Here is a 56,983-nt window from a genome sequence, read left to right on the forward strand (position 1 = left end):
TATTCGAACAGCAGATAACAGAGGTGCTATTAAGTTTCACTGTTTAATAAGGAAGGAAGGGGATGATTTTGTGTGCGATCACCTTGGAATGATAACAAAAGTGCAACATCACCCATATCTTTTCTTTGCTTTGACAACACCTTTTTGTCAAAAATCTGTCTCCAGGAAGTGCCACATCTATTCCTGGTGAAGGAAGGTAATCAAGGTATCTGGAGGTGGAAGTGCTACAAGCCCTGCCTTGACCTCTTGAAGGAAAGATGAAATGTACATCTAACAAATGAATGAATGAGCCGAGTTGTCTTAGTTTTCCTGCCATGCTTATCCATAAATCTTGCTTCACAGATGGTTCTGATTATGGTGGTATAAGATGGTAGACTACCATACATACAAGCTACATTAGATATTGTGTGAAAATAGCTTATGAAAACCCAGAGTTCTGTGCAGAAAAAAAGAAACTTGTTGCCATGGCATTGTAGGCTCTGAATTACTTAGTGATTAGAAAGAATCCAGTTAGTACAATATTTCCAATATGGAAATATACTAATAGAGAAGGGTGATGATTTTCTAATTATAATGACAGAAGATTGAAGAGGGGAAAAGGATGCAAATATGGGCCTGATCCAGTGTGCTTATTTTGATTTCATTCATAATTTTAAATGTTAGGGTATCTGTGCCAGTCCTACAATATCTAGATTGCATAAATTGGGATAATTGATAGATAAGATAAAAGCAATTAGGAAACCTTTCTTTCTAATGCCATCAAGTAGTTATCAAGACATTTACCGTTTAGATATGATAGTCTTCATATCAAAACCTTTCTCAATTCTCTCTGTCTCTTTCTCTTTATCTCTCTTCCCCCCTCCCCACTCTCTCTCACACACACAGCATATTTCATCACTTTTCCTTGGTGAGAATCTTATATAGTAGCAATATGTTTTTTATATAGCTGATAATAAATATGAAATATGAATCCACTTGGCTTGCACATCCGGACTTCCAAATTATTTTCAATTCATTTGTATTAGGGCCTTTTGCCAGCAAATTTTTCAAATTTCCAAATATAATACGGATTTTCCTGGAGATATACAAAAGTAGTATTCCTTGTTTGTTACATAGAAAAGCATGAAAGATGGCTGGATGACCTTGGGCCAGCCGCCAGTCACTTTTTGTCATCCCAAGTTATCTCATAGAATTCATTGTTTTGGAAGTATGATTAATATAGGGTTGTTGTTGTGGGGAAAAGAGGAGGAGGAAGGCATATTAGGTATGTTCACCACCTTGAGTTACTTATAAAGTAACCTAAGGTGGGATAAAAAATCTAATACATTTTTTCTCAGATCATTGCTGATTACTAGCTCACAATCTCTTATTTTAAAAACAGAGGTTACATTAATATAAAAGGGAATAACAATGTTAAAAATCTGTTCCTGGGGAAAAATATAATGTGTGTTCTGCAACATGATGCACTGCAGCCTTTGAGATTGCCTAAAATTGTCTTCCATCAAAACTAAAAGCTTTTTGCACCAATTGTTAGTAGGTTAACATGGACGAAAACCATTGTCTTTGCTGTTAAACTATGTATGATAAGTCCATGCAAAAAGAACTAAGAAAGTAAGCACCATTTTTACATATGAATCCTATGATAACAAAAATTATAGCGGTCTAGTGAGTAAGGCAATCAGTCTTTCAAAAACCACAAGATTGATATAAAATTTGCATTATTTCTTAAATAAATATTTTTATCCTTTTACTTATAATTTTGGAATCTTAATTTGGATTGTTGTATCTGGGAACTTAAAGTGGACTGCAAAATTATTATTTTTTGAGCTGAGTTTTATGCCTGATGACATCATGATTTTGTCTAGAATCCCTATGTCCTTAAAATACTGTGATATTATTTATTCATTTGGTTATTATATTTGTATCACATTTTTATTATTTGTACAATTTGGGGCAGTATATAAAATGACCAACCTGTGTCAACTTAGTAAGATAAAATGAGAAATTAAATACAGTTGGTTTACCAATCCTACTTGTGAACCTGTTGGAACAAGAGATCTATTGAGCCTCTGGAATGGGACTCTGTTATGTACAGACTTTTTGACATTACATGAAATTTAAACATGCAAAACATCCTTAAAATTGTTGTTTTACAAACTCCAAGAACATCATGTGTGACTTTTAAAATAACATAAATCAGTTTTGTGACTGAAATCACATGTTTCATTATAATTTGCTGATCTGCTGATCTTGCCTAAGGTCAACTGTTATGAGTAATTCATTGCAGCAACAGAGTTTATGCTGGGTATTGAACAGCCATCAAAAAGAAAAAAGTTGTGTTTCTTTCAGTTTTTCCTTCATAACATTTCATCCTATCTAGTAAGTTAATTTGAAAAATCTGTATTCCTCCTGAAGAACTGTATACGCTTCCATTTGGAAAAATGCTCTAAACTCTCCTTAATGAAATATGAAAGAATGTACAGCAGATTATTTTAGAACACGTGTTATAATACCAACCTGCAGTATAGATGGGATAGATGCAAATGAAATTTACTAAATTTTCTTTTCACTTGGCAAGCATCCTGTTTGGTGGCATTGTTCTCATATCTTTTTCTGCCAAGGTTTTGTGACTCGCATCCGGGCCATTCTTCTCTAGTCTAGTGGTCTCTGTATGTGGCAGAGTACAATTTCTAGAATCCCCAACCAAACTGTTTGAATGCACAAACTTGGGAAAGGATTATTTTAGATAAAAGGCACTGATGATTCTTCATTCTGCATGGTACGTAATGAAATACAAATACTCAAAGGCTGTTGTGGTGGATTCCACCACAAATGCGCGAACGACAAAAGCGTGCCTGACTAAACCGCGGTGACAAAACCATGCCGACAAAACCGCGCGACGAATGAGCAACGAATGAGCCCGGAAGCGCGCCGACAACAGCGCGCCGACAGAAGCGCGCTGTAACCTAACCCTAAACCTAACCTTAAACCTAACCCTAAACCTAACCCTAAACCTAACCCTAAACCTTACCTTAACTTAAATCGCGCTTATGTCGGTGTGCTGTTGTTGGTGCGCTGTTGTCAACGCGCTTTTGACATCGCGGTTTTAGCGCCGCGGTTTTGTCGGTGCGCTTATGACGTTCGCGCTTTTGTCGGGTCACGGTTGTGGTGTTCTAGTGGCCAGCAGAGCTGGCAGCAGATTTGGACAGTGAGGAGGTTGGGAAGGAACATGGGCCAGTCCTGGAGTCTGGAGAAGGCTCTGATGAGGACTCTGTGCCAGAGGCAGAGAGGGAGCCAGAGACGTATGCCAGTTATCAGATGCCTTCAGAGTCAGACATCAGTGAGGCAGACAAACAGCTGGAGCCTGCTCCCAATGTGCACATGCGCAGAGTTGCCAGACGAAGGGAACAGCTAAAAAACAAGGGTCGACTTGGGAGTAAGGCCACAGGTGAACGATGACTGGCCCTTCCCAGAGGAAATAAAAGAGGAACAAAAGGAGAGTGGATTTTGCTTAATTGGCATGACTCTCCGAGACTCCTTGCCAAGTTTTTCAGATATCGTCCTGGCACCTCTCCCAGCCAGATAAGGTCTGTGACTGTAAATCCTCCCTGGAAAGACTTTGCTGAATATGAATGAGCAGAATTCACAGTAAATTAATAAAAGGGGTTATTGTCATGGCCAGGAATTTGCTTCATGCTCTTGGGAAGCCTGGGTCAGAACAAAGGCATTTACCTGTATTTTATAGCCCAACAGAGTGGAAGGCAGTTCCACCTCTTAATAAAAACTTGATGAGCCAGAACATTTTATTTTTCCAAATGTTGACACAGCACATTGGACAAGTACACTAAAAAATCCTCTGAGGTGTAGTAAAGGACTCTGCATCCACCTCTTCTGAATATTTCATTGCTCATGCGAGCGATCTCCACTTCTAAAAGCAATGTACCATTGGTAAACTAATTAATACAATATAATACAATAGCAGAGTTGGAAGGGACCTTGGAGGTCTTCTAGTCCAGCCCCCTGCAGGAAACCCTACACCGTTTCAGACAAATGGCTATCCAACATCTTCTTAAAGACTTCCAGTTTTAGGGGATTCACAACTTCTGGAAGCTAGTTGTTCCACTGATTAATTGTTCTAACTGTCAGGAAATTTCTCCTCAGTTCTAAGTTGCTTCTCTCCTTAATTAGTTTCCACCCATTGCTTCTTGTTCTATCCTCAGGTGCCTTGGAAAATAGTATGACTCCCTCTTCTTTGTGGCAACCCCTGAGGTATAGGAACACTGCTATCTATCATTACAAAATTACAAAATTTGATTTTGTTATTTGTCTTCATCTATAAATTCTGTGTTCTTCCAGTACTGCATTGCTGACTAGACGTCTCAAGTAAACAGTTACAAACATTTTTTAAAAAAATTAAAACACATGGTTTCATAACTGACAATGGTAAAATAGACACAATCAGCAACAGAAAACAATGATTATGTATCAACTCAGCACACAAAATACCTAGACACTCAAGGAAAATGGAAAGGCACTAGAGCAAAAGAAGCCGTGATTCTTCTTGACTGGCACTTTTGTTTATGGGCTTGTATGCATGGTGAAGTAAAGGAGAAAAAAGATGGGTATCTTTCAAGTCACTAATCCTAGAATGATCTTTTCAGTCATGTTAGGTAGAGTGACCATTATATGGAAGTGATCAAATTGAAGACAGACAAGAGGGACAAGGTTTCCAAGCAGTCCACCAGTCCAAGTATCATGAGATCTATAGACAAATCCTATGTTATTCAATAATGTTACACATGCACATTGCAAGATTATGGCATACATTTTTAAAATCCTACTGGCATACCATACTTTATGTCATCAGACTGATCATTAAGGCACTTCTGTTGTTGATTTTAAAGATCTATAATATGTTGCTTTGTTTTCTTTTTAATGTATCCTAAAATAAATTTATTAGTATTATATGTAAACTCTTAAAGGAAAAACTGCTACATATAACAAATTGGAGCCCTCCTTAAGTTTCAAGGAAAAATACTGTTTTGTGTAGAGTAATCAGCATCTTTTTACCAATATAGGAAAAAAGTTTATAAATCTGCAATTCTTGTTTTTTCATCATTTCTGAATGAGTTTTTGCCGAAAGCGATTCCTTTATAGATTAAAAAAATAAATGCTATTTATAATCATGGGTGATGTCTTTATTCACTTTTGCCTATCTAAAAAGATTGTGTAAAGAATCACCATATCAGAAAGCAGTGGCTGTCTGTAAGTAAATGCTGGGTGTTGGTGTGAAAGGTACATTATTTGAACTCTTTCTCTCGCCCTGCCCTGTCCCACCCAGCAACCTGTTTGATATGGTGGAACACACGCTTTTATTATTGCTATAGCAATAATAGGTATATTATTATAGTGTTCTTCATGTCAAGGAAGATTATGTTTGTAGCTGGCCTTCTTAAATTTTGCACTTTGCTACCATATGTACAGTATATATTGCTCTGAGTATAATGGTAGCTCTGTATTTCCCCTTTCTTGGATTTCCCCTTCCCAATCTTATCTTCTATCTAGTATGACAATTTGTCTGAGAACTCCCAGACAGAATGTGGTTTAATGAGCTTATCAAGATCAGTAAAGAATCTGAATGAGTACCAAAAGGTCCATAGATAACATCTTCATTTTTACTGCCTCCTTAAAGTCAAATTCCACTGCACACATATACACAAACATGTGCGTGCGCACATACACAAAGAGGGGGGGAGACACAATATTATCCTTTAGGATAGACGGAACTACATTTGGGTGGGGGGACCACAATTAACATTTTCTAGGAGAAGAACTGCAGTAGATACCTATGAAACTTCAGTATGAATTGGTATAAAGAGTTAGGGACATGTAATCAAGAGCAGAAGATTTTTTGCTGAAGATAGCAAAAAAATGTCACTCAGTATTCACAGTTGTGGTCTTGAGAAGCTCTGAGATTGTCAAAAAAGGTGCAGAGTAACATCTGGCCCTGGGATATTAATCTGCCCACATCTGCTTAATGAGAAAGTTGATGTATTTAGAATGTTGATGCATTATTCAGTGCTTCTTGATTCTTTCATTTCAGAAAATCACACAGAGGTTTATTTATCACACAATGTATTGCTTTAGGAGTACAAAAATATTTTTATTAAAAGTTTTTGCTGTTTAAGAAATATTCTTAGTTATTCATCTATTTACTTAAATCATTTATGTTAAATACTTTTGCAAGATGCAGTTCTGTTTTATTTTACAAAGAGGAAATCTCACAAATCAGACTAGATTCACACAAGATATTCAATCAAAATGCATTTTGATTAGTGTAGATAAGAATATTATGTAAACCAACCATGTAGTTTATAAAGTTTGATATATAAGTTAACATGGTGGATCAACTCAGTCCAGTGCACTTATTCAATAAATCATGCTTAGCCCAGCCTGAGACTGTGACACAGTGTTTTGAGTTTGAAGTATTCAGGATTTATTTAATCTAATTTACTTGATGAGAGAAGATAAAATCAACACATATCTGTATACTGAGAACTGACACATCTAAACAGCTCTTCTCCAGGGGATCTCAAGGAATTTGTGATTATAGATAAAAGCCATAATCTTGATTGTATTTCACGTTGGAAACAAAAAAAAGAGATAGGAAACCTGATTTTGCTGCTCAAAAGAAGATAAGAAAAGGAATAGACTGTCATTCCTTTACTCTCTAAGCCTCTTAGGAGACAACTGGAGCCAACCCCACTCTGTTATTTCCCCGATCAAAGACAGAGTAGTACTGGCCAATAAAAACATCTCCCAGAATCCAGAGTGGATCAGTTGCAGATTCTATATCTAAACCTTGGAAGCCGCTGGTGCACAGGTTTATCCCATCACTATTGACCTAGGGGAAAGAGGATATATAGGTTTAAAAGCAATTAATATTGAATTACGACAAATCATATTCAGATTTGTATGCCAACATTTACACACACTCAAAGGCAGTTTTAAAAACAGGAATTTAAATGCTAGAAGTTGAAGTCCTTATATCTGGAAGATGATTTTGTTGGGAAAGATTATTGTAGAACTACCAAGCACAACTAAGAACTGATGTAGAAGGAAGAAGGCAATGACTGGACATTGAGCCAATTGCTTTTTAGCATAAATTAGAAAAATTCTAATTGTGATTTGCGCACATGAAGCAATTATGGCATTTCTAGCCTGGATGTGAAACATGTAATAACATGTTTCTTAGTCCGTAAATTTAAAATAAAAATAATAGCAGCACTAATCCAATATTTTGAAAGTGCCATATTAAAGAAGAGTGTATTCATGCTGTACAAAGAGCTTGAAAAAAAATTTGGAACTTTTCTATTATATATATTGAATTTTATATGCCCAAGATGGAAAGTCACACTAATTTTCATAATGGAAGAATGGATGGTAAAGGTGATGGAGTGGACAGAGAAGGTAAAAGCAACTGTTTTAATTAAAGAAAAGAACTTATCAAGTTTTATTTCCATTTGGAAACCAGTTCTGGATTTTGTATTTGAAACTGAAAAAAAATTGAAACCCTATTTTTAGGTTTTGACGATTAGAATTATTTTGTTGTTACAGAAATGGCTTGATATATATAGAAATGTATAGCAAAAAGTTGAGGCTGTAATTTTTTTTTTTTTGGCATGCTACTACACTGAAAAGTCAGAAGCCACTACCTTTTTCTTCCCTTGTTAATCTCTTTCTGCACTTTTCTATTTCTCTCTTTAACTTTCTCAATGTTTGTTTCCACTGGTACCTTCCATTTAGCCATTTTCTCGTATCTGAATATTACAGACCCTTCCTATTCATTTCCCTTTCTCCTTTCATGGGCTGATCTATAGCCCTGCATCTCAAAGAATTCAAATAGAAAAGAAGTAGAGTTTCTGCACTGCCATCTTCAAAGGATTCTTGTGTTGGTATGACAAGACAGGCTTGTAGTAGGCTGTCAAATCTATAATTTATGACATTAGCACTATCATTTAAAATAGCTCCCTACCATAACAAAGAAGTAAAGTCTGAAAGGTACATGTAAGCTTATACAGTATATAGATGCCTCCAAGTCAGTGTTATATTGTGTTTTGGAATGAATATATCTCTTTATTATCTTTTTATATATGACTTCTAATAGTGACTAAGATGCTGGCAAGAGGAAGTAGAATGCTTTATTGTGGGGGAAGGGATCATCTCCTTTTCCAAGGAGAAAATGTGTTGCAAAAAAAGAAGAGGAGAAAAAAGGCCCCGGATTTGTCAATGCTAAATGTATAACTACTATAGATAAAGGATTAGAAATAATTGTTAAAATGAAGCTATTAGACTTCACAGCTAAATCACCTGATCTAATCTTTTGGATTAGCTTCAATTTATTGAGATGCCTGGAAAATTCAAAGACTGTGCATCTTTTTATGTCATTGTTATTTATTTAATAAGGCTAGAATAGAGGTAGAGGCTTGGAGAACTGCTCCTTAAATGTTCTCTTACTCTGTAAATTGACGTATAAAGATCAAGTAAGCTTTTACTTATTTTTTGTTACACCTTAATTTATAGGTTAGCCACAAAATTAATAAAGATTTTGTTCTAGTATAAATGCGAATCCCCCCGCCCTTATGGACAAACAGTCATTATGGTAAATATTATTTTTCCCACTATACTTTTTAAACAGCAACAGAGCTTGCCAAACACATATGCCACAATTCCTTCTTTCCTTCCTTTCTCTCTCCCTCCTTCCTTCCCTCCCTCCCTCCCTTCATTCCTTCCCAGTAAATGAAGGGAGTTAGGGAAATCTGTCATTTCCTCAATTTTTAGTTTTACTATTTTTATTTATACCCCATTTTTATAAACAATTCAAGGGGGAAACATAGCCTATTTTTTCCCCAAGAACAACCCTATGAGTGAATTGGGTTGAGAGTGAGTGAGTGCGTGGTCCAAAGTAATCCAGCAAGTTTTCATGCCTGAAGTGAGACTAGAACCCATTGTCCCCCAATTTCTAGCTTGGTATCTTAACCACTACCCCAAGCTTGCTCTTTTTTATTGGTATCATTATTTTGTATTTATTATAATGGTGATTAAAAGGCATTAAATATCTAGCTAATTCTCATTAAGCAACCTTACTAACAGTGGTAAAATTTTAATTTTTTTTTACTACTGGTTCTCTGGGCGTGGCATGGCTAGGTGAGTGTGTCTTGGTGGGTGTGACAGGGGAAGGATACTGTAAAATTTCCATTTCCACCATTCCTCCTGATCAACTGGGACTTGGGAGGCAGAGAATAGATGGGGGCAGGGGCAGTCAAAGGTGGTATTTGCCAGTTCTCTGAACTACTCAAAATTTTCGCTATCGGTTCTCCAAACTCGTCAGAACCTGCTGAATACCACCTCTGCTTTCTATGTAGTGCAACCTCAAAAAGTCTACTTTGTCCTTTTTTAACTTGTCTTTTCTGAATCTCAGCAGTAAAAAAGCAACTGAGCATCTGAATAGGAAGCTCTTACTAACACATCAATGTTCTTTCCCCATGTCCCAATACAAAGTTACAGATAATAACCCATTCTTTCCCAAGAATGACACATGTTCTGCTATGCTGTACAGGAGGAAATGAGTGGCAGCACTTACCATGACAGTGTAAGCCTCTGGAGTAAGAGGATAAGCGTTTCCATTGATTGTGAAAGTGACAAGAGGCATCACATTGAGATTGTTGCATTCCACAGCATACTGTAAACAATTGATATATCTTTGCAATAATGAACACCCAATATTTCAATTTAAAAAATAAACAACCCTAGCTAAGAAGATGGACAGTATCTATTTTGCACTCCAATCTTTTTCTTTTTAATTATGCTTCCCTCATAAGATATTATACACATATGTGAACTGATGTCTTCAAGTATGCTAAAACATTGAGCAAGGTTTCAACCCAAAAACAGATAAGATGCGATAAGAATTAGGTGTCCCTTTTTACCTTTACTTCTGTCTTGTTCAATCTATCTCCCATCAAATGCTGTTTTTTTAATTTAAGGAAATTGTTCTGAAGTTTGCCGTGTTTAATATGCAAACACACAATATACTAATACAGAGAGTAATTAAAGGCTGATAGCTTGAGGCGAGAGAAGGATCCAGGGCTAACTCCCCAAACCCCTTGCTCCATACACTGCCTGCCTCCCACACTTTTTTGCTCCACAGCTATAGCCCCATTTCTCACTCTCTGGGTAGCACCCACCAATTGCCTTAGAGGGTCTTCCTCTCAGAATATCTATGAGGCACCTAATGGGCTGCCAAGCCACTCTTAAAAGTTATACAATGTTGGGCAAAAAGACAGATGCTAAAGCTAAATCAGGATAAGACTTGGCCTAAATCCACTGCTTCTCCTAAGCCATCTTTTTAAAGGATCTGCTTCACCTTTTGCAAAATGGCAGTGTAAATTTTCTTTAAAGTTCAAAGAACTAGAACATAATGAAATTGAAAGAAACAAAAAGAGAAAATGAAAGAGTAAACTAGGTTCGTAAAGAGATAATTTTAGATTTAAATTTATCCTAGATTTAGCACAAGGATTAGGATTCTGTTACTGATTTCCAAGCTGTGACTTACCTCATCATCCATAGCTTGTGCCCCGATTAATTTTTGCATTTGCTTTATGTCTTTAGAAGGGCCTGTGATGAGAGATGTTCCTGTATCCACTATAGCCTGACATCCATCTGCACAAAATGCAATATTCCCACCAACCTGGATACTGAAGAGAAGATGGAAATAAATTTGAGGTTATTGGTGGTAATGCCTCTCCAAAATATTTACAGTGGTACCTCTTCTCCCAGCATGATTATAGGTTGACTTTGATCCTGACACTGTTTTTTTTATATTTGTTTAATGTCTATCACTTCATTACTGATTCCTCTTTGCAAAGATCTATGCGGAGATATGTGGTGATGGATATTATAATATTTTAAATGAACAATATTTCTGGTTGTACAATGGGAAAATATCTACGTCTCCTAAAATGGGGACAATAGTGAGCTTAGCTTAGAGTAATTAATACTCTTGCTTAGCTAAGAGTAATTAAAAACTGATTGCTTGGAATCAGTTCAAGCTTATTCCAAGAGCAGACTTGGAATTTGGCATATCACAAAGTTGTTTTGTTTGCCTCTACCTGTGACTATAATGGTCCTGCAGGAATCTCCTTTTTTCTCTTGACATACGGATAGTCTAGAGTGACCTTATTCTGTTTGCAAAAATCACAACAAGATGCAGAAAATGCTATATTTAATATAGTAAATCTAGTACTAAATTATTATCTAATTGTCTGGAAATTTGCAGTCTTACTACTTTCATGAGCCTAGTTTAAAAGCAAATAATTCTTCATTCTGCAGTTTCTTAGGTAAGAACTGCAGTCTATCAATAACAAGAGTTATCTTGCACATTTGATATAGTTCAGGCATTCCATAGACACTGAAAGTTTAGAATTTATGGTTTCTGAATTCAAACTTTCCTAGGAATTTTGGTATCAAGGAAGCAAAGCTCAGTAAATAGGGGAAGTCTTGGTGTTTTAGATTCTGTAACTTTTTGGAATGAAGCAGGAATCCCTCCATAAAGACAGCAATTAAATTTGAAGACTTTCTGAAACCTCAGCATAACTTGGGATTTTACAAACTGTAGAAACTTCGACAATATTTAAAGCATTGTTACTTTGCTTTTCAATATAAAAAGATTTAGAAGGAGGGATAGAATTATTTACAGCATTTCGAGAATTGGCAAATATTGTTGTAAAGACATCTGTTGCAGACAATGATGTAATTAATATATATAATCACCTAAATCACCTTCCTGGTTTTTAAAGTAGTGAAAACTCTCTAACTCAAAGGATAAATATATAGCACATCCAGCCAAATAGTTAAAAGATGATTGCAGCTCGTTGTAACAGTAAAAGACTGGAGATTTATGATGCAGATGTGGTGCTTCTGTAAAGATTGGCAAGTCTGAGTCCTAAATGTGCAATTACCCTGAATTCTAGCATTTATCAGAGATAGAAAAGTAGCTATTATCTCCGAGAATCCCCCCTTACTTCCAAATAAGATATGTACTTATCCAGTTGGATCTGCCAATATCCCTGCTTAGTGACTGGAATCCAGTTCAGATTTCCACTGAAATAGGCCTCATCATAGCCACCAAAAATCAGTTCCCCTCCAACAGAAGAATAAGGGTTTCTGAGGAGAGAAAGAAGAAATAATCGAATTGAGCATGAGCCTTTGCTTTGTGTTTTTTCTATTACATAGTCATACTTTCAAAATTCTAAACCTGAAGAACATAATTGATGCCCCACATTTTCTAATGCTCCACATTTTCCACACTTCTCATGTCAGCCCCCTGGCTGTATCTGGATCATGCCCGTACATTGGGCACAATGATGAATGGAATATTGACTGAGTCTGAGAAAGTAAAGTACACAGATATAACCAATTATTCTTTCCAATACTAAATAAAAATAATGGAATCTGGTTCCAGAAGTAAGAAGTTCACCAATTTATAGGGAAAGAGAAAAGCCTCCCTATTTCTGCTACAGAAATGGTTTTTTTTAAATAGCCAAAGGAAACCTTGGTATTGGCTTTTAATGATTTCAAAAAAAGCAGGTGCTAATCTGGATGGCAACTTTCTACAGTATTGGGAGGAAGAGTCACCTTTTTATGCATTACCTGTTCATGTAAACTGAGAATATTGGTAAATCCACCAGGTTTTGAGCCATCATATTATCAAATACAGGGGTCACACCATCCACAGCCAAGGATGGATAGGCCAGACCAAGTATCCCATCAAATTCTGAATCCAAAAAGGTGTTACCAGGTTCAGAGACACTTTCTGCAAACTGTTGATTTACTACGGTGAGTCCTTCAACCTAAAAAAATAGAAATCCCAGATATGAATTTTAATCTGTGGCAAGAAACTAGTCATACCATAGTAATGGGCCATGTAATTCTTTTATAAAAGAGAAAGCCTTCTGTCCTTCCTTCCTTCCCTCCCTTCATTCCTGAATTGGTGTTTCATCATGAAGATTTTGGGCAGCTAAAATGCTATTTTGAATAAACTGCACCACATCTGACCCAGCATATTATCATTCAAAGTCAGGTTGAATTTCATATCATCTATCTTAAAACTTTCAGAAAACAACACTCATGTTGAGAAATGCTTCTAAAAAAAGGAGGAACACACAAGGACTAAAGAGTCCATGATGGAATAGGGACAGGTTTCCCCTGCAGCTCCATGCATATCTTTAAAATCTGCACCAAGTCATTGGGGCAAAGCCCCTCTGGGGCTTGGAAGACCACAGGAGGAAAAAAAGGGAAAAGAAAGTACAGTTGCTCAAATACTCTAGAACAGTGGTCCCCAACCTTTTTATCGCCGCGGACCAGTCAGCCTGTGATAATTTTACCGTGGCCCGCTGAGCGCGCGCAGGGGTGGGGGTGGGGGTGTAAAAAAACTCCCAGCCCGGAGTACCCCTTTAAGTAATCCATATTTCAGTAAACTGATCTACCGTCAGGCTGTTGCTTGTAAACTGGACTAACTATTTCTAGTTAATTTCTAACTATTTGAATGGAAGATTATATGCTTATAGTTTCTATTCTTTTGTTAACACACAACCACATTTTTATTCTTCTACAGACACCATTTTTAATTACCAGGATAGTACACCAATGACAGCACCATGATCAGAAAATGTTAGATGTTGCATTATTTTCAATATGTATTTGTAAATATATGCCAAATAGATTGCAATCGCTTTCTGGACTTCCTTTAAATTTGCAGGTAAATGCTGCAATAGATATATAGCTCCCATCAGATTGATGATCACCCAAAAATGTTATTCATTGAATTCACTGTGAATCCTTTCTTAGTAAGTGCATTCAAGACAGCCTACTACTAGCTGGTAGCCTCTCTGTCCATTCACCAAATTATCTGGGACAGGGGTGTCAGAGTGACATCGAAAATGTCAAGGTAATAGCCATGACTATGAAATTAAAAGCCTATTTATTCTTTTATTTGCATCACATAAAAACCAAGATGGTTCCCATCTTGAATTTTTCTAAATACATCCTACATACAACCATGATGCAGGAGTTTTCATTCAGCAAGAAAAAGGAACCGGTGACTTGAGCCAAGTCAACATCTGGAAATCTTATCCCAGTCATATCCAACCTAGCTTATTTTTTGAGATCACCTCAAGGCGAGCTGGAGCGGGACGCGCTGCGCCACGAGTTGGAGAGCTTGGAGAGGCTGAGCGCGCAACTTGGAGAGCTGCGTCTCCGCCGCCTGGAGCCCGAGCTGGCCCGGCGGCGGCAGCAGCTGGAGGGGCTGTGGGCCGACTGTGCCGCTCTGGAGGCGCTGCTGGAGCAGCTCCTGGCCGAGCACGAAGGGCTGCAGGAAGCGCGCAAGCAGCGGCCAGCCGCGCTGCTGTCTGCCCCGCGCGTCCTCCGGGCCGGGCGCTCCGAGAAGCGGCAGCTGGCCTCCGACTACGTGCTGGTGGTGAGCTGGAGCTGCGCGCAGAGCCTGGAGCGATACGAGGCCGAGTTGCGGGCGATGCAGGAGCTGGAAGGGGGCCGCCTGGGCCAAGAGGACCTGCGCAAGCTGCGCGCGCAGAACCAGGAGAGCCGCCGGCGCCTCGAGGAGCTGTGGCACCGCTGCCGGGAGCTTTGCGCGCTGGGCGAGCGGCTGGAAGAGGAGCGGCTGGCGCAGCAGGAGAGCCACGGCGCCCAGCTGCAGGGATCATGGCCCCCGGCCGCTGCGCGGCCCGGTGCCAGGTACTCCGCGGCCCGGCACCGGTCCGCGGACCGGGGGTTGGGGACCACTGCTCTAGAAGGTATATTTCATCAGTATTCTCCTAATAAATCATATGCACTCACATAGAAAATAAAAACAAAGGCTAATGATGATAATTTATTACATGGTTCCTTGGTGACATGCCACCAAAAATATCTTATGGTTCATTCTTGTAATGTGCTACTCATTTTTCCTGAAAGGACATTTGACACTGTAAAGAACTGTGCTTTGGAACTCAGTTGAAAATTCAGATACTGTAGCCTCTACAAGCTGGATAATGCCTTACTGTATCAGAGTATAATTGGTTAAATGAGAAAGCATCATATTCTTTTTAAGTGAATAGCATCTTTCACTTACAGTCACTTGATCCATTCCAATTATTCCTGTCAAGCTACCAGTGCCATAGTGAATGGAAAAAGAAGTACCCACTTCAGTGTAGGTGCTGGACTGTGATGGGTGAAATCTGGAGTGTTCAACTGTAATTAAAAAAAATAAAAGAAATCTCAATGCTCGTATCTGTGGCCTATGGATTTTTCAGTCCAGCCCTTTGCATATTTATTCAAGTACAATATATACAAGATTACCACCTTATGAATCCACACAGCTGTATACAGTTAATGGCCTCTATTGAAAATAAAGTCTTTAAAACAAAGCAATATGAATGTCCTGCTTGTAGCTTCAGTACAAGATGGTCATTTCGCACACCAGAGTTGCCAATGATCCAGTAATGAAAATATACTGATGACTGTTGACTATGCTAATCTAAGTTATACAAAAACTCCATATGCATATAGTCATATTTCACACGTATATTTTCTCAAAAATAAGTTGTAAATAGAGAATACTTACAAAAAAGTATGCAAGGGACATCTACCTTAAGTTGCCATTCATGCTGTTTTATCTTTTATGGTGAAGCTTCTGAATAAACATACTTAGTATTGTGCTACTACATTATTACAAGCCTTTATTTGCCCAATTACTTTACAGATAGGATCTTCTGTCTTCATATCAAAACTGTAGGAGATGACCAGGCTGAGCCCAAGGGAGGATCAAAGGCATCATCAGTCATGAGTCCCTTCACGCCCACAAGAGACCTAAGTCCAGCCCACCATCAATTCCTTATCTACTGCCAAATTGCTTCAATCATTAGTGGTTCAGATTCTTGTAGCGAGCTTAAGCTTGCAATAAATCTTTATACACAACTGCCTGGATCTCCCTGGCGCTTGACAAAAGCTCTTTTTTCTCCTGAATGAAATCTTATTTTAGCATTTATCACTGTAAATGGCAAGATTTGGTTTCTGTTTTGCAGACAAAATGTTAGGGATATTACAGCATACTACAAGTACAACAGAATGGCCATTGTATTAAAAGTCTACTCAATAACTGATTTTCCACTGTTGAACATAGCAAATGTGCTATGCAATGATTGATGTGTGCAATTGTTTATCAATTTATCAATGACAATACATTGCTATGCATTTGGACTTATTGGAAGCATGAACAACATTTACTGATCTGAATAATGTTAGTTCTATAAGCATCGGTACCTCTAACATAACAAATGTTAACAGTTTCCATAGTGTTAACACAGCGTTCAGCATAATTTAAAATTATTTTCATAAGGTTTCTGCCATGTGTAAATCAATGTTTGGCATCTAAGAAACCCAACAAGCCTCTCTATAAGTTTTATTAATGTTTATCCCTTTAAATGGAGCAAACATCAAGGTGATGTATTTAAAGCCATGCCTTCCTTTCCCCTTGACCAATACTCACCACAAGCCTTGCTGACACAATAAATAGATGGTACCCAGAGGTTGGAAGAACCAGTGTCAAAGAGTATAGTAAAATTCTGTGGAGGGTTTCCAATGGAGATCTGTCCAAAGTATTCCACCTGCCAAAAACAGGAAAACGAAGAAGTGTTTCTACTCCATATATTAGGTTGGAGAAGCACATAAAGCTGGAAACCTTCTCCAAAACCTGAGGGGAATTTTGTCAAATGCAGTCTTGTCCAATCATGCCTAGATGTTTGCATAAATGGATCAAGAGCTTAAATAGGATTTTAATTCTAGCTTTTTGGGAGGGGCCTTGCTCATAATCCAATTTTACACCTTCATTTTTTAATTTTCACCCCTAGTATTTTAATTGCAACATTTTCTTGATAAAAACATGTGTTTATTTTCCCAGGTAAAGTGTCTTCTGTTTTCCTATCAGTTTGCTCCTGGATGTAATCTTGTTTGAGGAACAAGACTATTATATAAATCTGAAAAATAGAAGAAGAAAAAAAGAGTGGTTTATTAGAAAGAAAAAAGTTGGCTCATTCTTCGGCCTTTCCACCATAAGCATGCAGCAGAAAGGGAGAATTCAGATATGTGTACAATTAAAAAAAAAGTTTTCTGTTGTAGATATAAACACTCTGCAGGCATTCAAACACATCTGAAAAGGTGAGAAGTAATAGGGCATGAATTTGCAAGCAAGCCTGGTCCTACCCTTCCACATTGTTCATACTTGCTGTTTTTCAGAACTTTGCATGTTAAGACTTGCAGGGAGGGTAATTATGTCAGACCAATTCAACTCATTTACAAATTTTCCCATCATCACAGCAACCAATTTAGTTAGGCTAAAGTACATTGAGCTTGGTTATAATTCTCCAGTAGATTTTGAGGCAGACTCTGCAAGTTTTTTTGACACATTTAATACTTAGGGTGGATGTCTGTGCTTGTATTACACCCTAATTTTCTTTTAAACCCACTTTCAGAGTTGGCTAACATAAAAGAATATCGGGAGGTGATGGAGTATGACATAGGTGGCAGTTTATTTCTTGTTTGTAGAAGTGCTAAATTGCCAGTTTGCACTTATATTAGACTTAGACTTAAGTCTTTAGCGTTGGTACGGCATCGGCAATCCCTTCGCAGTAGAGTCGCATGCATCCCGAATCAACGGGATCCATGATTCTAGGCACTTATATTCAACTTTTATGTTTGCAAATGTAGCCAAATATTTCACAGTCCTCTTCAGACAGAGCCCATGTTTACAACTCTTTAAGATAATTATATTTTTTCTCCAGATCATAATGTCTCATACCAATAAAACATAGAAATGATGAATTTTTATAATGCATATGTATAAACTAAATTGAGTTCGTTGAACAATTCCTTCCTCGATGGCCTCATGATATATAATAAACTCCTGGATTTCTATAAACTGTGTTCAGAGATGGTATTCAGCCAGTTCTGACAAGTTCTGGAGAATCAGTAGTGGAAATTTGGAGTAGTTTGGAGAACTGGCTAATAGGCTGGCTCTGTTCCCGCTGCTTCCCAGCTTCCCAGATGATCTTCTTTTGTTGCCCTGAACAGGGGAATAGAGCTGGAAAGCAGGTTGGTAGGGTGGAGAGAGAATGGGGATTTTGCTATATCCTTCCCCTACCATGCCCACAAAACCAAGCCCACCAAGCCACACCATGTCCACCAAGCCACACCCACAGAACCAGTAAAAAAATTTTTGGAGCCCACCGCTGTGTGAGTACAGGGTGAGAGTTTAATAAAAGTAAATTTTGTCATTGAAAAAACTGGTGACATTTGTCTTCTTTGTAGCTAACACATCCCCTCCCCCCAACCCGGTCTCATTCATGCTTTGGCTTTAACTTACATCAAAATAGTTGAAGAGAGGTTCATTGGTTTCTTTAAATACTGAGCAGTCTTGGGTGTACTGTATCATGTCTATCTTATATTTCTTCCAAAACTGAGTCAATTGACCACGTTCCCTCAATATTTGCCGCAAAGATCGGTGTTTTTTCAGGGTAACTCTGGAGAGGAGAGAAGGAGCTATATGCTTAATACTGATTAACAGAAATAAGAAAATCTGGAAAGCATTTTATTCTAGTACAGGCAGTATGGGAATTCCACTAAGTTTAGGATTGTAATGGGTTATTCATAACCTGAAAACTTTGCCTATGCTTCACATGAAAGTAATTATGTATCAAATTCAATACTTGAAAACAAATCTCTCTTTTGCATAATTCTGAAATAAATCCAATCTATCTAGAACTCCTGTGATTTATTTTTCATCTGGCAATCAGTGTTATCCATTAGGGGACTTCCACTTGCAATATTTGATGATTTGCAAGTCGTTGACTCTTCACCCTTAATATATTTATGAACAGTAGTTTTGGGGATACAGGAATTTGGAACAGAAAGTACAGTACATCAGGATGGATTTATAATATTTTGAAGAGAGTAAAATAATACCCATAGTTCAGAGGTGGGTTGCTCCCGGTTCGGCCCAGATCAGGCGAACTGGTAGTAGAAGTGGTTGGAAGCTCCGCATACCCATTCGGACAAGCACACGAGTGCACCCGAACCAGTAGTAAAAAAATTGGCAACCCACCACTGTCATAGTTGTTTTGGGGGCCCTCCCGTTCCAACAATTAATTTGTTCACATTTATCTAAATGCATTACTGATTATTCACAAAACATTATTGATGTGTTTATGCTCTAATACTGAAACTGTGCTGTACTGATATTGCAGGAAAATAAAAGACGTTTCAAGGGACTGCTATGCCCACTGCAGCTTTGTAATTGTAATTTCTAATGGTCAATAGGAAACAATGGGGCAGGGGGCAGGGGGAGTGAGCAGAAGAAAAAGAAATGTGCTTACCTTTGCAATCCACTGGTCATCCAAATGTAAAATGTTAAAAAGATCAACCAATTCATTCTGGCAGTGGAGGACTTCTGCTCTCCTTGACTTGAAGGAACTGAATGAAAGTTTTGTCCTTAATCAGCCCAGTCACTGAGATAAAATCCCAGGAGAAAATGTACAATGTGAAAGCCACACCACTTAATGTCAATATGGCACTTTTAGAAAAGAAATTAGTCATTGCACATGTTCCCCTTTCCAGTGATCAGAGATTAAAAAGTTCTTTAATGGTGAAGCAGGAAGTGATTGGAGGAATTGATTGGAGGTGATCACAAAGAAAGATGTAGATGTTCTTCATTTTATAGAATGTGTTTTCTACAGGACTCACTTTAGAACTTCCTTTATCTTTATGGGTCTGAATATAACCCTTTTATTCTGAAGCCCATTCAAAAGTATATCGACAGAGGGAAAGTATGCAGTACATTCTCAAAGGACCCAGATCTTAGCTAAAGAGTCTTGATGGTGAATATTAAGTTATTTCCACACATAATAATACTTTCGTACTATGAATACTCTCTCTCTGTCTCTGTCTCTCTCTCTCTCCCTCTCCCCTCCTCCCGAGTGTGTTCGTTCAAATCAATTTTTGACTCGGACTGAGAACAAGTGACTGGTCCAAAGTCCCCCACTGGCTTTGTGCATAAGATAGAAATAGAACTCACAATCTCCTGGTTTCTAGCCTGATGACTTAACCACTACAAGAAACTGACTCTCCCATTAATATAATTAACGTGAACATTTCTGTTCCTGAAGCATTACTCTTTCCAGATGTTGGCAACCCATATAGTGTGGCCATATATCCTATTGGCAACAACATTCATATTTTATATGTCTTCAGTTACCTCATCTGTACTTGCAGCTTTATTATGTTTAAACATTTTCACAGCATTGTTTAGTTCTTCATCAATTTTCTTCTTATCATTTATAGCATCCATATCAGCTCCAAGTTTCTCAAATACTCATTCCAGAATTCCTTTACTTTAGTTCATACCAAAAATCTTAACACCTTTATTATTTTTTATCTTATTCACTCTATTGGAGTTTTTTTTTTTTACAAACTTCCAAAGTAATTTTTATTTCCTGCCAAATTACTCTGCATTTTTTCTACTTATTTTAATCTTAATCATTTCTTGTTCTTGAACACATTCTTTAAAGCTACATTTTTCTTTCTCTACAGATTATATAATATTTTTCTCATCTTCATTCTTTGCAATAGATTTCCTTATATGCCTCTTTCACTTCATTATTCCATTAAGTGTCTTTTATCATACTTCCCATTCATGTAAGAGATACTTCCTTCTTTGGATGAAAGACAAGAACTAAGAGAAAGTAGGGTTTTTTTTCTGTTCTCTGTTTGAAAGCCACCTGAAAAAAGTAGAAAGCTATTAGGACCTATTAGGAGTTTTGGTTGCTTGTTTCATAGCAATCTAATACAGTCTGATAACTGGTTTTTAGTTTGGCCCTCTTGTGTTTAAAAAAGATATTTATATGCTACTTGGATTTTCTTCTTTTTCTATCCCAACTTAATTTCCTCTGCTCCCTAGTTAGAAGATTTTGCCTATTACAGTATATCTGTGAAATATTAGTTTTCAGACTTCTTATAATCAGGTAGTTCAGCAAATTGTAGAATACCTCAATCTATTGGGACATGTTCTCTTAATTTGGCTAAATTAAAGTATTCAATAGGCATGTTTTTGAGTTTTGTGTACAAGGGTGGGGGGGGAGGAGTGGTTTGCAGTTTTGTTGTATATCCAGTATAGTCTACTGTATATATTTTGGAAATTAATTTTTTTTAAAAATTACATTGGGTTTAAACTTTTTTTTTGTCAGAGTGCTTATAATAATCAAGCAGTTGCATAATTGCATACTGACACTGGATAGAACCAGCTTTTCTTTGAAATGGGAAAATCTACCTATTTCTAGATTTCCTTCATAAAATCAGTACATTGCAATCTGCAATGAATTAAGTGCAAATTCAGTGGGTGCACTCTATCACAACCCAGAGGCACATAAATGAAGGGCACAAATATTACTGAATATATTTTGGAAGACTCTCCTTTTGTTTAATCTAGCTGTTATTTTCCATGGGTAAAACTATTTGCTTCCTATATGCATCAGCTCTTCCTATTTGGATTTTGGATGTTGGAACTTGCAGAAACTTAAAGAGACAAGGAAACAAAATTAGAATGCAGAGGGTTTTTTGTGCAGCTGATTGTCCATGTTTCTTAAATTATAATTTTATTAAATTTATCAAAGTGTAAAATACAACTAAAAATGAAAATAGTGGGAAAATGAGCCTCCCCCCCCCCAAAAAAAAGAATGGAAAAACTGTAAGGAAAAATAAAATAAAAGCATTGGCTTTTGACTCTTTTTAGTGCAGTAGAATAACATAATAAAATTATAATCTCAATTTTTTACTTTTATGTACCTAATATGTATGAGTCAAGAGTCTCTATGTTTCTTCCATAAGTGTTTTACAGAATTATGTGGGTTCCGATTAGGAACTAGCCTAATTAGGTTAGAGTAGGTTATTTCAGAAGAACTCATTTGGACTCATTTATGATAATACAAGGGGCTTGTTGAGTGGAAAAAACCTTTGAAGAGATGTTGGAAATCTTTAAAATAAAATTCCAACCTGGTTACTTCCATACTAGCTAACAATTCTGGAATATTAATCTTTCTAAAGAGCACTAGGCTGCTTAATTGTGCTCAGGCAATAAACAACTGTGTTTTTTTTTAAAGGTAGGAATGATTTAAACTGGCAAGACCAGTTAAAGTCACATTAACTGAATTCTGCTGTAGTTGGTGCTTCTGAGTCATCCTCAAGGGCAGATGTGCATGTGAGATATTACAGTAATCTAATAGAAGGGTTACCAGAGCATAGATCATTGTGGCCAGATTAAAGTAGCAAATCCACTAAGATATCAAAGTGAGTAAATTTAATAATACTCGAAAAACATATGAGTTAAAATAAGTGGAGGAATGGATAGAAATGATACTGCTGTTGATTATTATTATTATTATGATTGCCTTCTCTATCAAGAAGATATAGATTACACTTTCTGGAAATAAACCATAGATCTTTCAAATTGGCATGTAATAATAGAGATGTAGGCCTTTCATTAACCTGACATCAGTTGGGAGACAAATTCTGCTAAGCATAATAGTTTCAGAAAATAACTAATTTGTCTTTCTGACAATTCCTCCTTTAGCAAGTTGAGGAAGCTAAAAGTGTTCAGCTACTCCTGACCTGATAAAAAGAAAGAATAAATTGGTGAATGGTAGGAGTGGAGTGTTGTACAAAAGCTACCATATCATACTGGAGTTTTTGAATGTAAAGAAAACTAGAACTGACTATAGTCAAATACATTATCTTGGGCTTTCAACCAATCAGAATAGACCTGGAAGGGACCTTGGGGGTCCTCTAGTCCAACTCAAGCCAGTGGTGGGATTCAATTATTTACTACCGGTTCTGTGGGCATGGCATGGTGGGTATGGCATGGTGGGCCTGCCACGGGCTTGGTGGGCTTGGCGTGACGGGTGTGGCAGGGGAAGGACACTGTAAAATCTCCATTCCTCCCCATTCCAGGGGAAGGTTACTGCAAAATCCCCATTTCCTCCCGATCAGCTGGGACTCAGGAGGCAGAGAATAAATGGTGGCAGGGACAGTCAGAAGTGGTATTTACCGGTTCCCCGAACTACTCAAAATGTCTGCTACTGGTTCTCCAGAACTGGTCAGAACCTACTGAATACCACCTCTGAGGAGACCCTTTACCATTTCAGATAGATGGTTGTCCAAAAAGGCAAGCTGTTCCACTGGTTAATTGTCTTCATTGTTAGGAAGTTTCTCCTTAATTCCAAGTTGCTTCTTTCCTTGATTAGTTTTTATCCATTATTTTTTGTCTTTACCTTCTGGTGCTTTAAAAAATAAGTTGATCTCTTCTTCATGGCAGCCCCTCAATACTAGAATATTGCTATCATGTCATCCCTAGTCTTTCTTTTCTCTAGACTGGCCATATCCAATTCCTTCAAATGTTTTTGTCTTCAGGCCCTTAATTATCTTAGTTGCTCTTCTTTGCACTTTTTCCAAAATCTCAACATCTAAGATTTTAAAAAGTGGACTTCAATAAACTCAGAGCAATGATAGGATTTCATAGCAGAAGAAGTTAATGTGAAAAAGAGCTGAAGGTAGATGGAAGTAACCAGGGGTGGGATCCTACCGGTTGAACAAGCGCACACAGAAGCTGATAACAATGTATGCATAATTTCAATCCTAATTAGCAATCATTTTAAAGAATGAAATACTATGGAGTAAATTATTTCTTCCATGAATAAAGGAAAGCCCAAATTCCTTTTGTTAAATTGGTTTGATCAGCAAATTAATGCTGTTTCCCTTTCATCTCAATATATCCCGTGCAATGTTCCCTCTAATTTTTTTTCAGTGTGTGCGGAAAAGTATAGTGTTTGAGTGGCACATTTTCATTACTGAGCACCTGAATTTTTTTCACAGATGTTTCACAGAGCAATTGATTTATAGGATCCGAATTGGAATGGAGAAAAATGGTTTTGTGCATGAGTGTGTTTGTGTGTGTGTGTGTTTGACTGAGTGAGGGATCCGGTAAAGCAGTGGTCCCCAACCTTTTTATCGCCGCGGACCAGTCAGCCTGTGATAATTTTACCGTGGCCCGCTGAGCGCGTGCAGGGGTGGGGGTGGGGGTGTAAAAAAACTCCCAGCCCGGAGTACCCCTTTAAGTAATCCATATTTCAGTAAACTGATCTACCGTCAGGCTGTTGCTTGTAAACTGGACTAACTATTTCTAGTTAATTTCTAACTATTTGAATGGAAGATTATATGCTTATAGTTTCTATTCTTTTGTTAACACACAACCACATTTTTATTCTTCTACAGACACCATTTTTAATTACCAGGATAGTACACCAATGACAGCACCATGATCAGAAAATGTTAGATGTTGCATTATTTTCAATATGTATTTGTAAATATATGCCAAATAGATTGCAATCGCTTTCTGGACTTCCTTTAAATTTGCAGGTAAATGCTGCAATAGATATATAGCTCCCATCAGATTGATGATCACCCAAAAATGTTATTCATTGAATTCACTGTGAATCCTTTCTTAGTAAGTGCATTCAAGACAGCCTACTACTAGCTGGTAGCCTCTCTGTCCATTCACCAAATTATCTGGGACAGGGGTGTCAGAGTGACATCGAAAATGTCAAGGTAATAGCCATGACTATGAAATTAAAAGCCTATTTATTCTTTTATTTGCATCACATAAAAACCAAGATGGTTCCCATCTTGAATTTTTCTAAATACATCCTACATACAACCATGATGCAGGAGTTTTCATTCAGCAAGAAAAAGGAACCGGTGACTTGAGCCAAGTCAACATCTGGAAATCTTATCCCAGTCATATCCAACCTAGCTTATTTTTTGAGATCACCTCAAGGCGAGCTGGAGCGGGACGCGCTGCGCCACGAGTTGGAGAGCTTGGAGAGGCTGAGCGCGCAACTTGGAGAGCTGCGTCTCCGCCGCCTGGAGCCCGAGCTGGCCCGGCGGCGGCAGCAGCTGGAGGGGCTGTGGGCCGACTGCGCCGCTCTGGAGGCGCTGCTGGAGCAGCTCCTGGCCGAGCACGAAGGGCTGCAGGAAGCGCGCAAGCAGCGGCCAGCCGCGCTGCTGTCTGCCCCGCGCGTCCTCCGGGCCGGGCGCTCCGAGAAGCGGCAGCTGGCCTCCGACTACGTGCTGGTGGTGAGCTGGAGCTGCGCGCAGAGCCTGGAGCGATACGAGGCCGAGTTGCGGGCGATGCAGGAGCTGGAAGGGGGCCGCCTGGGCCAAGAGGACCTGCGCAAGCTGCGCGCGCAGAACCAGGAGAGCCGCCGGCGCCTCGAGGAGCTGTGGCACCGCTGCCGGGAGCTTTGCGCGCTGGGCGAGCGGCTGGAAGAGGAGCGGCTGGCGCAGCAGGAGAGCCACGGCGCCCAGCTGCAGGGATCATGGCCCCCGGCCGCTGCGTGGCCCGGTGCCAGGTACTCCGCGGCCCGGCACCGGTCCGCGGACCGGGGGTTGGGGACCACTGCGGTAAAGGGACTGCGCCTATTTAGAAAAGGTAAATTATTGCAAACATGATCAGTCGAAGATAAGTATGGGGACAGGTTGGGCGGTAGAGAGAAAGTGATAAAAGAGTGGGAGAGAGGAAGAGAAGAAGAAAAAAGAGGGGAGAGACAGAGACAGAGAAGGAGAGAGAAAGTGACAGTAGAGTGGGAAAGAAGGAGAGAGAAAGAGAGACAAAGAGGGTGAGAGAGACAGAAACAGACAAAGAGGAGAGAGAAGGGAGGAGAGAGAAAGTGATAGAAGAATGGAAAAGGAGAAAGAAAGAGAAGAGAGAGACAAAGAGAAAGAGGATGAGAGACAGAAAGAGACAAAGAGGAGAGAAAAGGGAGAAGGAGATAGAAAGTGAAGGAAGAATGGCAAAGAAGGAGAAAGAGAAGAGAGACAAAGAGAAAGAGGATGAGAGAGAAGAGAGAGAAGAAAGGAAGAGGAAAGATAAGAGAGAACATCTCATTTCAACTCTGAGGTGCAAATATTCTCTTTGATTGGTAATTTTATTTGCCCATTTACTATCCAATACTCTCATTTCTCCTTAAGTTCATCAATAATTCCCTTCTTTTTATTGAATTTATCACAATACGTTGAGAACAACTTTTTCAGCATAGCTTTACAGCTATTTAAAATATATAGTAATTTAAGTCAGGTTTTCAGAACCTTAGTCTATTTATAAGTCACCAAGTGCAAAGAAACAGAATTCAGAAAGTTGGCTTTCCTTTTTGTAATTGTCTATTGCCTGCTAGTGTTTTGTTGCCATGTGTTAAGCCGCGCAGCTGCGCAGCTTAGAGGGAACATTGATCCCATGTTTATATCCTGCAGACTCAGTGGATGAGTGGCTTGTCCACAATTTGAATGTGCATGTAGTTGGACATAGTAGTTGCATGGAAGCTATGCAAGTATACCTCCCTGTCTTCTGTTTCGTCATATGACACAGTTCTCTAATTTTCGTTGGTCTGGGCCTCATGTTAGAGGTCTCAAGATTGCCTCCCTTAAGGGTGTGGTGGGGTGTTTTATATATAGCTTTAGATGTTATATTAGCAACTGAGCAGTAGGAGGCACTACACGACTGATTTCCTGTTTATTGAACTCTTCAGGCTTAAAAAACATAGAATATCTGCTGTAACATAGAGGGTGCTTAGTCCTAAAGAGTCCCAATAAGATGTCTAGTCTTTTCTATTGGTTAATATCGAACATAATTTATTTGAAATCCTGTTATGTGAAGGGCTTTAGAGAGACTGGCTTCAAGAATGAAAATGTGGAAAAAAAGGGAGAAACAGTTTAATTAAATAGGAACAAAAAAAAAGAACCCTTAGTTACAGAAAATATGGGAGACAAATTTTTATATTTTATGCAACAGAATCTTTGGTGCTAAGATTCCGTTTTGTGCACAGTGCTAGAAAGAAATGATTTTAATGTAGTACAAGGTTTGCAAAGCTCCTGTAGCTGCCTCCGAAGCTGTTCTCAGTTGTGTCTGCTCAGAAACACATACATATATAGTGTGCTTTGCAAGGAGCCTCAGGGTTCAAAAGACACACCTGTTTGAATGACTCAGAGAAGCGTATTGTTCATATTCCGGCAAAGATCATTCTAAAAGTTGACAATGTCCTGAAAAAAGAAGCATTAACAAAGCCTTCCCAATCTACTGGTAGTTAGATTACAAGATTTTGTCTTCTCAATCACCAGTCCATCTGTGCCAAAAACATTCCATATTAAGGGGAAACTTAAGGGTTTTTTTTTAAAGTAAAGATGATGATTTCAACAGTGTGATTGCTGCTCTTTTTTATTTGTGTTGCATGTAAAAACTCATTTAAAAACAGGCAGAATCTTGATTTTATCATATTTCCTTATCTAGAAATTGCAAGCATTTACATTTTGATTCATCTTAAATTTACTTATTTATTTTCATGTTGGAGAAAGAAATGTCAAAAGTCTTCACTTACTCAATGTCCTTTGATGTTTGTCTAACATCTTATATTTTCCTAGTTTCCACAGAAATGCAATTTTATTATGTCCTTATCATTTAAACATGTCATAAACAAACACAAACACTTAATTCTTTCCTTTTTTAATTGGAAACTGGTTTTGCTGCCTTTTTATTTTTAAAAAATCAGCTATAAGTGAATGGCTTTAAAAAGTCAACTGTAAAGTTAAGTATTTAATAATTGGACAGTCCATTGGTTCTTAAATCACTGTGCATATACCTTGAATGTTGCTTCTCTTTTGTTTGAGTAGGTACAGAAACATATCAAGTTTACTCTTTAAGTTAGTTTTGGTTAATTGTGGTTTGTTAAATAAGCCACAATTGGCAGAGTTCACACATAACACTAAGTTGAAAGTATGATAATCAGGAAATGTCAATAGATGGAAGAGCGATAGCTACATTACAATATCTTTTCCTTGGGATATCTCCACAATTTAGAAGCTATTTCACAGACTGGAAATAGTGACTGAAGTAAGATAGGGTAAGGGACTACAAAGGCCATATTAATTATCTGTTTCATCTGAAGGTGTTAAGTTATCATTATCTTCAGCATGCCCTTTTTCTGTTCCTCACCATCCCAGGTTCTTCTATTCTCTATGGTAAAGAAGATAGGAAGTACCCATGGGATTTTCCATTGCGACCCCATGGACAACATTCCTCCAGGCCTTCCTGTCCTCTACCATCCTATGGAGTCCATTTAAGCTCACGCCCACTGCTTAGTGACTTCATCCGGCCACCTCATTCTGTTGTCTCCTTCTTCTTTTGCCCTCAATCTTTCCCAGCATCTTTTACCATCCTCTGGAGTCCATTTAAGCTCACGCCCACTGCTTCAGTGACTTCATCCGGCCACCTCATTCTGTTGTCTCCTTCTTCTTTTGCCCTCAATCTTTCCCAGCATTAGGCTCTTCTCCAGTGAGTCCTTCCTTCTCATTAGGTGGCCAAAGTATTTGAGTGATGTACAGCTTCTTAAAGAAAACATTGTTCAATCAGATTTAGCTGAGGTGTGAGTTGGTACTACTAGCCGGTAGCAGCCAAGCTTCCAGCTCATTAAAATGAATGTCAGAAATTAGATGCTATCAGTAGCCTTTATGGCTAATAATTGGCTTAGTTAATAGCCTGTGAGTAAAAGCAATGATATTTGAGAGTTCATTAATTCATAATGAGTGCATGCAATTTGACAGTGCTCAGTGGCAGATAACGGTCTTTTTAGACCTAATAATTACCTTTCATACTCAAGGTGCTTTTATAGCCAATAACTTTTGCTGCCAACATGTCATTTCATGCTTAGTGTTTATTGTTCCAAACTGAGATCAAGGATATTTCTAACATTAAGAAGAGTTAACAATTATTACTTAGGTAATAGTGTACCTCAAGGAATACTGATATCAGTTTTAAACCATTTTAGTTGCATGGCATACATTTATTAATACCATTAACTTATATGATAGGAGCTGAAGCATTTCTGATACAATTTTCAGAAGTCTGAAGCAAAGCTAACTATTTTCTTCTTAATTAGATGAGAAATGTAAGTTAAATTGCTACTAATCAATACATCTTTTTAGTATAGGTATAGATAGGGTCTTGTGAGCAAGAAGAAAGCTAAGGTTTTAAAAATAATTGAAGAAAGGAAAGACTTGAAAAGTAATTCTTACCTTCATATGCTGTATTCATTCATATATTTGAAATTAGGGTTATATATCTGAAATAAGGTGACCCATAAAATATAATTTAAAACATATAAACTGTTTAGTACGATCAATAACAAGGTAGCACTGCTTGTAATAGAGACAAGACTACAATTCAGAACAGTCTTTAAAAAAATGAATCAGGCCTGATTTATGTTATATACTGTGTGCTATGTTTCATAGCCACAAAGCATATCCTATAGGGCCATTACATTATTCTACTATTTCTGCTTGTTTCAAAATAACAGATTATCATATTACAGTATCATTCATTGGCATTACACTGCTCCATTATTTTAAAGTATTCCTGAATCAATCACTGTATCTTCATAAGGCTGGTAGAATTCTTTCATATTTCCCACTTGCATCTGGATCCCAGCAGCATTTGGATCTGGGGTGCCTTGAGGACTGTGGCTCAAGATGGTAGTTTTATGGCTGCAGAGGCTGCCATTGGACAGCTGCCTTCTGAGATTGGACCGGAGACTCCCGCAGCAGGAGAAAAAGTGGGGGACACCATAAAAGAAATGCCCACTGAAAAACATGTAAATCCAGGGATTACAGCAGCTGCTAAGGCTGGCCAGCAACATGGTGATGGTAAAAGTCACATCGCTTGACTCTGGAGCAAAGAGAGAAGTAAAGTGAAACGTTTTTTTTTTCCAGATCTGTATCAACCATAATAAGAACAGTGGGGTGAACTTCTAGGTGTAATGATCAGATGTACCTATACGGTTCCTCACTGTATGCATATCATGGATACAGTTATTGCATCTTGGCACATGTGTGTAGAGTAAAAATCATGGGGGAGATTCAGCAGGTTCTGACAGGTTCTGGAGAACTCATAGCAGAAATTTTGAGTAGTTTGGAGAACCGGCAAATATGACGTCTGGCTAGCCCCAGAGTGGGATGGGAATGGAGATTTTGCAGTATTCTTCCCCTGCCACCCCCACCAAGCCACACCCACAGAACCGGTAGTAAAAAAGGTTGAATTTCACCACTAGCAAAAATACACTTGTGTTAAGGATAATGTAGTCATGATCACATGTAAACACGATTCTTTTCCAAAAAAATACATGAAAATGATCCTCTTCCCAAAGCATGGCATTCCCTCCCTCCAGATCTGTGCTCAACTCTCCCTCTTCTGTTTTTAGGAAGAGTGACAAGTCTTTTCTCTCTTAGACAAGCACTTTCAAATTGAACTAGTTTATAATTATGATTTTTAATGTTTTTTAAATTACAGTTAACTGTCTTAAATGCCCAAAATACAGAAGGGGTGAATAATAATAGTATACAAATATATATGCCATACCAATGTTGATTACATTTCACACTTAATTACTTCTGTCCAACTGATTTGTCTTTGGCAAGATACAAATTGTCTCAGTATCTCTAACAATGAACATAGAGGTTAGAATTGCCCCAATAATCTATATCAGAGGTCTTCAAATTTGGCAACTTTTAAGATTTGTGGCTGGAGAATTCTGAGAATTGAAGTCCACAAGTCTTAAAGTTGCCAAGTTTGGATACCCCTGATCTATTTATTCTTTATTTCTAGGCTATCAGAGTTTTCTGAATGTGCCATCCAGTGATTATCTGGATTTTTGCCTGGCAAATTACTCAGATGCAATCTAGATTATACAGACAAAATGCCACTAGATGTCAGCAAAGAGATTGTTGCTGCTTAAATTGTTTGCAGACATCTAAGAGTTATGACTCTGTATCACAGAAACAAGGGTTTGTCCTCTTAATATCTAAATCATGTTAAAACTCAAAGAAAAAGAAAAAAAACTAGCATGTGCATGGAATGATTGTGGTTGTATTTAAAAGTCTGACAGCTCAAGGATAGAAACTATCTTTAAACCTATATAAACATGCATCAGACTCCAGCAGTTTCACCCATAATTTTTTGAAATAGCTATAAAATGATTTACATCAATAAATAAGACCATCTCCATGTAATAATAGGTTTATGTAAAGGCAGTCAACAACTATCATTCTGGAGACTAAACTCCTTATTAAAAAAACAGTGCTCTTTCTACTGCAACCTGTCAATTTATATGCAGTCACAATCCACCAGGAGTGTCCAGAAATTAGGAGGCTAGTTTTTGATGCCTGCTGTTTTCAGCGACACTCCCTGATCTGCAAAATCCAATTATAGCAATATTTTTCAAATTTGATAACTCTGAGATATGTGGACTTCAACACCCAGAATTTCCCAACCAGCATGACACAAATCATAAGATGGCATGTTTGAAAAATACTGAATTATATGAATTCAAAAAAATTATGTAATTTGAACTGAACCAGAAAGAGAAAGCTGAATAGGATATTGGATAGAAGAGGTACACAGATTTCCTTTAATGGTCCATTGTCCTTCCTATGCACATTGGCAAGAACTGTGAAAACAGGGCTGTTTTAGATGTATCATATATGCATAATAGAAAATTCACTCTATAACTTAGAAGCATGAGCACCAGCAGCAGGGATTGGCTTGAATTTTGATATGTACGTAAATAGATCAAGTGTGTTTCACATATGCATTTAGAATATAATGCTAACTTGGTGCCTTGTTTGCATGTTTAGAAAAGGATTAGAATTTGAGCCTTTGGAGATCTAAAGCTAGCATTATAAGCACTGAAACAATTACTTCTCAGTTCCCACACTTTGCAACTTGGTAGATCTTGTTATTTTGAGTTTTAATTTAAAATCTTCAGCAGGTGATTATGGTTTTTTAAAGTTTTATTACTTCTAAGTATAAATTCCAATATTGCTAATGTAATTAAAAAATAAGTACGTGACAAAGGATTATAGGTAACATAGCTAGTTTGAATGCAGTTCTACAAAGAACGTAATAAAAATTTAATACAGGTCCTTGATCTACAGCCATTAATTTAGTGACCGTTTGAAGATACAGTGGCACTAAAAAGTAACTTACAACTGGTCCTCACACTTATGACCACTTCAACATTGCCCAGTTACATGATCAAAATGTGGACATTTGGTAACCAGCATATATTTATGATGGATGCAGCATCCTAGCTGGCTTCTGATAAGTAAAGCCAGTGGGGGAAGTTGGATTCATTTAACAATCAAATGATTCAGTTAACAACTGCAGTTGTTAACTGAACATGGCATTCGCTTAACTAACATGGCAAAAAGTATAAGCAATTAGGCATGCCTCACTTAACAACTCCTTGTTTAGAAATGAATTCTGATCTAAATGTGGTTGTAAGTTGAGGATTACCTGTATGTACAATTGTAGATACATATTTACACATATTTGTAACAGATAGATGTTCTCAACTAGGTTACAAACAACACTTTTTTCTCCAGCCTGTAATTATTTCAAAGGAATAATTTAGGTGCAGGCGTATTTTGTAATAATATTAAAATATGTCATTTTTTAAAAAAAATACCCCAAAGGAACAAAATCAACTTACCTCCAATTTTCTTTCATTTCAAAGTAATTTCACATGTAGAGCAGTGCAAACATTAAAATACATATTACTGTATGGGTGTTTGTGGCAGCTGAAGCACTCAGTATTTACAGTACCAAGATAATGCAAGATATCTAGATAGATTCTAGAATATCTACTTCTCTTCCGTTTTTGCCAAGGCATGGTGAATGGTGATAGATTTCTCCATCAGCTTATAAACATAGAGTAGATGGATAAAGGTTATATAATAGCAAGTGCAATAGAGCATCATTGCATATATTGTATTTTTTTAAAAAATATGTTCACAATTTCCTTTTTTACTTAGATGGAATTGAAATAAAAATCATATTTGTTCCATCTGAAATCCTGGCCGAAATCCAGTAATTGCACTGCCTATAAACCCAATCTATAAATCTGGCAGCAGACTGAACTTCTCAAACTGGTACCCGGTCCCTCCAATTAAAAGTGACTCACCATCATTGGGTGCATTGTTATCCCACACTGACCACATCTGTACACTGAAGAAAGGTGCCCAACAAGCAATATAGGCCATCACTATGACAAAAGTCATCTTTACAGTGCGGATCTTGGCACGGGAGATGGTATGCACACTGCTAACCCGGGAGCCAGAATGGTACCCTTCTGCTCCATTCTGATCAGTGGCTGTGTATGAGATAGCATCTGCTGCAGAGAGACCACATCTTTGGGTCTTTCCTCTAAGATTCTTGCAGATCTTATGACAGATCAGGCCATAACAAACTGAGAGGATGACCACCGGCAGTACAAAGACACACAAAGTCATCCATGTAACGTACACCTTTGCGCCCCAAGGGTATTTGAACTCTGCCCAGCAATCCAGCAGACCAGAACCTTGGCGGATCTCCTTTACTGAGAAGATGAAGAGCTGAGGTATGCTAAGCAAGCAACTTAGTAACCAAGTGACTCCAATCATCAGATATGCCTGGCAAGTTGGCTGCCGTAGAGTACGCAGTGGGTAGCACACAGCCATGTAGCGATCTAGCGTCATGGCAATGAGCATATATGTGGAGGCAAACATGCTTAGCACCTGCAGGTACTTGACAACCTTGCAGAGTAGATCAGGACCCTGGAAACGATAGGTCATTTCCCAAATCATCTGGGGAAATACCTGGAAGAGGGCCACCCCAAGGTCTGTCAGTCCCAGGTGAAGAATGAAAAGGTGCATCCGGCTCATCTTCTTCCGAAGGCGATATATGGCCAGAAGGATACCCAGGTTTCCCACCACAGTCACCACCAAGATGGCAGCCAGAATCCCAATCTCAACCTTAGCAAGGTCTTCATCTCGGGTGTGGAGGATAGACTGGTTGAGGTCCCGACTCAGTGGCTTGATGTTTTCCAGCAGAGAGCCCTCCAAGAAGCTCCTAAAATATGTAGTATTCCTCTCCATTGATTAAGGTTCTTATATATTTGATGATTTTTCAGAAGTGTGTCAGAACATGCTCTATGCAGCTGAGAAGCTATTTTTCTCTTTCTTAAAATTAGAACAAACTGGTAGTATAATAGCAATAGAGCATTTTGAGCTAAACTGCATAGATCTGATTAACTTCCCAATCTTGGTCCATTTTTTTCTTTTTTACTGACCATGCTGTTAATATTTGGCTCTGTTATTTATTCAGATGTAATTAGCAGTACAATTATTTCTAAACAGCATGTTCATGGTTCTATAAAAACTACAGATCTCCTCCAAATATTCAGACTATACAAAATGGCTTGATTAACTAATTTTCATTTTTCACTTCTGTACCCATCCTTTAAGATAAGCTTCTTCTTGAAATAATAGTGCTTCTCCTTTCTCCCTTTCTTTACTTCTTCATTAATTCCATACTGACTTCTCATTTCTCCATGTCTCAGTGCAGAATTCTTTTTCTCTAATCCTTATTATTAACTCCTTATAAAAATAAATATTTAAAATGCAAAGAATAAGTATAAATTGACCTAAAATAAGCATCGGACTATAAATGCAAAATCGAAGAAGGTGGATCTCTTTTTGGACGCAGGCAGAAGTCAGGTGTTAAATCTGTATGCTGATGAATTGACTCAGGCTGCTCAAATAGACTCTGTTGCTTGGGTCTGGGTTTTTATAGACTGGAGCTGTCCCCTCTGGTTGGTTCCTGCTGTCTGGCTACACTGTCATCCCTGCTGTTGAGCATGAAGTTTGAAGAATATCTGCTGCTCATCTACATGAATACAAATCCATGGGTGTGCACACATGTATGCAATCACTAGAGTGATTGTACCTTTCTTTCATGAGTAAATACACAGATTCAGCTAGGCATCCAACCTTGCAATCTCTTACTCCAGATGAACATTTTGATTGCTATGTATCTAAATAGTGCACATAGACTTTTTTCTTTAAGCTTCAAGAGTTTTGCTCTACGTATCAGCAGATTATGCAGGCGTTTGCAACTGCCAAACCTGAAAGTCTTTTCATTTCCTGCTTTATTTTCTGCCTCATGGATTTCAGTATTTTTATATTCACATTTTTCTCCCCCAACTGATTGTTACATACAAATGTTTCACATAATTCAATGATAAATGAATAGGACAGCTCCAAAGGCTGCAAATTTTAAAATTAAAATTATTTTGAGAAATTCCATTGTTCTCCTTTTTTCCATTCTATTAGGAGGCTGGTTTATCATTCTCATATCACCAAATAACTTTGGAATCAGAACCATATGCAATAGAATTTGACTCTATAAAATGTGGGAGAAAAATAATAGCTCTCCTTGTGTAACTAGCAATAGTCTTCCAAGGCTATCCACAGGGTGTGGCATAAAAAAAATTAAGATGGGAGCTGCAATGATGTGATTGACGTTTTGGCTGGTTTTATGTGTTTGCATATAAAAACACACACATGAAAAACAGATGGAGCTTCAATCACATAATCATGACTGTCATCTAGACTTTTCCCTCCACCCTATCCCATGAAACTGCACAGCACTTTTTCCAAGGACATAACCTTGTAACATACATCTTTACAATAATGATTGGTCTGACAAGTATATATTTATTGTGACTAGACTTTTGCCATGAGGATTATAATTGCCCTTTTGCCATGAGGATTATAACAGCAAGAGCAAGAGCACTTCAATTTATATACCACTTCATAGTGCTTTACAACCTTCTCTAAACGGTTTACAGAGTCAACAGAGCCCCCAACAATCTGGATCCTCATTTTATCGACCTCAAAAGGATGGAAGGCTGAGTCAACCTTGAGTCAGTGAAGATTGAACTTCTGGCAGTGAGCTGAATTAGCCGGCAATATTGCATTCAAACCCCACTGCACCATGGTTCTTATTGGTGGTATTTTGGTATTTTCTATCCATAAGTGCTCATTCTGATTTTATTTATTTAAATTATTTAGATAAAATGTATATGTGATGTTATATTATTATATAATCATATAACCTGCCAAATTACTTTGGGCAGATTACAATATTCAAAACACCCTCTGTGTGCGCATTTTCATTTAAAACAATCTGCGCATGAACACAACACTAAAAGACGAATAAAAATGAAGATTGTTCTGTGCATGTGCAGAACAGAAAATAAAGATGGTGCCACCGATCATAGAACCGGTACGGTCATGTGTCCACCGGAATTGCTATCTATTCAACCGAACCGGACCTCACCTCTGGATCAGCCCTGTCTTCAATGCCTTGTGAAAGGCTAGCAGGAACAGATTACCCAATTCTCTCAGAGGATGCTGTTCCACAAGGCAGACGCTGCCACTGAGAAGGCACAACTCCAGCACCCAACAAGATTACAACAAGAGAACAAGAGGACTGGAGCATGATCTCTCTACTATTCCTGGTGGGGGAAAGCAAAAGCAATAGGTGGTTTTCCTACATGATCTTTGTAAATGTATGTAGCACAGCTAGTCCTCAATTTACAACAGTTCACTTAGTGACTGTTTCAAGTTATAATGGCAGTGAAAAAAGTGACCATTTTTCACTCTTACGATTGTTGCAGCATCCCCATGGTCATGTGATTCACATTCAGGTTCTTGACAACTGACTCACATTTATGACAGTTGCAATGTCCCGGGATTGTATGGTCACCTTTTGCGACCTTCTGATAAGCAAAGTCAGTGGGAAAGCAGATTCACTTAACAACTGTGGCAAGAAAAGTCAGAAAATGGGGTAAAAGTCCCTTAACAAATTTCTCACTTAGCAACATGAATTTTGAGCTCAATTGTGGTTGTAAGTAGAGGACTACCTGTATATATCTGTGATACAATAGCAAACACAATAAAATAATAATCAAGATTTAATATTGTAATTGGCTACTGGATGTTTTTTGCATTTGTCCCTTCATTTACTGTTCCACAAAAAACTTTTTCCATAGTACCCAGATCATTTAATAATGCTATCAAAGTAGTAAGAAATGTCAAAAGAAAATATGATTTCCTTTGAGAGAGGCAGAAATACATTTTTAATCTCTGAATTTCGAACTTTTAAAAATGCAGAGTCATTGTATAAATGGGGGAAATAGCAATGCATCTGATTTTTGGAGAGGAGCCATTTGCCCTCTCGTTCAATGCTCATTCATATAATCATAGTTTTCTCTCTCTTTTTTTTATTTAAATAATAAATTTTATTACAGTCCCTAGGCAATGGCTTGATGATGATGAAGATAATCTCTAAACTTGTGGTTCACTTGAAGGACCTATTCAGAGAAATAACTGCAACTATATGGAGGCTTGTCCAATCTCCTATACCAGTCAAGACTGATTGATCAAGTGTCATTGTCAATAATAAAAATATTCACTCTTGGCAATCACATTCAAAGATCTTTTCTATGATAAATTATTCCTAGTCTGGCTCTTTAGATCTCCCATTTCCGAGGTAAAAAGGTATATTTACCTACCTTCTGGACAGCTTCTTCCTTCCTTTCCTTCCACCTTTCCTTGTTGAGTGACGTGAGTGAGAATTCTGATTGTTTATGATCTATTTGGTTTTATTGCTATTCAGAGTATTCTGAAGAGTCTTCTCTAGTACCAATATTCCATAGCTTCAATATCCTTTATATTCGGCTTCTTCAAAAGTGTTCTTTCACAGTGACTAAGAGAATCATTATGATGATTGGTACTCTGCCTGGTATTCTGCCCTTCTTCACCTAACAGCAATACTGCCATGGTTCTATGATACACTACACCAGGAGTCGGTTCTGGCTGGCTTTACTGTTGTTTCGCTTGTGTGTGTGCTGGATGCGTTCTGGATGCATTCTGGAAGCATGCTGGATGCGTACTGTGTGCGTACATGCACAGTTCAATTAAAATTGTTCTATGCATGCTCAGAACTTAAAAACAAAATGGCAGTGTCAATGGCGCTGACCAGAGAACCAGTTCGGGGGTGTGGCAGACTTGGATCGCTGCTGGTTCCAGCTACCACCACTGCCACCACTACCGGTTCAGTCGAACCGGGCCGAACCGGTAGTAGGAACCCCTCTGCATTAAGAAGTTATTACTGTGCTGACACAATCATATCTGCTTGCATGGTAAACAATTTGTTTTCCTTTTTTTCTTTATATTAGCTACTAGCAAATATGTATGTGTTTTGTTTGTACTACTTACAAAGCAGTGGGTGATGCATCTGAGACAAAAAATACATTTAATAAAATCAACAGGACTGCTGAAAATGCATTCAGACAGATCTATTTATTTGTCAGTCAGCTGCACAGTATTTGTTATAGCTCTAGGAAGGTCCCTAGATTGAATGATATCCAATCATTTATAATGTTGCCTCTTAATCCACATTGGCCTGTTTTTAGTTAGAGGCCTAATTAAATCAGGAGCTAAATTAGATGAAAGGGCTTGTATATCCTGGCTGGCTTTTAACAGTGGTGTGTACATTCTTGAGTAAACTTTCTTCTTAGTTCTGATAGATATATCAGTGATCAGAGTATGACCATCAGATCTTGGCTTCAAAAATGCAGCTGGTGACAGCAAGTAAGTACGGTATAGAAAACCATAAATCTTTGCTGAAATCCAGAAGTTAGTGGAGTCCAGATTTTGTAGCTTTAAATCAGAAGACTGTTTGAATTTGCACCTCTGTCATAGCAGGGATGTTTTTTTACCATCCAGGGACCAAGTCAAGTGTGGTTTCCTGTAGTTTTTGATATCCTGATTATTTGTTATTGTGATCTACTCTGTCCTATCTTTCTTTGCAAAGATATTTAGTATTGAGGGAAGGACAGGCTTCAATTGTGATTATGTTATAAAGGGCAGAATTTCTATATCTGTAGGTACATTAGGGGAAAAAATCATGAACTTTTACAATTTGTGCATCAGATTTGTGCAAATCTGAGCAATAAAATGGGAGGAATTGAAAACAATAACTCCTGGTGCCTTGTGTTTTAATGATTGTCTGAATTCAGAAACTTTTACTATTGACAAAACCATTTCATCTTTCCATTTCTATTTTGCTACATTAATTGGGAATAACAATTTAGCAGGGCTAGATTTACCTATGGCTACAATCATATGCCTAATGATAAGAGAACAAATCCAACTAGGTCTAATGGTATTTACTTCTGGATAGACATATAAAAGATCTCAAATTTAAACAAAAAGGTAAAGGTTGCTTTTTTAGAAATGATATTTATTTGAAAAATCACCATTCCAAATCCATAGCTTCTATTATCAGAATCAATTTAGCACAAAGATTTTAAGATCTATAAAATGCCAGGTTGTGGTGAATGTGTTCTTTTGCTATATGAGAAAAACTGATAAATTCTCACCTGCTTTTTTTTTAATTTCCAAGTTATAAAGTGATAAGTCCCAAGAAATCCAACATCTTTTTTTTAAAAAAAAAAAACACCATATAAGTTGCTTTTGTTCAATGCACCATCACTCCTCATCTGGCTTAATCCTTAAAATCTCAAACCTGAACCAAAAATTGCTTGACAGTCTCTTCTTTATATTTAAAAGGCTTATCTTGAGGGAACAAAAATTCACAGAAATTCACATTACAGAAAGCAGGATTTATTTCTAGAGATTCCTTGTTTTATGAGATAGAGCTTATACAGCCTGGAAAACCATTTTCATGGACCTCTGTTGGCTATCAAATTCCCTTAATGGAACATTTCATGGTCTGGTACAGAGGTGGAAAGCAGCACCAGGGAGATTTGCAGTTACCTGCTAGGTGAGGCAAATATACAAACAAGCAACACTTAAGCCCTTCATCACCTTCAAAGCAACAAAGCCAGAAAACAAAGGATTCTGCTTATACCATCTGTGCTCTCAGGTATTCCGAGTTCAGTGGCTCTGTTTATAATTATGTTCAGGTAAGTGAAATATTAATTTAATTCTTCTGGTACAATGCATGAAACTAATAGATGATATAACTAAATCCATGGATATAGCCAAACAGTGATGTATAGCACTAACTACAAAGAGCTTGATTAGGTTTGGGCTCAGTGCATTACGTGAATAAAACCAGAGATCATGGTTAAACCAAAGATCATGGTTAAACAAGCCATAACTTGGAAAAAGTGTGAACCAAGTCAATAGCTGAATCAAATATAAGAATATTTTGAATATATCAGATTTAAATCAGCCTCTGCTTTACTTAATTTTTTTAAAAAAAATTAAATTTGTTCTAAAACTTTAATCATATAGGAAATAAAATACAGAGAATAATAAAATGGTAGTAGAAAATAAACAAAAACATAAAACAATCAGTTTATATGGTGACAATAATCTCAATCATTTAAAAAACTGTTTTGTACAAGAGTCCTACTTTCTCTGGTGTTACTTACTTTTACTCTAATTACTTTCATTTCTTTTCTCTTTTTCCATCTGTTTTTTTTCTAAGATCCAATCAATAATCTGTCTAACATAGAAAACGCCTCGTGGTCCTTCACTCTCCAGCTTTTATTATAAACAACTGGGTTTTGTTGCTTGGAACAAAAGCAGATCAAACTCTACTTCTAAATGTGAAACTGACATTTAGTATGGTCATTGATTGCCTCCAACATCATCTTATCTGGAGAATTATCTTGAACCAAAAGAAATAAGTAGTAGGCTTCGCAAATCAAGATAAGCCACAATGTGGCTTATCTGATTCAGACTTAATATATTATGTAAATTACATAAGATCCAAAAATTATATCTAATACCCAGTCAATTAACTCAGGCACCCCCTCAGGACAGTTTTCTGTTTGTGAAAATTGCCTAGATCTGCTCTTATGGTGAGGGCTCGAACTGCATGATTTACCTTAGTGGCACAATTGCCAGCAGCTTGTCTAAGCCACCACAGCTAGTGTTACCAAATATTGCCAAATCCCAAGTTAGTACTTTAAAATATACAGTAATATTGTGGCTTCCCAGACATTTATAGGACAGGAAGGCAGAAATCAATAGTGCTAAAACAAAAGCAACTGGATTTGCAGAACTTCTTCAAGTTGTTTGAAGATGAATGACTTCAGTGGAAGACAGTCCCATCAGTGGCTTACTGTGAGCTATGGACAAATGGTAAGCTTTTACTCTGAAGTCTTCATTTGTCAGCAAGTGATATTAATTATTTCTGATGACTGCAATGCTGATAACAGGTCTTTGTGTTGTGGGAGGAACCTGTCCTAGTAGTGACAGTGAAAGAGCAAGCAAGGTTGTTCGGGTCACTCACTAGAGTGCTCTTTCTTTATAAACCCTCTTGGCTGATTAATGCAGACATATACATTGTTCAAAGCTAATCCACATTAATAGTACTAAAGTGGAATAATGTCTATCTCAGAATAAACTTCTCTGACCTTTCAATGTTAAGTCATAACTTGGGCAGCTCTCTAGTTGTTGTCAGTTTAATTCTGTTCATCAAAGATGATTTCTGTCAAAAATACAATTAGTTCATGAGAACATGGTTGGAAGAAGCAGCCACATACACATTAAGCAACATAATATGTAATATAATTGGGAAGATGGAGAAAGACAAAAATAATTACAATATGAGAACAGGAAGAAAAAAATAAAGGCTATAATACATGTTAATAAATATTTGGAGTTTGGAACTGATTTTCTTACATTTATAAAAGAAGTAAAAGTGACCTTTTAGCGTTTGCATTGCAATAAAAATTTATTAAATTAAAGCATAAATAATCTTCTCCAAAAAGGAGCCCATCGTGATTTTGACTGACTCCCTTCTGTACCTTTGGACAAGGTTCTGCTAAATATAATCAGAACTGAAATACGGAAACTGGCATTCTCTTGAATCACTCTGGGTCTATTGCCAAATAATTCACCTTAAAGTCCTAAGGAAACACCTGAATAGTTTTAAACCTATTCAATATTTCGATTAGCTTAACATATCTAAAGATAGTACCATGCTTTAACATTTTATCACAACATCTTAGAAGGGAGATTCAAGAAAATGCCTAATGTTAATAGGAATCTTTCCTTGTGGAATTGAAAAAGTTGGATTGCTGGCTCAGTTCCTGTTATTGCTCTAGCTATAGAGATTCCTGTGATAGGTTTATAATATCCTTATTCAATCTTTTCTTGGAATGCTGTATTCAATATCTTTTTTTTTTACAAGTTTATTACCAGGCACTCAATTGCTTTCTCTTCCCAAGAAAGAAACAAAACAACAGTTAAAATGCCTGGGTCCAGGAAAGGCCAGTTGAAAAGGGAACATACTTTATTCCCTTATTCCAGCAATTTTTTTTACTACCGAAGTGGTAGTAATAACGGCCAGAACCCACTCCTGCCTTATTCCCTTCAAGGTAGCTAGTATCACTTACTATCTTATGATCCTAAAATTAACCTGATTGTCTATGTCAGGTTATTCAGTACAACAGTATTTAACAGCTGATTATTTTTTCTTATTTTATCTTAACTAATGGTTTTAATATTTGGTTACAATACAACGCTATACATTATAAATATCAGTTGGTGTTTTCTTTCTCTGGATTTCACAAACTGCTGCCTTTTATTTGTTATCTATTAAATCTGAACACCGTATGAGTTATTGACTGCAATAAAAAAACTAAAATTGTTACATATGTGAAAACAATTAATGGTTTATTCTTTCAGCATTTTATATATGCTGCCTTATGTTTATTAAGCAAATAAGCGATCTAGAATTGTTAAAAATATTTTTTTTAAGATTGGATATGTTCGGATCCTTGGAATCTGCCTAAAATTTCAAAGGAATATAGCAAATATTAGAAATATAATTATTATAACAGGAACCATGCATGAAATAATGACATTTGAAACGTAAACATCTCCAAAAAACCCAGATAATTTTCACTCAGTTTTACTCCAGGGACATGTTAATTTAATGCTACATTTAAATAATATATTCCCCTGGAATCTCAGCAAATTGTCAATTCCCAATGCTCCCTAGGAGCTGGAGGCTTGCCCTTGAGCTTGATTTTCTAATTAACCAATAATCACTGATTCCATGAGTGTCACAAAAGAAAAAAAAATTAAGAAGCGACATGGATCTTTTTTCCCTACAGCCAAACCTTTTTTCTAAAGAATGTCAGGCAGGAGAGCATAGAGTTAGAGGAATCTATCACAAAGGCCAATTAAAAAGAGTTCTCATTTTCCAACCTCAGCATTCCAGAACCTCCTTGTTGAAGTTATTAAGGAGTACTGGATGAGAAGGTGCTGCCTCAAACACCCGGAGCTGAGAAGTCATTGTAATACTATGACTCTCTAACATTTAGAAATCTCAGTCTAAATTTCTTATCTTCACCTCCCAGTTTTCCTTTTGTGTTTTGCCTTAAATTTAATCATGCAAGCTAGCATGGTCTTTGTTTATATTGATCTTCCCTAAGCTCCTCTAAAAGTTGCCCTGTCAACCCCAGGATAAAAAAGCTTTGAATAAATAAGCATTAATCTATTGATAATGAAGAAACATGATTCGATTTCTGCTGTTTATTGCTTGCTTGGCTTTTGAAAGCTTGGTACTGAAAGAAAAATGCCTTTTATTGTTGCAGATTGGATTTTTAGAACTTGAGATATTGATTTATTTAAATGACCAACTTCAATTAATGCTTGCCTGAACACAACAGAATCAGGGCTCAAAGCATAGTACAGAATCAGTCTCTAGTCTAGATTATAATCATTTACTGGTTACCTCTTTAGTGACTTTTTGCAGTTATGAATGTGATGAAAAACTAACTTTGCAAAGAGTCCCCATATTTATGACCTTCACAGGTCGGTAAAGGAAAGAAAAGCAGAAGCAAGATTGTAAATAAAGTTGTTGTTTCACTTATTAACCATTTCACTTAACAACCAAATTACCAGTCCCAATTGTGGTACAAGTAATACCTGTACAAGTGCTTTCTTCCTTGACTCAGATTTCTGTTACTTTCCCTGCACTTCAGCCAAGTGTGGAGGTAGAAAGAGACATGATTCTTATTGATTTCCAGGAATTTGTTTGGTTCAGTTACAGCAACAGGAGTATTAGACATTAGTTTTCCATGACAGGTAAAATAACTTTAACCAAAAGAGGATATAGAGATAATAGCACAGGAATAATTTTTGATATCATACAAATTATAGAAGGATTTTTAAAATGTTACAATACAATACAATACAATACAATACAATACAATACAATACAATACAATACAATACAATAGCAGAGTTGGAAGGGATCTTGGAGGTCTTCTAGTCCAACCCCCTGCCTAGGCAGGAAACCCTATACCGTTTCAGACAAATGCCTATCCAACATCTTCTTAAAGACTTCCAGTGTTGGGGCATTTACAACTTCTGGAGGCAAGCTGTTCCACTGATTAATTATTCTAACTGTGAGGAAACTTCTCCTCAATTCTAAGTTGCTGCTCTCTTTGATTAGTTTCTACCCATTGCTTCTTGTTCTACCCTCAGGTGCCTTGGAAAATAGTTTGACTCCCTCTTCTTTGTGGCAACCCCTGAGATATTGGAACACTGCTATCATGTCTCTCCTAGTCCTTCTTTTCATTAAACGAGGCAAACCCAGTTCCTGCAACCGTTCTTCATATGTTTTAGTCTCCAGTCCCCTAATCATCTTTGTTGCTCTTCTCTGCACTCTTTATAGTCTCTGCATCTTTTCTACATCGTGGTGACCAAAACTGAATGCAGTATTCCACGTGTGGCCTTATCAAGACATTATAAAGTGGTATTAACACTTCACGTGATCTTGATTCTATCCCTCTGTTTATGCAGCCTAGAACTGTGTTGGTTTTTTTGGCAGCTGTGGCACACTGCTGGCTCATATTTAAATGGTTGTCCACTAGGACTCCAAGATCCCTTTCACAGTTACTACTGTTAGGCAAGGTACCACCTATACTGTACCTGTGCATTTCGTTTTTGTTGCCTAAATGTAGAATCTTACTCTTTTCACCATTGAATTTCATTTTATTAGATAGTGTCCAATGTTCAAGTTTGTTAAGATCCTTCTGTACCTTTAGCCTATTTTCTGGAGTGTTGGCTATTCCTACCAGCTTGGTGTCATCTGCAAATTTAATGAGTTCCCCATTTATTCCCTCATCCAAATCATTGATGAAGATATTGAAGAGTACTGGGCCCAAAACAGAGCCTTGAGGTACTCCACTGCATACTTCCCTCCATGAAGATGCAGTTCCATTGAGGACTACACGTTGAGTGTGGTTGGTCAGCCAGTTACAAATCCATGTGGTGGTGATGCTGTCTAGGTGTTTGCTAATTTGTTGCTTGATTATCTTTTCCAGAATCTTTCCTGGTATTGGGGTCAGGCTGATAGGTCAGTAGTTTCCTGGATCTGTTTTTTTCCCTTTTTTGAAGATGGGAACCACATCAGCTCTTTTCCAGTCCTCTGGTAGTTTCCTGGTGCTCCAGGATCTCTGAAAGATATAGTTCAGTGGTTCTGAAATCTCGTCTGCCATTTCCTTCAGAACCCTGAGTATGTAATCCATCCGGTCCTGGTGATTTGAACTCGTCTAGGGTAGACAGGTGCTCACTTACCATTTTCTTCCCTATTTCTACTTGTGTTTCTGATTTTTGTGGTGCTGTTTTTGATAGGTTGGACTGTTTTATCCCTTTGTGTAAAGACAGATGCAAAACATGAGTTAAATAGTTCTGCTTTCTTCCTGTTGCTTGTCACCTTCTTGCCACTTTCTCCCAGCAATGGGCCAATTGTTTCCTTTACCTTTTTCTTGTTTTTAACATGTTGGAAGAAGCTTCTTTTTTTGTTAATTTTAATTTTGTGGCAAGCCTTTCTTCATTGTGAACCTTAGCTTTCCTCACCTCATCTTTACAGGCTCAGGCTATTTGCTGATATTCTGCCTTAGTTATGTTCCCCTCTTTCCACTTTTTATACTTATCTTTTTTGTCTTTCAATTTGTCAGAGAGTTCTTTATGCAGCCATGCTGGTTTCTTTTGGAAGCTGTTATTTTTCTTCTTCATTGGTATTGTGCTAGACTGGGCTTTTGTAATCTCATTTTTCAAAATTTGCCAAACTTCTTGAGTTGTTTCCCCCTTGAGGATTCTCATCCATGGAATTTTTCCCAAGGTCTCTCTAAGTTTGTTCTACTACTTGTGTTTGCATAATGTTGAATTCCAATATTGCATGGTCACTTGCCCCCAGGGTTCCTGTAGCTTCAACACCTTCTATCATTTCCTCTCTGTTAGTGAGAATTAAGTCCAATATGGCTGATCCCCTTGTTCCCTTCTCTACTTTTTGGGAAACAAAGTTGTCTGCTACGTTTGTTAGGAACCTTCCACTTGGTGCAGAGTTTGTTTCCCAGTTGATGTCAGGGTAGTTAAAATCCCCCACTAGTTAGCTGACTAGCAAAAAGTTCATCTACTTCCTCTACTTGTTTGGGTGGCCTGTAGTATAGACCTATGGCAATGTCATTTCCTCCCCCCCACCCCCAATGTTTAATATTGACCCAAATGCATTCAAGATAGTTCTCATCATTGTTGTGCTCTATTTCTGTAGAGAGGTAATTATTTCTTATATATAGTGCAACTCCACCTCCTTATTTTATATGGTCTATTTCTTTTAAATAATTTAAATCCTTCTAGCTGTATGTTCCACTTGTCGGTTTCATCCCACCAAGTTTCTGTAATGGCAACAATATTGTATCTGCCCTCTTTTACTTGAATTTCTAATTCACCCTGTTTATTCCTCATACTCTGTGCATTGGTGTATAGACATTTGAGTCCATTTTGATTGACCCTGTGTTTACTGTCTACATAACCTGTGTTATGCCTGACTGCCCCTATTTTCTTGCCGCTTGTATGATTCATGCATATGATATGGCATTCACTATTAAATGCTTGGTTTTGCTTGACAGTGGGAGAGATAATCTTACCCGCACAAACATCTGTGTTACATGCACTGATAACCCTATGAATTTTAGATTGTTGGGGACAGAAATGTTCTGTATCAATTAATTCTCTGTCCCTGCTGTTCAGTTTAAATCCAGAAAATCTGTGAATTTAATGCCAAGTAACTCAGTCCCTTTCTTGGATGGGTGCAAACCATCTCTTTTGTACAGTTTTTCATTGGACCAGCTGCAGACATCATGACTAATGTTAGGAAATGTTAGGAACTGTCATCTCTTTCCACATTCAGACAAAAAGTTTGAAATCTAGATATTTGCAGATAGTCTGTTCATGCTATCCATTCTCTTTTGTTGATGGCATGATTTGGTTTATGAAGGTGGCAAAAGGGTAATGTTGGGATGAGTATCTGGAATTTGATAAAGCAAACCTTGTATTTGAGTGCCCTCTAAATATATTGGACTTCAACTTCCACAATTCCTAGGCAGCATGCTCATCCCCCCACCCCAGCATTTCCAAGTGTTAAATAATACTCTGGAAAGGGACTGATGATGTTATCTATTTGGATAATGAAATGTCTGCAAGCAAACAATCAAGCTCAGAGAGCACCAAAAACTCCACAGTTTAACCCTGAACTACAGGAATTCTCTTCTATGGGATTATAATTAGCACTCATAAATGCTATGAGATCATTTTGGATTGACCAACATGAAACAATTGTTTCCTTCCAAGATAGCTATAATGGGAGTATTGTTGATGTGTGACACCCAGGACCTGCCTTACTGTTGGAGAGAGTGGAGCCATTAAGCCAGGCTGCAGATGCTAGGGAGTTGTAGCAAGTATTACAAGAAAGAGAATGTACTATATGACCTGTCCTATATATCCCCTAAACTAGCTTGCTGCTTTTGGCTGAGTCTGCTGCTGATGTTCCATCATCAGAAATCTAGTTGGTTGGTGAATTTCAAATGGAAGAGAGGAAACAACAAAAGAATCGCTACTGCCAATATGGCTAATCTCTTTGGTTGGACTTTATAAATATGATTAATAGTTCGATAGGCGTTCTTCACAGGAGACTGTTTATGATTTATTTATGTATTTGTAACCCGTTCTAAGAGCTTAAAGGGATAAATAAATTTATGAATCTTGTCAACTTTATTGTTGTGCAACATTTGCTTTTGGGTACTTGCATTGCTTGTCTTCTCCCCACATTTCTACATGAAGGGATTTCAGACAGAATGTACGCTTACATTACTGAATACATGAAACTGAAGCATGAGTTGTTACTTAAAATGATATCTTCCAAACATTTGAGTAAAACAACTAATCTGTTAATATCTAAATAAAAATTCACTATCCTCCTCCTGACAGCACTGCTTATTTTTGAAATAACAAGAATTGTTGTGATGCATAAGTTTTTTTTAAAAAAAATTAAAATATTCCTTTTTTAAAAAGGTATGGAAGATAAAGGGGTTACTATGGCAATCTTCAATACTGGGTTCTCGCTATATTCTGCAGTTCTGTGTGAAAATGAAATCTGATAATAGTTACTGAGGGACAAGAATAAGAAATTGAGTGGATTTAGCAGGACAGTTCTTAAGTTTTAATCTGCTGTAATTCTGAGCTCAAAAAACTTTCTTTCCTTTATAATTGCAGAAATAAGGGACAGATTTGTATCCAAATTCTTCCTTTTCTTCTTTATTGTTGCTTGTTTTTTTAATTGATTTTAATTCATATTATATTTTGTCTGTTATATTGTGAATTGTCCAAAGTCATTCTGGAGTTGGGCAATGTAGTTCGTCCTTGACTTATGACTACAATTGAGCCCAAAATTTCTGTTGCTAAGTGAGACATTTGTTAAACGAATTTTGCCCATTTTACAACCTTTTTGGCCCACGTTGTTAAGCAAATCACTGCAGTTGTTAAGTTAGTAAAACAGTTGCTAAATGAATTTGGCTTCTGGTTAGAAGGTCACATGATCCTGGCACACTGCAATCATCATAGGTATGAACCAGTCGGCAAGAATCTGAATGTTGATCACATGACGATGAGGATATTGCAATGGTCATGTTTGAAAAATGGCCATAAGTCCCTTTTTTGGGGCGTTGTAACTTCGAATGGTAACTCATCGAATGGTTGTAAGTCGAGGACAACCTGTGCCTAAATCAAAGTAACTAAACTTAACCAAATTACATGTGTGAGGGCTATACTTGGTAAAATCCAGGAGCCAGTAAGACAGAGGCTAGTGAATAAGGTATCATCATAATGAGTCCACTCGAGGGGTTGGTTCTGTGTTCTTCTACTGCCGTTTCGTTCAGGGAAACGCTTTGGGCGCATGCGTGCTGCAAGCACACACTTGATGCATGCTATGTGTGCATGCACAGTAGGCAAAAATGCTTTTGTACATGCACAGAAGCAAAAAAGAAGATGGCGGTGCCTATGGCACTGCCGATAGAGCCAGATCGGGGACATGGCTGGCTGATTTACTACCTATTTGGCCGAACCAGTCTGAACCAGTAGGAACCCATCTCTGGTCCACTCCAATCTAATTACTTGTAGTTTTACAATCATTAGGAGTTCAGGGTGTACAATAGGAGTTCAGGAGTACAACATAACATGTTGTAGAAAACTATGTTCTGCCATTGTTTTATATGTAAGTTTTGCAATTATTAATAATGCTTAGAAAATCATTATTTCTTCTTGAAATAATTGACAAAAGACCTGTTCAAATCAAATTTGACTGCCAAAAAATAGATTGTGTTGGATTTAGATCGCTTATAAAGAAAAAAAATCATCTTGTTATTAGTTTAAAAAATCAACCTTTAAAGTATAAGATTGCCCTCTGGTGGAAGAAGATCATTCTACAGAATTAACATTTATCTAATGAACAAATTTCTTTGTATAATGTGCACTCTATTAAATCACCTTATTCCCACCTGAAACTTTCCAATTATTAAAAATTCTACCAGAAGATCTGCTTTCTCATTTTTAGCAATAGCCATTTAGCTTAGCTATTCTGACTGATTATAAATCAAATATTTAAAAACCATAGTAGGCTGGTAATTTAAATTGACCCAATTAAAAAAAAAGAGAGAAATTGTGCAGATTCTATATAATTCTTATCAGTGTTCTTTATAGCCCTTTATCAAAACTTTTACATGAAATGGCAGGAGGAAGTACATATGGCATGCATTTTCAAACCATATTAAACCTTATTTAGGATTAGCCATGAGTAAGAAATTTACTTAAGAGAGCTACACTGTGCTCCTTTAGCAAGATGAATATGTGTTTTTTAATGATTTAGAATTTTTTATTTACAATATTTAATACAGTGTGAATATTGGAACAGAAACATATTTAAATATGATTCATTTTCTGGCTAAAACATACTTCAATCAATTAACAGATATAGAAAATTCAACCAGCTATATTTACCTTGGGATAGCATTCAATTCCTCCCCCTCCCGCATATTACTTTTTTAGCTATACTATAGTCTTCATGTATAGCAGCAAATGGTGTTATAGTGTTGATTTCCAAATCAGGGTATAAGAAGGGAAAAAGATGAATAAAGTCTGAGACAAACAAATATGAAATTAACATTTAATATTCTTTATTTTTGAAATAAGGCTGATTCACTGTCACGGTGGCCATTCATGCATCATCATTATAGCCATCAACAACAATATCATACAAGAAGGAGGCAAAATTGGATGTATATTCACGCTGAAATGTGTCCGTGGAAATCCACATGTATCTTTAGGTTGATATTTATGAGAGGTTATTCCTGATCATACAGTCAAATAGATGTTTAGACTGGATTATTATTATGGTTAGTTGCACAAGCATATAAACTAGGTGTTTATTAAGGTAATAAATGAGATGTTTAGACTGGATTCGACATTTTTATCAACCTTTCAAATTATGTATGGAATAGGACCTAGGATAGAAAGAGGGTTTTTGATGGTTAAAGGTATCATCGCAGGATGTAAAAACTGTTCCAAGTAAAGCCGCCTTTTTCAATCAACTGATTGTGACTTTGTCAATGCTGATAATGTTCAAATTGTGTTTCAGATATTTTGGGGATTGCCCCCAACATGCCTATCATGTAGGTACAATGTTGTTATTTTTGACACAGTTGTTCTACGTCTACTGGTCGTTCTTTGTATTTTGTGATTTCTTTTTTCTTCTCTTCTACTGCTTCCAAGTACTGCAGCATCTATTATCCGGACATTTTAGTCTTTCTTAACCACAGTTGTTAAGTCTGGGATATTATGTGGCATGTGATTGCCTGTTTGAATCCTAAAATCCCAGAGCACTTTAGCTTCTTCATTTTCTGTTAGTTTGCCTATTTTGTGGTATCATGAGTTCCTGCCTGCAAGAAAGTGGTATATGTTACAAATATTCCAGTGGCACTGAGCCAAGGTGGCGCAGTGGTTAAAATGCAGCACTGCAGGCTACTGCTAGATCAGCAGGTCAGCGGTTCAAATCTCACCGGCTCAGGGTTGACTCAGCCTTCCATCCTTCCGAGGTGGGTAAAATGAGGACCCAGATTGTTGTTGGGGGCAATATGCTGACTCTCTGTAAAACCGCTTAGAGAGGCCTGAAAGGCCTATGAAGCGGTATATAAGTCCACTGCTATTGTTACTTTTTTGTCCTGCTATTGTTTCTGGCCAGTCCTTGCAATCTTCTTGCAGCAATTAACTAGGTGGCCCACTGTTTCTTTAGCTTCTTTGCAGAAATAGCATTTTCTGTCTATTGCTGTCTTCTCAATTCTGATTTTATGTGCATTTATTTTTCATGCCTTGTACAGACGTAATTAACCCCTCTGTCTCAATTTCCCCACTCTTAACCATTGAAGCTTGTTGTTGTTATCTGCTTTACTTGCTTTTTTTTTTTAATGTAGTGGCCATATAATACTTTGCCTTGGTATGTCTTTTTTTTTTCATTTGGTCTTTTCTATAGGCCAGTTTGGTCTCTCCAGTATTTTGTGAGCTTTGGTGCATTTTCTTCTGTCCGTCAGGTATTTTTCCAATGCCCTATTTTTTCTTTTTCAACTGTCTGGTATACTTGCAATATTCCATGTCCACTCCTTGGTAAATAGAATCTGTCACATAGTGAATGAAGGGCATAATTCATTGTCATTGATTATTATTATTATGAGTTAATCTACACTTAGATTTACAGTATCAGAGTGGTGTAAACCTAATAATTCAAGTCCCAACCAAGGACCTAAGTATTATTAAAGTAGCAAACAATATAGGTAGTTCCAAGCAGGATGCTTTTTTAAAAAACTAGGTTGTTCAGGTCTAACAATTTGAATACCTGTGTTGTTGTATTGGCTGCTCAACTCCAGTGGACTTTGTGCAGTGAACAAAACTACAAAAATGTAGCTAAAAATAAAGTCCATTAATAGTGGCAGGATTGTGACCAGCAACCTATGTGCACATTCAGTTTGTTGTGAAGGTGCTTACTCTTGATTGGTAACTTCCAAACTCTAGTAGTCATTTATATTTAAGTGGGACCTACCTGCACCATCCATCAGTAGAAGATTGCTTTTGAAACTTTCAGCAAGAGAGCTTCTTCAGATAAAGAATGGTCCTCAGTAAAGGACATCTGACCATTCTATTCATTAAACATTATAAAATAAAGGATATAGATAAGTTTAAACAATAATTCATGAAGACAGGCAGATTAAACTAGGAAATACTTAGGATCTATTCTCCACCATTGGCTTTTTCATTTTCACTATTAATGACTAGAATTCTCTTAAAAGAATTCTCTTCGACCGCGTGTAACCATCAAGCCAGAAATGTTGGTGTTGAAAATTGGCTTTACCAGACTCCAGAAACAAAGAAAACATGCCAGAATTGATTTGGTAGAAAGAAAACCATGATGATGATGCAGGGAAAGGAAAAAGAAAACAAAATGTCAAAGTATGTTTTGAACCTTTCTTTAAAAAACAGAATAAAATATCAAATCATGCACCTTGTATAAGTGATGGTTGCATTCTTATATTTCTTTTAAGTGTATTTATTCAGGAATAAGCACATAGTAAGAATTTACTGAGTAAATACACAAGAATTGGATTGGAAAAGCTATTCCACACATAATAAACATGACAGGAAATTAGTTTTTGCAATAAATTATGCACTTAACTGGACAATGCCACTGGTTGGTGCTTTCTGACAAGAGAAGGTGTTATAAGTCATGCAAATATAAATCTACCATTTTTACATTTGACATTTTCAAGTGCCTGAAAAATTGTGATGCATACTTAAAAGTGGAATGTTGCTGTGATTGATAAGGTTTAGACAGGTTGGTCACTGGAAAATGTTATTTATTGTTATTGGTTAATTAAGAATGCCTGGAATTTGATACGGTTGCTTGCCTTGCCTATGTGTGTTATAATCTCACAGACTCTGGGATTTAATTCTTGTAGATGAATCATGAAAGCCAGTGGCAGACAAACCTGCCCTTGACTTTGGTATCTATTGTTTGATCAGCAGAAGAGACACAACAACATCAACAAAAGTGGGATTATAAAATAATTGCAATAACATTGCAGTAATAATAAACCTCTCAGGCCTTAACTCAGGGAAGTGGAAAGGCATAAAAACAAATCTACAAATAAAAAAGTATCTGAAATGTGATAAACTTTAATAGAAAGAGGCATTTGTTTGAGGATTTTTATATGCATAGTTGAAAATTTTTGACGCAAAAAATACAGTAGTTGCTGAAAAGAAGCAGTTTTAGTAAGCACTAACCGATAGCTTGGCTTTGCCTAAGTATTTATTTATAGGGGGAAAATGTCCAGATCAAACACAATTTCTAATGTTGGATTTTCCCCCTTACCAGAGGGAGCCCTTTGTGGAGTACTGTGAAGCCGTTACTATGACAACTCCACTGTACTGTACAGTAGAAGCCATTTAAAGGAACAACAGACTGCATCTTAACAGAATAGATAGATAGATAGAATACATAGAAGATAGATAGATAGATAATTATTATTATTGTTGTTATTATTATTATTATAGGCAAGACGTAGTTTATTAAGAAGCTTACACATTACACATGATTCCTCATAATTCAGCTTTGCAAAACTAATAAAAACAATTCAGAAACATGGGCATATCAATATATTTAAGTTGTCTGAAATTGCAAGTTTTGTAAAGACTAAAAAAGCAGTGCCTTGAGAAACTAGCTAGTCTATGAAATCTAAAAGAGCACACTAAAAATATTGTCAGCAAAGGTAGATTAAGCATTTGAAATTGCTATCTTCATGGAAATTGTGCTAATACTATGATGATGGTGTTATCCATTCAGTCATGTCTGACTCTTAGTGATTCTATGGGCCAGATCTTTCCACATTTTGCAATCTTGCACTATTGAATTGTTCTATACTACGGCTGGTGTCAGCTTTATGTTGCCCTTTGTGTTGTGTTTTTTGGCACCCTGGTTTCCTTTTACCATTAACTCTTTCAAACATAATTGTTTTCTCCAGTGAATTCCCCCACAAGAATTGAAGAACAAAGACAAATATTATAAGATCTGGGATAATTTTTATCAATGTTGGAACAAAAAAAGGAAAGATCCAAAATAAGCAATGACTAAGATTTATAGAATGGAGATTAGAATTATGTATGAAATCATAACAATGAAAATGTACAAGAAAACAACAAAGCAACATGGATGGAAAATTGATATCCTTATATTTGGAAATACTGAATAGACCAACTGTAAATAAGCACGGTGGTTATAATATTTAACCTTATATTCTAGTATGTATGGCAAAGACATTGCCAGGATGGTTACACTGTGTCCAATGTTTTAATGTGTGTTTAATAAAAAACTTTTTAATAAAAAAAAGAATTCCCCCACATGACATGGCCAAAATAAGTGAGATGCAGTTTTGTGATTTTGCCTTCTCATACTAATACTACAGGTACAAGTAGTCCTTGACTTACAACCGTTCATTTAATGACCATTCAAAGCAGTGGTGGGTTCCGGATCCCGTTCCAACTGGTACAGTTGGAATGGGCCCGGTGTCGCCCACATTGACGTGCATGGCGCAGCACACATGCGTGCAGTGCTCTCATGTGTCGTACCTGCCCGTGATGCCTCCGTAAGTCTCCGCAACGCTTCAGCTGCTCGGTGAATCATTGGGCAGGTGCTGTACATGCCATGCACGTGCACGGAAGCACCAAAGGCTTAAAAGACAGGTAAGGATCTCGGGTGGGCAGGTGGGCCCTCCGTAGCACTGTATCAGAATGGTTTTCGGTGCTCCAGGCAGGAGCACCAGATACCTTAAGTTAACAAATGTCTTGCTTAGCAACAAAACTTTTGGACTCAATTTTGGCTGTAAGTCGAGGACTACCTGCATTAGAACTATAAGTCAAGATGAACTCTGCTATTGTTGCACAGATATTCACACACACCAGCTCAAAGGAAAGATGCAATAAAATTAATAATATTCAGAGAGCCTGTTGTCAGGAAAAAGCAAACTTTGCTAAATATAAGCTCTTGCTGTAAAAAGAGCACAATGGGACTGGCATTAGTTGAAGAATGTGATAATGAAAATGAATCAGGGATTGCTAACCTGAAAATCTATACCATAGAAAGTGAATTGAAATGAGCACCTTATACAGCTTATACCAGAGATGAAAGCCAAATTATTATCAATACAATTGGACACTATATCTGCTATATAACAATTATATCACAATGTGAATTGGAGCAGTATTTCAAAGATACTAATCTAAAGTCATCAGAATTACAACTAAAAACTCACACTGGAAAAAAAATCCTTCTAATTGGAATGATTTCTGAAAATATAGTAACTATCAAGATACATTGGACCTACATAGTATATAAACAAATGGACTAGAACTTCCTGGGGTCAGGAAGTTGCCATTAGATTAGAGTCCCATCAATAACCTCCATACTCCACTTACTATCATGAAGAGTAACTTTGTGGTTCTATTCCTATGTTCAAAGACAACACTGTGAACTCAAGTACATCAAAGGCAAAATAATATAACAACCAACTTTCACAAAGCATGATCAGTTACATTTGTCATACGCAAAAACATTAAAATGGAACTGGATTGAATGGAAGTTGAAGTAGTTCTTTCAAAAGTTGATTGGATCCCATGGGTTGCATCTCTTATTCTAGTATAAATAAAAATAATAGAACTATAAGGATCTGTTCTCACCTAGATGTACACAAATAAATATATCATTAGAAGAGGATTGCTTTTTAAAGTAAGGTAAATGTTCTCCTCATACATATGTGCTAGTTGTTCCTGACTCTAGGGGGCAGTGCTCACCTCTGTTTCAAAGCCAAAGATCCAGCGCTGTCTGATGATGTCTCTGTGGTCATGTGGCTGATATGACTAAAGGCCGAAGGTGCACAGAGCACTGTTACCTTCCCACCAAAGGTGGACCCTATTTTTCTAGTTATATTTTAACATGCTTTCGAACTGCTAGGTTGGCAGAAGCTGGACAAGTAACGAGAGCTCTTTTCATTATGCAGCGCTAGGGATTCGAACCGCTGACTGCCGACCATCTGATCGACAAGCTCAGCGTCTTAGCCACTAAGCCACTGTGTCCCACTTTTTTAAGTAGGAGGGATTAAGTGCTACCCAATGCTATTTAGCATAATTGTCACAAATACTGTGGAGAATTCAGGATGTTGTTGCAGAGACTGGCAGACGTTGTCTCTTAAGTGGGATGTGACAAATTTGAGTTCTTTAAATCCAGTATTAGGTATATGGCCACACCATTCACTTGCAAAGCAACAAGTGTGGAAAGAATGTTCAAGCAGTCATGAATTGCTACAGCTACAATCCTTGCCAGGTAGTCCTTGACTTACAACAGTTTGTTTAGTGACCATTTGAGGCTACAAGGGCACTGAAAAAATGAGTTATGACCGTTTTTCACCTTTATGAC

At 37.3% G+C, this 56,983-nt stretch overlaps 2 protein-coding genes across 2 annotated transcripts; both read right to left on the reverse strand.

Annotated features, from left to right (window-relative positions):
* Positions 1 to 6,399: 6,399 nt before the first annotated feature.
* CTSE (cathepsin E) lies at positions 6,400 to 20,455 on the reverse strand. The gene is made up of 9 exons (XM_032218573.1): positions 20,363 to 20,455; positions 18,476 to 18,688; positions 16,604 to 16,721; positions 15,188 to 15,306; positions 12,712 to 12,911; positions 12,103 to 12,225; positions 10,616 to 10,757; positions 9,644 to 9,742; positions 6,400 to 6,904 (listed from the first exon to the last, which is right to left on the reverse strand). The coding sequence occupies exons 1-9, from the start codon at positions 20,453 to 20,455 to the stop codon at positions 6,740 to 6,742; spliced, it is 1,272 nt and encodes a 423-aa protein (XP_032074464.1). The 3' UTR covers positions 6,400 to 6,739.
* Positions 20,456 to 29,606: 9,151 nt separating this feature from the next.
* On the reverse strand, positions 29,607 to 34,170 carry AVPR1B (arginine vasopressin receptor 1B). The gene is made up of 2 exons (XM_032219007.1): positions 33,219 to 34,170; positions 29,607 to 29,926 (listed from the first exon to the last, which is right to left on the reverse strand). Exons 1-2 carry the CDS (start codon positions 34,168 to 34,170, stop codon positions 29,607 to 29,609), a joined length of 1,272 nt encoding a protein of 423 aa, XP_032074898.1.
* Between the last annotated feature and the right edge of the window lie 22,813 nt (positions 34,171 to 56,983).

The sequence above is a fragment of the Thamnophis elegans genome, chromosome 5, assembly GCF_009769535.1.
Source record: "Thamnophis elegans isolate rThaEle1 chromosome 5, rThaEle1.pri, whole genome shotgun sequence".
Classification (NCBI taxonomy): Eukaryota; Metazoa; Chordata; class Lepidosauria; order Squamata; family Colubridae; genus Thamnophis; species Thamnophis elegans.

Bases quoted from the DNA above. Each gene is read 5' to 3' on its own strand.
- CTSE (XM_032218573.1), bottom strand. From the start codon at position 20,455: ATGGATGCTATAAATGATAAGAAGAAAATTGATGAAGAACTAAACAAT. The intron at 15,307-16,603 runs GTGAGTATTGGT...TTTTAATTACAG, and splicing joins TTGTGTCAGCAAGGCTTGTG to TTGAACACTCCAGATTTCAC. The intron at 6,905-9,643 runs GTAAGTGCTGCC...TCTTTCCCCTAG, and splicing joins CAGAGGCTTACACTGTCATG to GTCAATAGTGATGGGATAAA.
- AVPR1B (XM_032219007.1), bottom strand. From the start codon at position 34,170: ATGGAGAGGAATACTACATATTTTAGGAGCTTCTTGGAGGGCTCTCTG. The intron at 29,927-33,218 runs GTGAGTCACTTT...TCTTTGCTCCAG, and splicing joins TAACAATGCACCCAATGATG to AGTCAAGCGATGTGACTTTT.